Here is a 72089-nt window from a genome sequence, read left to right on the forward strand (position 1 = left end):
CACGTCTCTTTTTTTAAATACATGAAATGGAACTCCGAAAATGCGTTGTGTTTTTTTTAAAGTTTCATGCGACAGATTATGTTTTATTTAATCCAAATGATATCAGAACTTCTGGCAAATGAACTGCTAGCGTGCTATATGTAAAATTTAAAAAAGGAGAAGATGTGAACTGCGTTTAATCCTTAAAAAGCAAATCGTATAATAAATGAAAACATTAATATGCTTCAACATGTTATAGGACATTATGTTGACAACAATTTGTACTTGAATAAGATAACTTACAACAATTTGTACTTAAATAACATATCTTACAACAACTAAATAACATATATTACAACAAATGTCTTCAAAAACGATTGATACATTTCCTATATTTTATAAGTAAAATATGATATTTGGGATGATTGCTTGTTATATTGGTTATAATGTCATAATATCAAGTGACAATTCAACTTCTTAGTATGAAAGGTTTGGTCGGTCGTTCAGTGTAGTGGTCGATTGGTTGCTTTATTGACTTGTGGATACATTGAAATGATGAATTTGCTGATTTATTTGTTGTTAATAATAAACAACAACCTTTCAGTATTTTTCATTGAAAAATTCATACAACATTACAAGCTAAAAAGAGTTCGAAATGATAAGGTACGTCATTGATTTATGTACAAAACGTTTAATAACGAAAAGACAATGCACAGCAAAGAACGAAAGCAATGACATCCTGGCTTATAATTTGTGTACAGGCACATATCAAACCTACCCCTAACATGGAACAGGAATGTTAAAGTGCATCATACGGCAATACCTGACTTGTTTTAGTTGTGTTTATCAAAAAAAAAAGATGATGTAGAATTGCAAATGAATAAATTTTGAACGAAAGACCAACTGACTCCAAAAATGTACGACTACATGTATATGTCACCGGATGGCCTTAAATAAAGAGCCAAGCCCATACCGCATAGTCAGCTATAAAAAGGCCCCGAAATGTACTGATTTTATTTCATGGATGGATACACAATATCCTTTCGTGTCGATCATGTAGGAACTAACAGTTAAAACCAGTTGAATACTAATGGGATTGATACAAAGGTTTAAGACGAAACCTAAAAGAACCGCGATATAGAGACAGAAATTATCAATCAGAGAGTCACAGACTCGAGAATTTACTTTACTTGATGATATGCCATTCTGTAAAATCTTCTTTACCTCTTTTATTTTTATATATATATATATATATATACAACTACTCTAAACATCAACCCAACAATGTTAGATCTGTAAATTTGCATTCGCAAATTTTTGGTTCTTCCCTCGCCGGGATTCGAACCCATGCTACTGTGATATCGTTACATCAAATCGCTTGCACTGCAGCCGTCCCGCTAGAACACACGACCACCTGGGCTCTCAAATAAAGAGCTTCGGTGGTCATGTGTTACCTTTCCACGTCAGTTTTAATCTAGCAGCGTACTACAGTACATGATATATAAGGCATGAAGATGTTATTGTTACAGATCAGCTAAATTATCTATAGTAAAGGATCCTACAAATTAATGTAAGATACAGTCACAGAAAATAATTATATTCATAAGTACGTCTGAGTCAGTGACAACCCTACAACAGATGTATCCATAGGATCGCCATCAATGATGGTGATACATGGCTGTGTACATAATGTATATACAACTCGTCTAGACATCAACCCAACAATGTTAGATCTGTAAATTTGCTTTCGCAAATTTTTGGTTCTTCCCTCGCCGGGATTCGAACCCATGCTACTGTGATATCGTGACACCAAATCGCCTGCACTGCAGCCGTCCCGCTAGACCACACGATCACCTGGGCTCTCGAATAAAGAGCTTTCGGTGGGCATGTGTTACCTTTCCACGTCAGTTTTAATCTAGCGGCGTACTACAGTACATGATATATAAGGCATGAAGATGTTATTGTTACAGATCAGCTAAATTATCTATAGTAAAGCATCCTACAAATTAATGTAAGATACAGTCACAGAAAATAATTATATTCATAAGAACGTCTGAGTCAGTGACAACCCTACAACAGATGTATCCATCGGATCGCCATCAATGATGGTGATACATGGCTGTGTACCTAGTGTGTATACAACTCGTCTAAACATCAACCCCAACAATGTTAGATCTGTAAATTTGCTTTCGCAAATTTTTGGTTCTTCCCTCGCAGGGATTCGAACCAATGTTACTGTGATATCGTGACACCAAATCGCCTGCACGGCAGCCATCCCGCTAGACCACACGACCACCTGGGCTCTCAAATAAAGAGCTTTCGGTGGACATGTGTTACCTTTCAACGTCAGTTTTAATCTTAGCGGCGTACTACAGTTGATGATATATAAGGCATGACGATGTTATTGTTACAGATCAGCTAAATTATCTATAGTAAAGGATCCTACAAATTAATGTAAGATATATATATATACTCAACTTAACCCTAGTCCTGCTCAAGAACGATCACCTTCGCTAGCCAAGGGTTACGATCCACTCCCGTTCTCTCCACCCTAGGCGGATTGAGATAAAATTTCGGAGCATAAAGGTAAGGATGTTTGTTGATTGCAGTAGAAACTCGCTGCACGCCTTTAACATGATCACGTGTAAATGTAAAAATTGTTTGTAAACAGTTGCCACGTGTTTTTTGTGCACAAGTCTTTACATCATTAAACATACGACTATATTTAGTGACAACTTGAATGTTTTTAATCAACTTACAGAAGTTCCTGTGTATGTGTCATGCACAAATGCATGAATGTTGACTTATATGTTCGTTTCAGGCTTGACCAAGTGTGTAGAATCTAGACGTTACCGTGTTTTTAACTCCAAATTGAAAAGTTCAAGTGCTACCGTTGGTGAAGAATGATGTATTCAGAATGGGCGTGACTTTTATCTTCCGACAGATTGCGCAATATTGATATCACAAATTTTGGCTTAATATGCCAAGGGTGGAGAGAACTGGAGTGGATCGTAACCCTTGTCTAGCGATGATGAAGTACGATATAGGAACCACTTGTATTGGTATAATAAAGATTCATTGGCATCCAATGTTTATGAATTATTTTAATGAAATGTTTGTCAAACATTAACACACATACATACAGAGAGTAAATAAATAATTATTCTACTGCAGCTCTTCCCTAGGGTTAATAGTCACTACGTCTTGTGTGTTTTTGTATTTGTCTTTTGTATCCATGGCAGTTCATTTTTGAATAACCGAGTTTGAATGTTTCCTAGGTACATGTATCTTTCACTTGTCTTATATAAGACTTTATACTATATAAGCCTAACCACTGTCTCAATTTTTTTCCAACTGAGCGTCACACGTTAGTCTCGTATGGACGAAACGCACGTCTGGTGTATAAGATGTTAAACCTGGTACCTTTTGTTAGCTATTATTCGTGTGTTTCTTTGTCCAATATGTGTTTCACTTATTTGTTTTGTAGTTCTGTTATAAAAGGTTGTTATTGTAATGTTTTATTTAACATTGCCATACAAGCGGGAGGTTTGGCATGTCGCAAAACCAGGTTTTACCTACCATTTTTTTCCGTAAAATGTCATGTACCATGTCACGGAAATGGCCATTGTTATATTATAATTCGTTTCTGTGTGTTGTGTTTCTGTTTGTGCGTAGTTCTCTTATATTTGATGCGTTTTTAACAGTTTTAGTTTATAACCCGGATTTGCTTTTCTAAATCGATTTATTAATTTCGAACAGCGGTATACTACTGTTGCCTTTATTTGTGAACTCAAAAAAATGTGTATGCGATAAAGAAATATAGATTAATGGCAAAATAGACTATTTGTTAACACGAAAGCTATAAAACAGCAAGCTTTTTTGAAAAGCTGCTACTTGTATTTATTGATAACCATGTGTAAATGCTATTAGTAGTGTGTTTTAAATGTCTAAAGTCACAACTCTCGATTATCATATATGAAATCATTAGTTAATAACGATTAAAACAAAAACAAAAACATTTTTATGTGTTTACTATGAATTGATTTGATTCAATCAACAGAAAACCAACATGTCCCCACGTACAGATGTTCCGTATGGCCTTCCACAAAAGAGGACAACATTCCCAAATTAAGCGATGAAAGGTCTCGGATATGACAAAATATAAAATGGGGCAAACGTGAAAATATGAATGCTTTATTTTCAATACCACTGTTCACTTCATAAAATGCAAACAGAAAGAAAACGTAAAACCCTTTCGGCATTTACAACAAAAACGAAAGTAGCTTTTGGTAATACGTACACGTAAACCTATTTATATTTGACATAGTAAAAAAATACTAAATATCTAACTCACCTTTGATACAGGATTTGTCATTAATAATATCTTAATATTGTATAGAAACAATTGTATTTTACCCTCGAGATTATACCTTGTTATTTTGAGGTTCTTATTTGCAGATAATTTGTCACGTGACCGTTTTATAAACTTATATATGGCGGGAATATTTAAGTTTGTTTAATATGCATAACAACGTTTATTTCGCATATAATCATTGTTCAATTTCTGTTTGATCCTACTTTTATGATAGTGTGTGCACGTAGCATTGATGTATATACGTGTGTCGGTCCATTTTTAATACAAATATAGTGGTGAAGCCGACGGTGCTATATAATTATGCCTGACTCATAACCTTATCTTTTATGGTCTGGATGACAATGAAGATAGTAAGCAAACATTATAAAGATCCCGTCAGTATTATTTTGGTCTATTATATGTCATTATGATATATTTCTATTATGAATTACTATATACGTTGAACCACAAACGTCAAAATCATTCAATCGCGTAGTGGAATTAACTATTTTTGGATTCTCATAAATTCTACCTATAACTTTTGGACTAGTTTAAATCTCGGTCTATTTCTGTAATTTGTTCTTACATACTTTTGATTTTTTAACTCTGAATGCCTATATAAATTTTAAAACTGTTTGTATGCACTTTGAACGACAAATTTATGTGACGTATACAACTTTTATGACGTCAGACACTCAAGTCAATCCATGTGTTCGTAGATAGATGTTTTTGTGTTCTGTTAAATTGTCCCTTTTAAAATTGTTATGCGATGATGATTGATGTACCCATATTTTGACTATTTTATTAATTGTGACTGTATATTTAACGCATCATGTAAATATAACGGAATGTGATGAGACTGTTATTAAAGAGAGAGGGTTAGCGCTACAGAACCAGGTTTAATCCACCATTTTCTACATTTGAAAATGCCTGTACCAAGTCAGGAATATGACAGTTCTTGTCTATTCGTTTTTGATGCGTTTTGCTATTTGATTTTGACATGTGATTATGGACTTCCCGTATTGATTTTCCTCTGAGTTCAGTATTTTTGTGATTTTACTTATTATAAAGAATACATAATAATGAGGTAAAAATTAAATAGAGAGTTGAAAATTCCTTATACAAATATTCATCGCTCAGTAATCCTGATTTCCATAAGCTAATGTATGCATTACAATTTGAGCTTGTAATGCTGATGGACTGGTATTAAAAAATAGCATAAACGGATACAAATTCTGAAAAATTGCTGGTTGAGGCTGAAGGGAGAAAATAATCAATCATGGGGATTTAGTATTATATTCATATTCATTTTTTGTTAAAGTAAAATAACAAAAATACTGAACTTAAATGGCAAAATCCATCAAACGAATGGACAGCAACTGTCATATTCCTGACATGGTACTGGCATTTAACATAACAAACATAAAAATTTCAATTATCAAAATTTTGGTAGGTCAGTCATCACTTAAATACTATTTCAATCTAGCTTATACACCTTTCAAAATAGAAAACAGGATCAATATTTATATGTTGTCCTTCTCTCGAAATCAGCATAACAGATAAAATACAGACATTATTTCTTTTTATAGTTTTTTAAGAGCCTATCATTATTATTTTCCTACCTTAAAGTTAAATAATAGTATTTCATTAAAGGACAGAACTTCAGAATATTTGACTTGATTATTTCACGCATGTATGCTGAGTTGTTATTTTTGCTATTATTTTCAGTCTATTAAAGTCGTCAAGATATTCATCAACAGTATGTAGCAGAGGCGAGTTAAATGTGATTATACGATGATACAATTAGAAAATAATTGTCATGCAATGTAACCAACAGCACCGATTTTGTATTGTATTTTATTTTCTATTCAATTTACGCATCCAACATCTGTAAATTAAAAGCTTATGAAGTTTTGATTTTTTTAATGATAGGAACATGAACACATAGGTGTAATTGAAACATCCTTTGATTGGTCAACGCAGAACATTCTGATATATAATGGTATTCATTTTTTTTTTTATCTTTAATCTGTTACAAAGATGCATTTTCCATCTGACTTTTCTACATTTGTCTATGTACAATGGATATCTGATGAGATATAAAGGCCTAAATTTACAAACAAACACAAGAAACATTTACTTTTTTCATGTGGAGGCATTTGTAATAAATCTATAAATTGTATTCAAACTTTAACCGATCACTATTACTTTACAAGTTGCACACGTGCAAAATTTAGGGATGGTTAAGCCATTGCCAACGAGTAATATGAACACAATAATTTCCTATTATGATCAGGATACTAATAAGGAAACAATTGTATCATTATCACAATGTAACAAATAACTGTTAAACAGTACATTGTACTTCCTATAAAAAAGATGATTTCTGAAAAATTGAAAAATAAAACGGATTAAAACAATATATTAAACACTAATGAAAATGGATCTAACTTAGAAGTATTTAAATCAAATGAGACATAAATTCTGGTTTTCCTCCGTTAAACTTTAACCATTTACATTTGACAATCAGGTATTGAATACATATATAAATAAAATCATGTATATTTTACTACATGAACATTGCAATTGTCGGTTAACATTTCATGAGAGCTCTTTGTCCTTAGCTCAAATGAGTGTAAAACAATTAATCCATTGCACTTTATTGGTAAGCAAAGGTGTAACCAAGTGAACAAATCTTCATGAATCAACAAAAGCAAAAAGAGTGTGTTCATTGCTTACCTGTCGAAAGATTTCAAGATATGGACTCTTCGAATATTGACTTTTAAACTAAATATAATAAATGTAACATATCAATTGCAGCTAATAGTAAATACCTGTAGTGTAATTTTATGTATGTTTCATTGAAAATTTGGATCTTTGCTTCACTTAAAAGTATATTCTTATGGATTGGTTTCTTTTTATGCTTAAAAAACAAACTAGATTAATCATTGTTCAAGTGTTCACAAATTATTTGTTTTGCAAAATGTATATAAAAACGATAAATGGCACATAATGAAAAAGTTTGCTTTTCAGGAAAATAGAAATTACAATGACATAATAATTTCCTTATTCACAATCAGGATTGTTTTAGTTCGAAACATTTCAGTCAAAGCATATGGCCAACACATCACTTTGTATGTTAGTTTTTATTTCCTTCAACACGTTTGGTAAGCATATACTACTTGGTAATTTAAGTTAGATTATCTTGGTTTTTAATTCATATATGTTTTGACAACAATAGTACTTGTGAATGATTTCAAGATTAACCAAAACTTTAAACAGAAACTTAAATGCTTAGCAACTACTGCTGAAAACAAGTAAATCATTGTGTTTGTAGGTCTGTGGTCTGTTTTTTAAATAAGCATATTTAGCATTGAGCAGTGGCGAAAAGAAAAAAATGTACCATCACGCATGTAAATTTTCATTAGTGAAATGTTTATAACAGCATGCTTTCTTTTGTTTCATCATAATGAATTTATAAAGGTCTGATGTATTGGAATTTTAAATATAAACAAATCGATAGTCAATAATTGTTTTTTGCAGTTTGGACAATACAGGATGTGCACAACTTGAAAACAAAATGGATGACTCATTTGGGTAAATACATTAAACAACAACTTATTATGTGTGCTTTTCCAATATATATTTTTTCTATACACAGAAAAATTAAATATAGAAGATGTACAAGTGTACATCAACTGTTATTATAATAATTGTTTTACCATTCTGGTTATTCCTATTTAGAGTATCAAAACAAAAAAAATAATTGATAAAAAAAAGTTCCAAAGAGCTTGTTGTAAGCTATATTAATATTCAATCATACTGTTGCAAGAGCGGCAAGAGAAAAAAAATGATGATATAATGTAAGTAAGGTATTTTGCGCTATACAATTATATCTATTGATTTATGTGTGTATTATATCCTGTTTTGAATGGCTGATAGTCTGCTGCATCTTCTAAACTGAGATGTTTTACCACTCTATTTATATACACACACAGTGCAAGAATGTTCAGTCCAGACCATTTTACTTATTGCAAGAGAAATTGTATAACACGTTCTCATTACGTACTTCACTACATAAAAGTGCAATTCGGATTGTAAATGTTGTCAGAGTAGCCAAATCGTTGATATCCCCAAATCAAAAGTGGGATCTTGCAACATATTACCTTTTTCACGTCCAACTTCATCAGTATTTATTGTGAAACAGGTATGATTGGAATTTCTCTGAGGTTGTGCACTGTCTACAAACTAAGAACTTTACTAGAGATTTGTAGAAACGACAATTTTCCTCAAATTAGTAGCATGTATAGGGTAAACAAACTTATTGCCAGATAAGCAAAATTGTGTTATAAAAGTTCAACTTCATTTCCAAATTGTTTGTTCAGGTTGTTTTAGTGTAAAGGAATTGACCAATATGACAAAAGTGCAATTGACAAATACAGCAAACAACCAACCTAAGACTTGTTCTATACAGTGTGAGAAATGGAGTTTCTTCGCTGTTCTTGTAAGTATTTGGTTTCAAAATACATTTTGGTGAAAGTACTAGCATATTTATATGTTTTATTTACCGAATAATGCTCACTATATACTTTTTATAAGGAATATATAATTTACAGTTTAAGGTTTAAAGATTCTAAGATATTAAGCGAAAATATGCAAATAGCATATACTATTATATCAAATGCATATATTGTGACACCATTTGTTCCTATCAATTTATACTTTTTATCGGATTTGTTCTAACATCAGCATAAAAAATGGGATCTGTTTACTCTTTCGAACCACCTGAAATGATCCCAATTTTTAGTGTTCTTGGTGTTGCTCAGTCTTCAGTTTTCGATGTTTATTGTGTGTACTGTTTATTGTCTATAGGTCATTTTCCTTTGCAATCATGGCTTTGACAGGTTATTTTTAACTCATAAGTTGCAATGTCTTTTCGGTATCTTCTATATTCTATATTTGAACACCTTATTTGTATATTACATTCATAGATGGCAGTTAATTTTAAAGTAACAATATATTCCTAATACAGTTGGTTGCACTGGAGTCAGGACATAACTATGATAACATGGTTCAAAAGAATTGATAAAAACGTGACAATGTTTTTTTTGGTTGATTGTATTCATTCCCCAAACTTATCGGACAGCCTTCACTTTTAATACATTAGGCAGTATTCCCTGCTTCATTTACCGTATAGCTCACGCTCCATTACAATATTTGGGAGAGAAAGGGCCACTTTTTTATAGTAAAAAATCTTTATTTAGGATCTCGAATGTTACTGTTTCGACGAAGATACATTTAGGAACTTGATGAAAAGTTGGTCGAACCGATGTCATAGAAAGTGTCCTGATTATACAGATAACATGTACTGTGGATCCAATGACAGGAATTATGTCAATGTGTACAAACATGAACAAGGTAAAAAAAATGTAGAAACATGATCCTAGTATTTAATAGCGTGCTAATACATCTCAATGGTGATTAACCAGTTCAACCTTTAGCTTTCGCTTTATTTAGACCTATGGTATACGGATGTTAAATTGGATATAGTCGCCAGGACATTTGTAAGTTAAAATACCATCGAAATACTTCCCCGATTTACAATGCAGGACGAAATCCAGTGCCTCGTGAAGTATGCTTATTGTATGTTTACATAGGATATATCTGGATACATCTCATTTCTCATTAGGGAATAAGACGTGATCATGACTTTATACAATGCAATATGTCTACTTTTAGGAATTTTGGTTCTCAATGCTCTTCAACTTCGTACTTTATTTAGCTTTTTAACTTTTTTGAATTCGAGCGTCACTGATGAGTCTTTTGTAGACGAAACGCGTATATTATTAGTTTAGTCCTGGTATTTATGGTGAGTTTATCTACCCCTATCAGATATATGTTATTTTCAAGTCGTAGACAAAACAAAATCAATTCTCATTGAGGGTTATCACGCAAAAATGAAACAAAAAATATGTGTCAGTCACTTCAAATATGTGCAATGGACATTTCAGACAACAGCCAAAGAAATCTTTTATGTGTTTTAAATATTATTGATTCAAAGCTCCTTTTTGATAGTGCTTCTGTATCTGCATAATTTAACAGGTATATATATTTAATTATTCCTTAATTTGTCTACCCTCATGCAAATCTACCTTCATTTGTTTTAACAAGTTAATGTATACCTCACAAACTTGTTTCATGAATGAGCATGCATGTACCCTAATTGGTATTCAATATCAACTGGTTTATGTACAGAAAAATTTTTGGTTCTTATCGGCTATTACGTTGGGTTTTTTTTTTGTTAATTATTCTGACGTCATATATCTTAAAGGTTTATCTGACGATCTCAAGGACAACAACATAGACTGTCTGGCTGCCACTAGAGAGGAAAAACGAATACACCTTAAACAAATGTCATGTGAACAGGCTGTTTCGTTTATATGCAGTGGACATTGTTTGTATTTACTTTATATAAAATTCAACAACAAAAATCAGTTGACAACAACGGTTGTACACATTACAATTGAATGTCACCAGTATTGCATTATGCTTACATTTCAAATTAATCACTTAGATATCTCTAAAAATATTCATGTTTCGTGGAAATATATGTTTTAATTGGTTTCATAACGATGTATTTTTTACTTCTTGATATCAGTCATAGTTCAAAAGAGAAATAAACGTGCATTCTGTGGGTGGGTTATTACTATTAAGTGTAAATGATAATGGCAATATCCAATTACTACGAGTTGTGTAACCTATTTCTCTATGTTAACACTTTCATTTAGTTAGATTTTTAACCTTCTGTGAATCGTTGATTATTCGTTTGCGATGGCATATTTCTTGTTCCGACATTTCAGAACCATAAAGGGTCATCGGCTTATTTTAAACTTTTTCTTGTGTCCATTATTTAATATGAGTCCTTGACCAAAGCCTCCTAATTTAGTTTTCATGGCATGTACCTATCCATTAACTATCCGTAACTTAACATATAAAGTAGTTATCAAAGGTACCAGGATTATAATTTTATAAGCCAAACGCGTGTTTCGTCTTTATAAGACACATCAGTGACGCTCAGATCAAAATTGTTATAAAGCCAAATAAGTACAAAGTGAAGGAGCATTGAGGACTCAAAATGCCAAAAAGTTGTGCCAAATACGGCTAAGGTAATCTCTGCCTTTGATAAAGAAAAAATCGTTAGTTTTGTAAACTAGAAATTTATATAAATGACCATATAATTGACATTCATGTCGACATCGAAGTTCTGACTACTGGGATGTTTATACCATCGGGGACGAAACGTCCACCAGCAGTTGCATCGACCTAGTGGTGTACATAGTTATCAAAGGTACAAGGATTATAACTTTATACACTTGACGCGCGTTTTGTCTACATAAAACTCATCAGTGTCGTTCATTTTATTTGATAACAAATCAAAATAGACTGTATACTAAGATTTAATTTCTTTAATAAAATAAACAATTAATTACTATTTTAAATTTCCAGTAGGTAATATCATGCCGTGTTTCATTATAGTTAATATAGTTGCCGACGAAAAGTTGCCGTTCAAAAAAGCAAAACATTATTGTGAAAACTTGCAGAGTAAATTGATGAACTTAAACGATAGACTTCCTCAGAAAATGAAAGACGACGTCTTTTATTGGATCGGCACATTCAGGCAGTTTATATACAGTCGTGACAGTAGGTACCATTTTTCCTTTTCTTTTGTATTGAAACAAAAGTAATCTGTAAAAGATGTTCAGAATAAATTCATCGATTGAAAAGAGGGACGAAAGATACCAAAGGGACAATCAAACTCATAGATTGAAAATAAAAGGACAACGCCATGGCTAAAGAAAAAAAGAAAAAAAAAACAAATAACCGTACAGAAGACACAATATAGAAAACTAAAGACTAATCTACACAAACCCCAACAAAACACTTAGGGTTATCTCTGGGGCTCCAAAAGGGTTAGCAGAGACTGGTCCACATATGGCGTGTTGCTCTATGTTATAACAAATCCGGTTAATACTCTATTTCGGTAGGTAATATTCGTGAAAATGGAAGGGTATTGTAGTTACGACATAAGGAACATATTCGATATCATCTATGAAGTGGTTATTCCATAACGGTCGACCAACTCGTGATGGCGTCCGTAAAAGTTACAATTTAGAAATGTAGCGTTTTTGTTTGTGACCAGGATTTGTTTTTTTATCAGTCGCTTTGTGACATTTAAACAACGGTATATTACTGTTATCAGTGTATATTATTACATGCATTTAGCATTATTGAACATAAGTAAAGGTTGTGCACCTCATCCAGAGACAATTGTAAAACAAGCATGTCTCAACCAAATATCGTCCTTAGGATTTATCTGACGCTCACTACTTTGCAATTATGTTTTGACTCTCAACACTACAGTGTCAAGTCTTATATACATATACAATATTTATTATCAAGTTGAATGCTGTGCAGCAACTCCGCTTTTTAATAGACTTTATCTTTACATGTAACGTACTTTGTATGTCTATAGATAAGACTTGACTCCATGTGTTGTTTGGAATGTATATGCTGAATGTAGAAAAGGTACAATGGCATATTAGAAGCCATGTATGAATGTGTTACTTGATAACTCAGATGTCAATATGTTTTCATCGTGCTGAGTGATTCATAATATGATATAAACAGAGAACGATATGAATCATGGTTGAATAATATATATTATTGTTTTACGTTAATAATGCAATGGTTATTTAAATTAAACAATGAAACATTTTGTTAAGGCATGTGTTGTTTTCATAATAGAATTTCAAATGATTTCTGCTCCAGTCGATAAACACTCAGTATTTGCAGTGAATGTACAACAGCAGTAAATATTGAAATAAAAACAATTCCGTTGGCGATTACAGATTTTCGTAAGATCATTTAAATCTAAAAAGTCATTGTTATGCCGGTGTATAATGAGATTTTACACAAAAATGACTCATTATACGTACTCAATATTAAATTATAGAATGTGAACCTGGATCAATGTCGAACAACGAAGAACCATGTAAACCATGCAATCCGGGGACATACGGCACACAATGTGTTAATACATGTAATTGCAAGATAACGGAAAGGTAACGTAATTTATCCAAATATATTTTTTTTTTTTCCTTTATTCAATATCATTTGGTAGCAAAGAATGTCTTCTTTATACGACTTATTTATGTTATGGGTTACTGCAACAAGAGACCTATCAAAAGGTATCCAACACGACAAAAAGGGAAGGTAGAACGATCCGTAATCGAGACTAAGCGGGTAATCTAAAATTGTCAGCTGTGATAATCAATTCAGCATTCATATTAAAATAATACAATAGGTCAATCGCCGTAGAGTCAGATATAAATTGCTTAAAGTATGTTACCTAGCGCTTGCTTGAACGTCGAATGAATGGTGAGAATATGTGTCAAACAAGACCACAAGTCTTTTATAAGCATACCACTCAATTTCCAAAAATAGAAAAACAACTCAAACATGTCAAATAGAACTAACTAGAAATACCACACATCGGGAAGAAAATCATAGATTGAAAAAAAAACGTAATAAAAACAGAAGGATAACATGGATACTCGAATGCTCGAAAATATGGTCACTTGTTATTCCAGAAAAGAACGCGTTCAAATTTTGCGAATAGGCTATTAACACAGGGTTGCGAGCTAGGTTTTCTGTTGGAAAATCGAACAAATGTTTATCGACACGCAATGCTTCAATTCAAGATGTTTTTAAACGTACAGAGTCCAAATAAAATCATATCTCCTACAAAGACATATACTTTTTCAAGCATATAACATTTTGTTTTAATTTATTCCCCCAAACGACGGTCATTGTACTTATCGTGCAGATTCTACACATGCCAGTTACGCTTGTTAGTTTGAACTGGTAAGATATCGAGTCCGATACTTTCTCGATAATGAGAATACTCTGCTATTGGACGTTCAATATTAGTTCGGAAATTTTACGGAAAGATGAAGCTATTGTCCATAAATTCGTCGTTCATTTGATATTACGAAGCACGGTCCTGTGTTAGTCCATATTTGTGTATTGATTGGTATTTTATATGTATCATCTACTTTCTAAGTGCATACATACAAGTTCTATTCAATTTAATTCGAACTGAATACTATTATAAATACATTATGACATAATAACATTTTCATCGTTATTTTGAATTGTGATACACCATTTGATGTTATGGTAATAATGCATACTTCCTTTTACAGATGTGACACTATACACGGGTGTACATTGAAAAATGTGTCGTCTGAAATGAGTGGTATGTTGTTTAATTTAGTGTTTAGTATGCTGTTTATCGACCAACTGAAATACATGTATTCTTTCAAATTTCATCTTATTTTGACAGTGCATATTCACCATATAAAACTGTACAATACAGAACATTTTTTCTGTTCTTATTTTTTGTTTTTTATGAGATTTAAAAAATGGAAAACAAATCTTCAGATAGCAATACATAGTTATTTTGACCTGAGTTTGTACATTTGAAATTCAAAATCTTATTTTATAAATTGAATCAGTGTGTTTTGTTACACAAAAAGGCAATTTTTTATCATATTGATGGAATTTTTGTCTCAATTTACAGGTCCCTCTGAAACTGATATATTTGTGTATACAGCTGGATTAGCAATATTGTTGTTATTAGTCATATCAATTGTTCTACTAATCGTATGCATTCGTAAATATAAATCGCAGGCAAACCAAATAGTACTTCAAAATGTCCAACCAAACATCGAGGAAAACGAAGTAGCTACATGTAATAATGAAAGATTTTATGAAAGTATCGATGAGAGCGCCATCTACGAAAGCATGCACATACTAAGTCCAAAAGAAAATCTACATGATAATATTCAACCAACAGCAGAACATTCATCTACAAAATCTGAAAATTATGAATACCTCGATGCTTGCACAACATATACAGAAAGCAAAGACCCACAGACGAATCGTACACAACTAAACTCGTATAACAGCAGAGGAGAGTCTTCTTCGTCAGAATATTTTGAAACAGGTTCTGGATATATTCATCCATATCAACAACTACAACAAGAACAAGGACAACTGAAATCAGCGCTGGAATATGTTTATACAGAACTTGTAACTTTGTGAATTTGAAAGTAATGCATTCGTACCTTCAATGAAACATTCACACATAGTCAGGTTTTATTCCGTACCACAACTGCATTCGACTGAGCAAACAAACTGTAATTCACTGACAAATGATAATACCAACCAAGCAGTAAAATACACATCAATATGATGTAAAAGACTCTGTGTAAACATACACTGTTTTTATATATATTTTTTAATGCATTCCGAAACAGTTACTGCATGTATAGCCAATGATTATGATATTCAAGAAATATTGACTGTCATACTTGTGAGAGGCTTCGTAAACTACAAAACCACCATTTTCGACATAAGGAAATGCTTGTAACAAGTCAGTAATATCCAGTTGTTTCCTTTTGTTTGATGTGTTTGAGATTTTAATTTTGTCATTTGAGAAAGTTCATTCCGTTTAAATTTTTTTGTTTATTTTTTTTAAACGTAAATTATGTGAACACATGACCACAACCACTGTGATTGTTATACAAATACAAGACGCAAACTGTTTTAAATTGAGTTGGTATGCCCCACCTAGTGGCATCATGTTATTTTTGGTCAGTGCGTCTGTTTGTCCGTCCGTTTGCTCCGCTTCAAGTTAAATTTGTTTGGTCAAGGTATTTAGTTGATAGTGTTGAAATCCCAATATATCAAACGTAGTTCACATCTTTCGTTTTGGATAGCCAAATTGGAGTTTTTACCCCCCCCCCCCCCCCCCAATTTTACGGTCCACTTAACAGAGAAAATGATAGTGCGACTGGAGCATCCGTGAACTATGGGCACATTCTTGGTAAATCTATACTATTAAACGAGAAGACCTCATTCTGTGTGTCGTCTTTCTTCCTCTCACTATAAATCATACCTCTGTGTCCTACAGGTACCATACATAGTTGCATTTGTCAACTATTCTTATGAATATTCCGTTTGGGTTATTTGGGGGGGACACGAAACTAAAGGCGTCCGGATATTCACTCCGTCATCAAACCGACTTTATGTCATACATGACTACCGGTTTTAACATTGAGAACAAATCGTATGATAGATAACAAAAATTAAAAATTAAAAAGCCGATCAGAGAGTTGTCCATATTCCTTCGTTTTTGAATCGTTAGAACTACTACTATTATACCTCGGTTTTAACTTGTACATAAATTTCATAAGTATTCGGACGGAAAAAAGGACAACTATGATTGCGTTTATCTGCATGTACTGATTAAAATATTGCTATAGTGTATACAGAAACTTTATATACATTTTGTAATATAGCAGTGATCGCCTTGGAGAAGAAACTTAGAACTAATGGGTATTAGAAAATTAAATTTACTTTACTATTTATAATATGAATACGTATGTTCATAGCAGAGACATAGATTGTATTACATTTCTCTGTTCATAGTATACTCGAAAATAATGGAATGTAACAGAAAACTAAATGATAACAGATTTTGAAAAAAAGAGCGAGGGCTTACAAATAGTATCCTGTCTTCATGTACCTATATGACTTTTGATATCATTTCTTAAATTCTCCAGACATAAATTATTTTACAAAATTTCGTCCTAAAAGAGATAAGATATGTTCAACCAAGCTTAAAATGCCCGCGATTTCGCTTTTTTAAGTCAAACAAAACTTGCATATATATTTCATGAGAGAACTCGGAGACAGCACAATAATTATTGGGCTGATAGAGACTCTCTCTATAATCATGATAATATAGCAGTGATCAACTATGAGAAGAAACTTGAAATTTATAGTTAATAGCAAATACACTTTATTTATAGGATACGTATGTTCATAGTATACAGAGACGCGAAAGTAATGACATTCAACAGAAATAAATAACGGACTTTAGAAAAAAGGGAGAGGGCTGACACCGTTTCAAAGTACCTATGAGTTTCGATACTTTTCTGAAATTCTCCACACATGAAATTTTTTAATGAAATTCACCAGACGCAAAATCTTTTACAAAACTTATCCCTACAACAGTATACATACTTTCAAACAAGCGTTACATTCTCGTGATTTCGCGCGTGTGTTAAGTATATGTTTAAACAAAAGAAACGTTTACAGTTATAATATGTGTCAATAGCAAACTGTTCATATGTCGCAATTTGAACAAATGTTCTATATCTGTTGAATATAAAATTCATAATTTTTAAAAAAAGAAGATGTGGTATGATTGCCAATGAGACAACTCTCCACAAGAGATCAAATAACACAGAAATTAATAACTATCGGTAATTGACAAAGCCCATATCTCATAATCATCTGTAAAAGACCCCGAAATGACAAATATAAAACAATTCAATCGAGAAAACTAACTGCTTAATGTATGTAAAACAATTTTAAAACACAGCAGATATGGAACCCTCGATACACGACACACACTGATTGTAGGCTCTTGACATAGGACAATTATAAATAGTATCATCCGAATATAGCATTTCGAAAAACATTTAATACTACATATGTATACATGATTCGTGAAGTCGATTTAATGGATAACATAGCAGTCCCTTCGTGATTACAATTAAAACTTTCTCTTTTGTAGATACATTTTCCTAGTCAATGATGATGTTGTGTATGCCACTTTTGAATCTGTCTTTTTAAGCTCTCTATTAAACTTGATCAGAAGACTCTGGATTTCTGTTACTGGTATTGGATTCACACGGCTGCTTTGTGTGATCCAAGTATTTTGTTCATCCTCTAATGTTTTTATTATTGCTTTCAGGAATTTATTGTCTGACAAATAAACTGCAAGAAACACAAAATTTATGAAAATGCATAAAGTAAGACATCTTAAATAAACCTTTATGACCTTTGAATTCACATTCAACTAATTGAATATATACTAAATGTATCAAACCTGATACTAGGTATTAATGAACCTTACTGTCTGCATAGTTTAACCTACAGACAGAAGCTCATTTTACTTCTGTATTATTATTGTTTATTTTTAATTTTTGTATATTTTTTTTTAGATTATAGGAAGAAACACATTTGTTTTATATAATCATATAATCATAAAAGATAATACAAATATGTTTCACGATCACTTTAAACTGAGACACTTTCTAACAAAAGGGGTCCTTAACGTGTCCTGTTTTTGTTTTTGTAACTGGTAAATAACTTGTTTCTTAAACTCTATTACAATCCCCGAAGCAAGATATGTTCTGTTAATTGTTAATGTGTACTTGTTAAGAATAACAATGTAGGTATTACAAAACGTTAAGATTCATTGCAGTGGTTAGTCTATTTGAATTATATTGATTTTATACTTTATTATAGCATTTAAAGTATAAATGTATTTGATAAATTAACTAGCGTACTGTATTAAATCTATTACTAATTGTTCAGAACGACACTCACATGGTTCGTCAGAAGTATACGTAAGAAAATCACTTTCTCGTGGTATTCTCTGCTGTTTTTTCTCTGTGGCGTCATCGGGCATCCCGAGAGCGTCTGCTTGATTCGGATCTTTGGGTTCCATTGTCTGAAAAATTGTTAAAGATGTGAAACAAATCAATGCATCACAGACAGATTATCAACACCACTATATTTTGTGATTTACACAAGCTTGACGAGAGGTGCTAAATTTGTAGCAGAATATATTTACCCTCCAAGAGCACCTGTTAGTAACCGAGCACAGGACATATGGTCATTGAACTAAAAACTAAAATGTCCAGGGCGTAAAAAATTACTGACGCTCTCAACGATGTCTTACTATCAGATGGATGTTTTAATCTGAAAACAGTCCTTGTATGTTATCTTTTAATATTAACTTTACAGCTTTATATTATCTGTTTTATATTAATTTTGTTATCTGAAATTACTTGGTGATTTTTTTTCAAATCTTTTACAGAATACAACTAACATTTGTCTTTAGGATGGAAATTAGCTAACTTTTCTTAAAAGTTAGTTTTGTTTATTAATTTTTGAATTAAAAGATTATGATAATCTTAAGTTTTTCAAGACCATACCTGCACTATGAAGACCTTTGGTTTTAATGCCAATGCCGCACAATTCTGAGGCTGAAATAACTCCATTATCTTTGAAAGTTCCGCATACTCTGTGCTTCCTGTATCTGTCTTGCACCTAATTATTCCTGGTGAACCATGACCGAGGATAATAAATAACAGGCAGTAATGATAGCTGTACTCATTGTTGTCAATTTCCTTAGCAACTGTAAAATATACAAAGTGTGTTTAAAATAAAGAGTTTTATTTTGATTCGATTCACATGAAACAATATAAACATAAGCTGTTGAGAGCATCTTACTGAATTCAAAAAAATAAATAATAATATATATACATAACATTAAAGATTGAAATAAACAATTAATTTTCCCATAGGCGACAATGGTAGCCTTTTTCGAGATACCGACTTTAGAAATTAGATTTTTTTAACGAAACCTTGCTAGAAGTTATTAGGACAGGTTTTCTTTGGTCCAAAAAATATAGGTTCGCGTTGCTTTTTTTAGAGTATTTTGTACTTATCTCCCATGCCTATCAATTTTGCCCTTAAAAATACGTGTCTTGACCTAGAGTTGAAAAGGCATCTCAGTGCCTTAAGGGCTACGGAATAATTTTTATTCTGCCTTTTAAAAAATAACGGGAGCACATATCGACCAATCAGGATTAGCCATACTCTTAATTCTGAATACCATGTTGCGCCCATAAAATCTAATGTTGTATTGTAACCTAAAACAGCACAAATAGGGAAAAAAACAACTCTATAGGAAACCTGTCAAATAAGGCATAATGCAAATATTTCGAGCAACTACTAAAAACATGAACCATGTTTTAGCTATGGGGTTATTTCATTTCACTTATTTGATGTTGTTTTATCTTTAATTTTTTAATAGCGGATATTTTATTTCGAGCACACACCACTGCATGGGGAATGTTGGTAACTTCAAAACAACACCATATTATGTAAGTGTATGAGTGTCTTAAGTCAAGAGCGTGCTATTCAGTGGTTCTCCTTTGTTGTTGTATATCATATCTGTTTTATGTTCATTGTATTGTCCATACATGTATATCAATCAATTAGTGGTTTTCTGCTTTGAATTGTTTTACATTTGTCATTTTAAGGTCATGTATAGCTTAAAATGCGGTAAAGGTTTTTGATCAATGTTTATTGTCGTGCGGTTACCTATAATTGTAAAGTTTTATGTCATTTGATAGTTAGTGAAGACTTTCATCAATGACAATCATCCCACATCTGCATATTTTTACATCATGCAACAGTTTTCTTCGACATGTTTTACTAAAGTATTAATATATTATAAGTTCATCCAAAGAATACGATGCTTAGCTCTATAGTTAAATTACACGCACCTTTTTATTTAGTAAGATCAATATAGAAAAACATTTACGAGGGTGTGGAGGGGGGTCTGTTATTCTGTAAACATTTAATTTTCACCCCTTTTTTCTCTAATCTTTAAAAAAAATAACCCCTTTTTTCTCTCATCATCATTTTTTGGCCCGTTATTCTCTAATCTTCATTTTTAAGAGCATTGTTCTTTTAATCATTTCTTTTCAAGGATTTGGCTTTACTTTTTGGACTTTTTGGATTATAGCTCATTATCTTTTATATAAGCTTTGAATTTTTAATATTTTGGCCGCGAGCATCACTGAAGAGACATGTTTTGTAGAAATGCGCATCTGGTGCAGGAAAGTTGGTACCGTTAACTGTTATTAACCCCATCAAAACCCTCATTTACTACAACGCTAAGTAAATGGTCCTAGAATATTGGTCTATGGTTGAACATACATGTAATGTGTACTTTATAATCTTAATGTGTTGTTTCTTTTTTTCAATCCTGTATGAAATTTTAAACGCGCGTTAGTATCAGAAATGTAGTAGAAACGTGTACACAGTAGGAAAATCTTATATGTACTTGTCCGCGCTTAAGAAGCAGAGAAACACACTTTTCTTTGACCTACAGTGTACTTGTGTTATTTTATCCTGCATTTTTACATTTTACGTTAAATGCATTTTATTTCCAAATGGTCGGAATCAGCATAATCGCGGATTACGATGAGGATTCCAACTTGAACTCACTCAACTGTGATTAAAACAGTTATTTGAATGTAACCGATCGCTCACAAAAGCAGCAGGATACCAGGCGACAAATAACGTATCGCTTCATGCCAACCTATATTTGTATAGCAGAAAGTTCGAATGTATTTTTAAATCAAGTCTCTTTTAATGTCAAATACAGTACCCTTATTTTCTCCGTCAGATGATACATGTATATCCGGTCTCAAGTCAGTGCAGCTTAAAGGTCTTACCTATTCTGTTAATGCATGACCCAATAACTTCTGAACAAAACAAAGCAACATCAATAGTTATTTCTATTGGTATATACGTACTCACCACTAGAACACAAGGTGTATAGATCATCTTGTGACAAATTTTTATGAATTTGTTTTCCGTCATTTTCGAAAATTTCAAATAAATATTCATAACTTTCAAGAAGCTCTACTAGTTTGTTACACTGGCCATTTAACGTTTCTATGTCTACGCATTGTTGATCAAAATTCTGTACAAAAACTGCTAATCCTCTTTTCGTGCAATTTTCGTCGTAATCTGGGGACAAAAAAGCAGATTCCGAAACTTCAATAGTCTTCTTCCCTGATTTTGTTTCTTTTATGTTGTGACTATAATATATATCAAATAAGATACAACTAGTCAATGTAAAACAATGTGTTTTAATATTATATACAATATTTCGATATTCAATTCTGATAATCTATAGTATACTATTGAATAACTGTACATACAATGTAAGGCTTTCATAAAATGATATGCTGTTTAGTGGCACAATTCAACAACTTATAGAGCAGAAACTAACATGGGAGCGTATTCATACGGTCAGCAACACATAGAATGGAAACGTTCCCTAAAAAACAGAGTACTGAGACAAACTTTTATCGCGGATACTTAATTTTGCGTTTTACCCCTTTTCTTCTTTTTGCGGCTATTCAATTTCTCGATTTACTAATTTACTTGATGTATTCTTATAAGGTATGAGCCAAGATTAACATATTCGCGACGATCTAATTTCGCATTTATTTTCTATTTGCGAAAGACGCTAAAGTAAGTTGGTTTACAGTATATGTATCGTGATCAACACATAGAATGAAATGAACGTCTAAAACTCAATGAATACAAATGATATACGTACGGTCAACAACACATTGAGTTAAAAATATATCCTAAACTAAACGTATACCACGGTCAACAAAGAAATCTAAAAGTATATTTGTACGTTCTTTCAACAACATAAAGAGTAGACTAAACATTATATATATTAGATGATGCCTACGATATGCAACATATATAGTAAAACAGACATATATACATTATACATATACGTGTATGCAAAATCATCAACTCTATTCATGATATAGTATAAGTGGAACCCAACATACAAGAGCAGATGTAGGGAGGCACAACTATTCAAAAATGAAAATGCTGAATACTTTTAACTCGAAAAAGGCAAACAGTATAACTGTTACCAAATTTGGATAAGGAATCAGAGATATTCATTCATGAATGCAAAATGATTTCCAAAATGTCGTAACAGCAACAACTGAATTCCAAAACGTTATAACTAGTAGGTACACTTACACAATATTGTTTAGTCATGCCACGTATTCAAACAATATCAATTATACATATTTTTTTTTTTATTATTATCATCTATTTTATTTCGTTTTCTTTTGAGTTTTGCCCCCTTTTTCCTCAAACTACAATAATATAATTGTAGCATACTCTTCTGAAATAGAAAAAAAGCAACGTGTTCGTTGCTTGATTCCATTTGTTTTTAATGTATTATCTTATATAGTACTTAACTTTGTATTGGATACATTATTGTTTTCTTCAAACCAAATATTATTTAAAATATTCATATCTACGATGAACATTGCGTGAAGTGATACACTTCCCGAAGGAGTTCGCATAAACTATGTTGTGTCATGTGTACTATTGTTTGTCTGTTTGTCTGTTTGTCTTTTTCATTTTTAGCCATGGCGTTGTCAGTTTATTTTAAATTTATGAGTTTGACTGTCCCTTTGGTATCTTTCGTCCCTCATCTACAATACGTTTTTTTTAATTTTCATTCAATATCTTACAGCTTGCTTATAACAATGTATTTAGGTGCAAAAATGTTGTTTGTTTTTCTTTCTTTGTATACTGAACAAACAAAGTCTATAGGTTCGATATACGTCCGGCACAAAACAATACATACTATATTTTTTTACTATATACATGACGGTCCCCGACGGTACTACCAGGGGCGGATCCAGCCAATTAAAAAAAGGAGGGATGGTCCAACTCCAGGACAAAAGTGAGTATGTGTATGTGTGGGGGGGGATCAAACTACATGTCTCCTTTCAAGATCATTGATCGTCCGAAAAAAAAGGAGTTCCAGCCCCTGGAAACGCCCCACCCCCCTGGATCCGCTCCTGACTCCGCTTGATAAGATTAACAAAGATATAGTGCCAATCGATTTACTCTTTTTTCTTTTAAATTCAACTCTTTAGCTTTGAAAATAAACACTTATACCTTACATGTACGGTTCACATACTTAACATGCTGCTGATCTTGTGCCGTATGCATTACTATTCTTCTCAAATAATGTATTCATTAGATCAACCTAAAAAAAAATATATAAAAAATAAAAACTAAATAAATAATATTAACGAGGCCCAATCTAAAAGAATTATGAAAAATCTGACCAATAACTATGTCTGAATTTTTTCCTCAATTCCTATATATGTATAATGAATGGATTAAGCTAAAAAAATATATACCTTACCTTTATTGTAGTAACGGGAGGGACATGCTAAAATAGGGCTAATATTATAATGGATATATAGTAAAAATTGCCCTGAAATGAACTAAAAGTGAATTTAGAAAAAAACTGTTCAATAACTAATTTTGTTTTTCACATATGACATGCATCAAACATCACTCTTTCCATTCAAAGTCAGAAAACCAGGTGTTGCGGGGGAAAATTTTTATAGGGGGGGCTCTCAAAACCTACATTTTACCATTTTTTTAAAAGAAAATCAAGATATCACTCAAAATATCCAAAATTAATTTTTAAAAATGTAATAAGTTGTCTCTTTGTTATCCTGGATCAACAAAACTGTAATTATTAATTAAAAAAACATACTTAAAAGGTAAAATTTCACAAGGAGGGGGGTGGAAGGGGGGGGGGGGTGCAAAATTTCAAGTCATTTATTATCATATCTTCACAAGCAAAAATCTAATAATCAAAAATAATTGAAAAGAAATATGTAAATGTAAATAAAACAAACTTATAATACATACATAAAAGAATGCATTTGAGTTGAAAGAAATAAAAAAAACTTGGTTTATTGGGTTTGACATTTTTGAAGGGAGAGTCTCAAAACTTTTTTTTATTTATTTTACAAATAGAAAATATCAATAGGAATTGAATTGCACTTTATTTGAATAAAGTAGATTCCTAGTTAAGACTTGCAAATGGAAATATTGGTTAAAAATCTTAATGGGGAACATCTCAAAACACAAATTGAATATCTAAAAAAATAAAATGTAATGCAATACCTTTTTTACATAATCAATGAACCGTGAAGTTGATTAGAAGGGTTAAATACCAAAATGATATTATTTATACTCTGATGCCTATAGGTTTATATAAAGTTTTCATAATGATATCATAGCACAATCCTTTATGGTAAAATAAAATAACTTCTACCTGCAGTTCAACCAGACTTTGTACCAATGGACTGTCGGACACAGAGATCTTTACACTATAATCCCCTACTTTTAGTAGACGTATATATATAAACTTGTGAGGGTTCAACTATAAAAACAGATATCTCATACAGAATCCTGTTGAAATCATTAAAAGCTGGTCTTTATAGTCTGAAGGCTTGGGTACTTTTAAGGCCGTGTGAACTCCTCTCTTGGAATGACGAGTCTTTTTTTTTCTGTCATATCATTTATCTTGAAATTTTGCTGAGCCATTGTATTCAACTGTTTTTTTAAAATGTTTTTGAGGCAATATGGAGCAGACTGTCAGTAGTCAATTCCAATGTCATTCAGTGCAGATCATATTGTGAGCCTTTATAGCTGAATCGGTTTCATTCGTAATCATACCACATCTTCTTATTTGTTTATATCTACTGCACCCGGGAGACTTGGTGATGACTTCATGCATTTGTTTCAACAATGTTCATTACTACAGACAGAACTAACACTCCCTGATCTATTCTTTGGTTTCTAGGCCAGATAAACATAATAAAAAAAACAATCTCTTACTGATTGAGTATTTAATAATTTCAATATTAACAATATAACAAATAACATAAATTCAACAATGGAAACAAGGTAACTATATATGTTTATGAACAGATTTTTAAAGTCCCTAAAACATAAGGTTGATAACTGAAATCAAATGAAATTGTAATTTTTGTGCAACATTATAGGATTAAACTTATTTACTGGACGGAGTCCTAAACTTACAAACAAAAAAGAGGGCTTTTATGTTGAATTTGTGAGTCTGAGACCAGATTACAAAGCAACCACGTTCTAAAAAAATGTGCTAAATTCTGATAATTATTAATTGATACATTTTTAATATTTGTTTTCCAAATTTTATCTTTCTTCAGACCTCAAATTCTTTTCATGTGTACTGCGCATGACTATATTAGGGAAGCAGTTTTGGCAAAGGCGTTTATTGACGTACCCATCTTCCAAGCATACCTTATCAATATAAACTGAACAGATGGTCACTCAGGAAAATGTGATTCAAGTTTTCCTACTGGTTTATCCAAGATATCCATTAGTATTACACAAATTTACAAAAGGTTAACAAATATAAAATGATTGTCTTGTAGAGAAGCCAAGAAAATTTTGTTCACAAATTTTCCTTATACACAAATACAATTGGTAGTAAAATTTCAAACTACCCTCTTACAGGAAGTTCCTGTACTGAAGATCTAATTATTGCACTCAACATGTTAAGATCTGGAGTCTATTCTGGACCAAATATGAAATTATTCCCTTTCATAGAAGCTTAGACAATTTTGAAGACAAACTTTTACCTTGTACAATGAGTAGTTACATTTCAAACTATCAGCAAACACAAAGTGGCTGAATTCAGATCTAAAAACTGCTTAATCGTTACAACTCAATATTTTCAAGCTTTGGGCCAAATATAAAATCATCCCCTTTCATAAAAGCCAAGAAAACTTTACAAAAATAATTTCCTTGTACATTCAGCAGTCATACTTTAAACTGAGTAATTAATTTGGCTGCATACCAGATAAAAAAAATGCTTACAACTCTCCATGATCAAGCTCTGGGCTTCATATAAAATCATTCCCTCTCATAGAAGCGAAGAAATCATTGTCGAAAGATTAATAGACAGACAGAATTACATACCGTGATGCAGGTAAAATGATACCCCCACCTGAATATTTCCTTATAAAACAGAAAGATGTTGAAATTTCAGAAATCTTGGTAAATTGAAATTGTTCCTGGGAAAAATGTAACTAAAATTTTCCACATTGCTATCATGTGTGAAATGATACAAGTGTAAGATAAATGGGATGTTGTTGATTGATGAATCTGAAAAAGAATCACATGGTATTGCTGACTTATATAGTAGTTTCTGAGAAAAATGTGACAAAAAAAATATCAACTTGGCTATAATGTGTAAAATCATACTAATTTTGTTAAACAGGAAGTTGTTGAGTGGGGAATCTTAAAATGCATCACAGGTTAAAGCTTACTTATAAACCCTGAAATAAAATATCAGAAATCCTCGTCTTCAAGTTCCTCAAAAAATTAAACAAAATATATTTATGGCACAGACAGAGGTAGAACAGTAAACCCCTATTTTGTTTAAAGCGCATGTATAAATATTAAATGCTGCCCTATTTATCAATACATGTTCATGTGTATAGTCACTGTATACAGTAATAACATCATTCTTCATTAGAAAAAAAGTCAGCTATCTTTTGGATCACTCGACGATTGTTACTAATTCTGGCCTTTCCACTGCCTGTCTTTTCACTCAACAAATAAAATAGACCATCAAATCCATCTCTATGATAAGAAATTTTCAGATGATTGTAAGTCAATGTTGAATCTTCAAGTTTCTTGAAAATTGTTCTAGAGAGGACCTTATTTCTTAACAAGTGTTCTAATGACTCTTTATTCGGTTGCACACCCTGAAATGTAACTTGGTGACTGCTGTAAAAATAGTCAGATAGGAGAACATCAATTTTCTCCGTCTTTTTTACAAGAGACATAAGCATTCTACAATCATCTAAAGCGTTGTGAGCGGAATAAGCTTCATTCAACAGTTTCTGAGCAATATACTCTTGCTTGTAATTTTCAAATTCTGGATACAACATTTTGAAAAAAGGTAAAGTATCACAGAATCCAACAATATATCTTGAAAAATGATTCCATAATTTATAAAATTTTAATTGATTAAATAGTATGATACTGTCAAATCGCCTATTGTTATGAGCAGCAAGCACAATGTGTTTGTCACTGGCACAAAGTGACATTAAAAACTGTATGAAATCTAAAAGAACTTGCTGTGGGTGTTTATGTGAAACTGGTTCATCGTTGTAAAGGAGCTCATTTGTCGCTGTATTAAACTTTAATCCTGTCACTCTACATGCATCTTCTGAAATTTCTTGAGTAGGAGTTGCGTATCTGTTAAATTCCTGTTCTTCACAAACTGCAGAGATTTGTGTAATTGAACTTTGTCTACCTATATAAAAAAGAAAATAACTTAATAAATTGATGAAAATAAGTAGATTGAATGATTGTCATGGTAAAAGTTCAATTGCAAATTTCTTTTGTATAATTAAACCAAGAGTAACAATAGTGGACACAGATCAGTATGGATAGTACTTAGCAGTCTGAGAGTATTGCATAGGAATATGACTCAACTTACTAAAGGATACCTCCACATCCCACATTTGATTAACTAAATTATATCAATTATCTCCCTTGGAATTTCTTAGACCAGGATTATTTTTCTTTATATTTTCCAATAAATGTGCATCTATGACTTAAATTTTGTGTAAGTTTCATAACATTTCCTTGATGAGGCATTCTAAAAAGTTGCAGATTAAAAAGGTGGAAGGACATTATTTGGCTCAACTAATGAATTCCTGATTGTCTAGAACTTTTTTCCGAATAAAATACCATTGTTATACGACAGTGTGTTTTTTTTACAATAGAACTATAAACGAACACAAGCTTTTTTTTTAGAAAATTTTCTCTTGACTATTTACCTAATAGTAAAAAAGACTTAACCAGCAAATAGTTTTTAACCATTTCCTGAACTTTTGTCTTTGGATAAAAGTGACATCATAGTCTGATAATACATCAATCTGATGCCATGGTTTTCTTTATAAAAAAATAGTTATTGACTGGCTTTTTCAAACAATAGCAAGTTTAACTATGCTTCCACTCTTTATCCATTCAATGATTTGTCCTTATAGCCTGTCAGTCAATAAGTATATAATATTGTCAGAAAATATCAAGTTTTTATACGCCCATCGTCTTTTAGACGGGACGTATTATGGTATACCGTTGTCCGTCCGTCCGTCGTCCACACTTCGGACAATAACTCAAAAACACTTTTACCAATTTTCATGAAACTTCAGTGAATTGTTTATATCTATTGACGTAAGCTCCCTTTCGTTTTTTTTTAATTTCAGATTTTAAGTTTTGGATTTATGGGGCTTTATTCATAAAAAAGGGGGGATTTTCAACACTTCGGACAATAACTCAAAAAGGCTTTCATTAATGTCCATGAAACTTTGGTGAATTGTTTATATCTATTGATGTAAGCTCCCTTTCAATTTTTATAAATTTCAGATTTTAAGTTTTGGATTTATGGGGCTTTATTCATAAAAAAAGGGGGATTTTCAACACTTCCGACAATAACTCAAAAAGGCTTTCACCAATGTCCATGAAACTTTGGTGAATTGTTTATATCTATTGATGTAAGATCCCTTTCAATTTTTATAAATTTCAGATTTTAAGTTTTGGATTTATGGGGCTTTATTCATAAAAAAAAGGGGGATTTTCAACACTTCGGACAATAACTCAAAAAGGCTTTCACCAATGTCCATGAAACTTTGGTGAATTGTTTATATCTATTGATGTAAGCTCCCTTTCAATTTTTATAAATTTCAGATTTTACATTTCCGTGTTATGAATTTTTATGCTTAAAAAGGGGGGATTTTCCAATTTTGGGACAATAACTAACACTTTCACAAAATTTTATGCAACTTTGATAAATTGTTTATATCTATTGACATAAGCTCCCTTTCCATTTTTTTAAATTTTAGATTTTACGTTTTTCTTAAGTAATGAATTTTTATACATAAAAAAGGGGGATTTTATGAAACTTTTAATGTAACATCCCTTTTGATTTGTATATATATTTCTAGTTGATCATATAAATTCATTTAAAGCATAAAAAACAAGTTAAAAGAGCAACGGGCGTATCATGTGCTCAAGCGCAGCCCTTTATTGTGAATACTTGGCTGATAGGTGAAATTGTTTGGCAAGTCTGGCATATTCCCTTACTCCTAAAGCTTGTACAAATAAACTTGATGCTTTCCTATTTCCAATTCATATTTATATCATACTTAGTCCTGTGGTCTCTAAATCATAAAAAACGACAACTTTCTCAATATGTTCACAGTTGTCCTCTGATGGTCCTGGAATAACTGTCAAATCAGGTTCTTCTGCATCAGCTAAAATATACAATTGAGGTCAAATTATATCTTGTAAGAAGACCTATCTGGAAAAATTCAATATAATGTATAAAATTAGAAAGAAGGGATGTAATAACACTGTTTCGGTTTTTGTGTTGTAATCCACTGTCATATGAAAAAGTAATGGAAACACTTTTTTTTTGTTAAATCTTCAAAATACATTTTGATTTCAAATTTCTTTCTTATTTTGATATTGTTATATATTGGATAATTGTATATTTGAAAATTGTATATTTGGATATTTGAAAAAAAAACATAATATAAGTTATATGAAATAGAAACCACAAAAGAGAGTAACAGTATTATAAATAATTTACCAATAGTGTTAGCAGGGCAATTTCATTAATGGAAATTAGTCATGTTCTTTCATTGTCAAAATTATATTAAAAGGTTGTTCATCATGAAAGTTCAATCATATTCCCCAAACATCTATGTTGTCAAAAAACTCTAACAAAAATTATCTTTCTTTGTTAGAAAATAGTAAATCCCAAATTAATATAACTATAATTTTATATCAAATATTTTGAAATATATTTTATATATGGGTAGTGCTTTGATAGCATGTTGTAGGAACAATTATTGTTTTTTTAAATTCTTATTGAAAACGTACAGATAAAATTTATACATACCAATGACATTTGAGCAGTAAGTGTCCCCTTCCCTGATTTCATGACTTCTTGTTTCTGAAGATCTCTGACTTTTAAGTTTTAAACGTTGTAACTGTAAAATAAAGTCTACACACTCTAAAGCATGACAAATTTAATGTTTATTCACATAGTTATAATGATACAATAGGATAATACTTTATATAAAATTTAAAAAAAAACCAACAATTTAGAGGATTTTTTTTCATTTAAAACTTTCTATCATATGATCAAAGGGATGTAACTCCCACTAAACAGGGATTTTTAATTTTTTTATCATGAAAATAAGAAATTTCAAAAGGCTGCATAAAACTATGTTTAGAATTTATCAATCTCCTTAAAAGTCATTTAATGTATAAAGATTGTGTTCGAATGAAAATTCTGAAATGCTTTTAAATCAAACCTTAAATTCCTTAGTCTTTGCTACAGTCCTTTTCCTGTTAACATCCTTGTCTCTTATTGCAGCTGTTACTGTTGTGGCAATTCCAGGACTAAGACCAAGCTCTTCATGGACCTAAAAAAACACACAAGAACTTGGGAGCTGTGTCTTACATTGTGTATGATAACATTTCACAAAGCTACCATCCTAAACAACATTTATATTATTCTTTTTGATATATTTTTTTCTATGTATGTGCCTGTCTCAAGTAAGGAACCTGTAATTCTGTGGTTGTTGTTTGTTTATGTGTTAGTGTTACAAATTTGTTTTTTGTTCTATTTCTTTTATAAAAATAAGGCGGTTAGTTTGGTCTGAATTGTTTTACATTGTCATTTCGTGCCTTTTATAGCTGACTATGCAGTATGGGCTTGGCTCATTGTTGAAGGCCATATAGTCGCCTATATATATAATTGTTAATTTCTGTGTCAAGTTTGTCTCATGGAGAGTTGTCTCATTGGCAATCATACCATATCTTCTTTTTTATATCTATGAGTTTCATGTGATTATGGTTTATCTTTCAACTTAACCTAATTAGTGAACCAGTTTTACAGTTTTTCAAGTTTATAAACCATATTCTGTTTAAAAAAATAATTTGATGAATGTTTTTATATTTATACTTTATTTAAATAAATTATTAGTACCTGTGCAACATATTTGTAGCCTTCATTTTTTTGACAAACAGCAGCAGACAATCTGTGAGCTAAACTTCCACTCTCACTGTAATGCTTGTCTTTTGGGGCCTTTGATCGAACAGTGTTGTTAAAGCTTTCATTAGGATTACTGGAATCTAGTTTGCTCATCTTTCCCGGGTCAAGGTCTGTAAACACTTTTAAAAGATCTTTTTTCAAGTTTTCATCTTTGAGATCTGCACCCCATGGTAGATTTCTGTGCTTTGCTGTGGGTTTGTTTTTCATTTGGCACCAGTCTCCACATCCATCATGATTACCAAACTGGTGTAGCACTACAGATGGTAAACTGTTCTTTATTCTGTCTGAGTCACCTTTGTTTTGGGCTAACATGAAAGAAAAACTTTTAATGAGAGCAGTAATTGTTTTTACAGAGAGTTCTTTATATTTGCCTTTTATTTTGTGGAGCCTATTTGATATGTTCTTCTTTACATGATTGATGTCACTGACCTTTTCCAAACATGAGTCGACTTCACATCTTGCCCGATTGAATGCTGTGCAATCGTCATCTCCTATTAGTGTTATTACCGGGGTATCTTTCTTTTTGGCGTCTTTTAGTATTTCCACAATCATGTCTGGTTCCATAGATTTGGCTGAGCCACACCAATTCTTACGACATTTATGTTTTGTTGGTAGCCGTTTTTTAAATTTTGCCACATCACATTTCCTGCATCTCTTATATCGAGCACTATAGCCAACAACCTTTCCTGTTTTTTTCCCAATCATGGAAGCTGTTCCTACAAAAAAAGTTTTCCATTGAATATTTTTTTTAAATTACTGGATTTCACTAATTACGTGTTACACCCACTTTCATGTCAAAAGGAATCTAGCTCCTCATATATATTATTCACATTATTGTACCCTTCATAAAAATAGTTGATACCAGGAGTATTTTTAATGTATTTTTATTCAAATTTATTTCATTTTTATAACCCTGTTCATTTTTATACACATATGTTTTTCTGCTGGTGGAAAATATTCTTTTTTACCTCTATGCCTTTTTCAATTTAGTTTTGCCAACAAACATAAACATATTTTACATACAATTTTCCTTACTTAGAAAAAAACCAAAAGAGAAAAAAAAAGAAGATGTGGTATGATTGCACATGAGACAACTCTCCACAAGAGCCCAAGATGACATAGAAATTAACAATTATAGGTCACTGTACGGCCTTTAACAATGAGCAAAGCCAATACAGTATAGTCAACTGTTAAAGGCCCCTAAGTGACAAATAAATCAATATTGTCTGATGAAGTATTCATTTTGTCCAAGAAACCCGTAAAAGGTAAACAAGATGGATAAAATCCAATTGTTATAATTTCTTTAGCCAAATTCTTTTGCAAACGACGAATCTTTCATTGCAAACATTTTTTTTTCTTTTCCAAAATGTGTAAAAATGGAGGCTGCCAACGGAAACCCTGCTTCCAAGAATGATATATCTGTTCAATATTTCTTAGTTTTAAGAATAAAATAAGTTTTTTTTTAGTTTTAGTATGACATGTAAACAGATCATAATACTTCCATCTTAAGATAGGTAAATAATAAAGATATAGTTACCAGACAAACTATTGTAACACCTTCCTGAGCCCCTTCTCTGATAAGCTCCGTCTGCTGATGCTGTTATTCCAGTTACACTAATAGGGCCACACACAGGATTAGTGTTATCTGTTGAAGCTATTCCACTACTGCTTGTTGCAGTTTCTGACCCACTAGCAATGGCATGAATTGCATCACTGTCATTATCGGCTTGTAAATTACCTGAAATGAAAAAATGATTGACAAGTTAAAAGATAAAAGCACTACATATGGACAGCAACCCTACAACAGGTCAGGCAATGTCTGATTCCCCTGAAAATTTAAGGGAATATAGATCTTGACCCCATGTCAAATATATACTAATTGCTTTAGTTTCAGAGTTATAAGCCAAAATCTGCATTTCACCCCTATGATTTATTTATAGCAATGGCAGCCATGTTTTTTTTACAAAAGAGAAAATAAAACACAAACCTTGTACTAAATAAGGATAATTTAGACTTAGTTTGGTGTTCATTGTTTCATAGCAGGTTTTTTGAAAGTTAACAAACTCAAATAATAGACAAATTACATGTGAACAAAGCCAGATCTAGCTAGCCTCTTGTTTATCATATGAATAAAGTTCTATTTTTCTTTAAAGACTGACATATAAAAACTTATGTTGCGTTAATTATGATTTAAACTTCATTTCATGCTCATTCAAAATAGTGCTAATTTTCACACAACAAATCACATTCACATTAATATTCATGACATGTGTAGAGTGGTTCAATCCTTTGTAGATTGATATTCAATACTAGAAAATATCAGGCTTACACAAATCTGTCATTAAAGAGTCATCATTGATTTACTCACAAGTTTTTGTTAGCAATCCCTCCTCAAACAAAGCATTGTCTACGGACTGTTGTGCTATATTTTCAAGAATAGGCCCAACCTCTTCACAACGTCTTCTTATCAGGCTTTCACTGACATTTGGCAAATTTAGTGATGTAAATAAATTATTAAGCTGTATTGGTCCTATTCCACTGTGGTACATACCTGAAATATTAATTTTCATTTAAAAAATTGCAGTATTTGTATGTGTCAATACATTTATGTACATATAGGAATCTGATGTACAGTAGTTATCATGTGTTTATGTAATTTATACATGTTTCTCGTTACTCATTTTTATATAGATTAGACCGTTGGCTCCAAGTTGAAGGCCGTACATTGACCTATAATGGTTTACTTTTATAAATTGTTATTTGAATGGAGAGTTGTCTCATTGGCACTCACACCACATCTTCCTATATCTAACATATATATATTTTAAAACTAAAAATTTGAACAACAGTACTAATATAAGGTGACATACTGCAGCTGTGCTATATGAGCAGTCAAATTGCATCGACTATAATTCATCTGTGATAAACAGTCAGTGATCGTATATGTATATATCCCCTTGTATATGACGTAGACAATGGTTTTCTGTACAGTTTAATTGATGACGTCAATAAAATATACAGGTTGGCGGAAATTTTACGCCTTTGGCTTATAAGTAAGAAATGATAGTTTCTACTCTAAATACATCAATTAGATCAGTTATAAGAGTTGCAGTTTATAGTGAAACAGCATACCTTGTTTCGAAATATAAATTTTATTTGTACTTGGCTGGAAAAAAACTTTTTCTCGCCACAGCCTCGCTTTCTATCTGCTTCTACATGTTGTAAGTCTTGTACAGATAACATTGATATTTCGAGACATCAAAAGATAATAACCAAAGGCTGCAAAATTTTCCTAAAATTACTAATTCCGGGGCAGCAGCCCAACAACAAGTTGCCCGAATGGTCTGAAAATTAAAGGGCAGATAAAACATGACCTACATGTAATGAACAAAAAAATACTGCATTTTACCCTATGAATTTTTAGCCATGGCTGCCATCTTGATTCATGGGGGGGGGGGGGGGGGGAGGGTCATGGGACACATCTTTTTAACAAGATACCATAATGATAAACGCAATGATCATGATGACTGTCGACAAGTTTGGTTAAATTTTTCTTAGTATAGTTTCAGAGGAGAAGATTTTTGTAAAAACCATGATGGACGCAAAGTGATGAGAAAAGCTAACTTAGCCCTTTTTACTAATTTATATGTTTACTTAAAATCTTGCCTTGAGCTGATAGACAATTTAATTTTTATGTGGTGTTTTTTTCATTAACAATTAGCAATTTAATGATCAGTATATATCTGGACAACTGATCTGTCAAATTAATTGCTATTTTTTTTTAAAAGAAACAAAAGTATTTAATGATTTCAATACACAAATAATATAAATATAAAAAGTCTGGTTAAACAGTTTTCTATATATAGAACAAGGAGACTATATCAGACCCTAAAAAAAGAATAGGTTTGTTTGCCCTAATGCTACATGTACCTTCCTTGAAAATACTACCTACTTAAAAATCTTTTATTGTCCTAATGTGAAAATATTTATTTTTATTCAGATAGACATGAAGATTTATAAACATTGATACTTAAATTTCTCATAGCCAAAAGAAAAAGAAATAGCCTACCTACATTGTAGCAACAAATATACCCACTTTCTCGATGCATAGATTGGGTACTAAGGGTTTTGGCAAACCAAAATATTTCTAAGTGTGGCCTCATTCTGACACAAAATTTTCACTGATTTTGGATATATCCACATTGCGGCACATGATGTTAAAGGTTTTGTTATAAGAGTCAGGGTTCTCACTAGGAATTTTTCATGGTGAGTCCTGGGACTCATCACTTTTAGAAATGGTGAGTGACAGTCCCAAAAGATTTTGATGAGTCCAGGATGCAATGTATTTTTTTTGTGTCATAAGATAATGAAATGTGACGAAATACAACTTATAAAACGATGCGTGTTGGGTTGGTAGATTTTATTAAATCAATAAAAAATATGACTTCTTAATAGTTATTGCTCAAAATTTATACATTTTACAGACTTCTTTCTGGGTCTATATCATATCCTTGATGTGGGGCCACATTGAAAAAAATGTTGGTTTGCCACAACCAGAGTTCCATAAAAAAGATCAGGGCAATAGTCTGAGTATTTGGTGCATAGTACAGAATAAATTTAAAATGTACATGTACAGAATATAAAAAAGAAGATGTGGTATGATTGCCAATGAGACAACTGTTCACAAGACAGTTTTTACAACTAAAGGTCACTGTACAGCCTTCAACAGTGAGCCAAAGCCCATTCAGCATAGTTACATGTAGCTTCAAAAGGCCCTGAAAGCTATATCATAATTATGTCAACAAATTTAATCACAATCCCAATTCAGACAGTATCAAGCTGGAATATTGTGTCCAATATTGCCCCAATTGTCAGGGTTTGATAAGCGCTCAATGAAGCATTTTATTCTACTGTGTAAAGTACCTTTTCACTGGATGATGTAAGATTTTGGTTCTGTAAATTTGATTTTGTATTTTTTACATTCTTGCCCGACAGAAAAAAAACCAACCAAAAGCAATAAACTAAAGTAACGATGATAGTCCGTTGGAAGGGGACGAAAATTGGCTGACCCGTGTTAAGAGAGAGTCATATCTCTTGCACGGAAGCAGGACAAGTCGCCCCACTGGCAAGTCGCCCCACACCTAATCGCCCCACTTTTTCACCAACTCGCCCCACTTTAAAAAAAAATGCCCCAACCTGGATTACCAAATCGCCCCACTTTTTAAAAAATCGTCCCACATGTGAAATTGGTTTAATCATGTTAAATATTTATTTTAACTCTATTCATACTTGTACTATTCATAAGTGGAAATATTAATACTCACTTCTTACTGCTATATTAAAAAAAGGGAATAATATAAGAAGTTTCTATAAGGTTTTCAATGGGATAGCATCTTTTTCCATAAGTGGGGCGAGTTGGCAGGAGTAATATTCATGGAATTTAACTTATATACAATGGGATAACATCTTTTTCTACAAGTGGGGCGAGTTGGCAGGAGTAATATTCACGGAATTTAACTTATATACAATGGGATAACATCTTTTTCTACAAGTGGGGCGAGTTGGCAGGAGTAATATTCATGGAATTTAACTTATATACAATGGGATAACATCTTTTTCTACAAGTGGGGCGAGTTGGCATCCTGGTTAATAATATTAAATATAATATAAATCTAGATTAAATATTATCATTTTCTTTTAAGTGGGGCGAGTTGGCAGGAGTAATATTCACGGAATAACATCTTTTTCCATAAGTGGGGCGAGTTGGCATTACTACATTCATCCTGGTTAATAATATATTAATCTAGATATTATCGTTTTCCATAGTGGGGCGAGTTCGCAGGAGTAATATTCACAGAATTTAACTTATATACAACGGGATAACATCTTTTTCCATAAGTGGGGCGAGTTGGCTTTACTAAATTCATCCTGGTTAATAATATATTAATCTAGATTTTATCGTTTTCCATTCAGTGGGGCAAGTTTTCAGGAGTAATATTAACGGGATTTAACACATTTCACAAGTGGGGCGATTTTTTAAAAAGTGGGCCGATTTGGTAATCCAGGTTGGGGCGGTTTTTTTTTTAAAGTGGGGCGATTAGGAGTGGGGCGACTTGTCATGGATTCCTCTTGCACGTTAAAGACACCCTTGTAGATTTCGAAAAAGAGTAGGCTAATGCGACTACAAGGCAGCACTCGCAAGACATCATAATTATTTGCAGTCCAGGAATTGGTACTAGGTAAACATGCTACATGTGAATATAAAGTATAAATATACAGGGTGTGCAGATTTTATTTTTGCACTTACCAGTTGCAAGTTTGGTGTTGACATCAAATATCCTTGGCCCATGGGATGCATTGTGGGTTTTGCCCATGGCAACACGTACAAAGTCATTACAGTTATAACAACGAACAATCAGGTGACCACATAAACCAGCAGGCAAAATTCCAATTCCATCTTTTAACTTCAATGTAATGTCACATCTGGAACATCTCATATTATCAAAAAAGGTTTGAATGTCAATCACATGTCTGGTATAACCTATTGGCTTTAATTTTCCAGAAAAATAGAACTCATTGATCTCATCAAACGATGCAGAGGATTGATACGTGTGATCATGTTGGAAAGAACCTGGTGTACATGGTGTAAAAGATGTATCAAAATCGGGCGTAAAAGTAGTATCAAAATCGGGTGTAAAAGTAGTATCAAAATCGAGTGTAGATGGTGTATCAAAATCAGTTGTGGATAAATCGGGTCTAGATATGTTGTCTAATCTGTTGTTGTAAGTCTCTGCCTGACAGTTTTTCAAAAACCGACCGTTCTTCTTTCTGCTAGGCATGTCGTCTGATATTGTTTACATTGCCGTAAATGGCGCGAAACTATGTCGTAAACAATAATAACAGTATAAATTTAAATAAAATATAAACTACGATCAAAAATTGATTTATTTTATCATTTTAGTTCCTAAAATAATCAGAAAAGGTATTGTTTATATTTATTTAATGTGTTATGTTATAACCGTTAAACCAACTACCGAAAAATCCCTGAGTTGCGCAATATTCAAAAACGCGTTCTAGATCGGGCCTCGTTAAATACATGTAATATTGCACGTATACACAGGAACGAATGTTTTAGTCAATTAACTTAAATGACACCGGATATATATTCCGGAAAGTGACGTTCCAAAAAGTATATGCATTTGTTTGCCGTATATTAAACGATGTATACTAAGTAGATGAGGAAATCGTAACATTAAAAATTTAATTGTGTAAAATATCATGTAAAGTTACTGTCATGACTATCCGTCACCCTCGTGTATTAACCCCACACACTTTAAAAAAAGAAATCTCACTAACGCGAAGGCTTCATTATCGAAACGGCACAACTCCAAGGATTCTGTATGGCTTTACCAAAAGATTTCAAAACCTAGCTGTTATCCAATATGATCATTCGTTGTACACGAGAATAGATGATCAACGTGTATCATTTGTTCCTTGTTCGTTCAGTTTCAAGCAATCATTCAAGATTACTCGTAATTAAGCTGTCGACTATAAAATATGAGTTATATAAAGTTCATAAGTTAACAATATCAATTTGAAGTTTTGTCATAAGTGTCAATACAAGTTTAAATAAACAATGGAGAACCAAAATAAAATATAAAACAATATATTGACGTTTAGATGTACATGGTGTGTGTCACTCTATTGTTTTGGTTCAAGAAATGTATTTCCTTGTTTTTGTTTCATTGATATTTCTTAATATTTATAGATACACCCATGGAAATATTATATTGTCAATATAAAATTAATACTTCCATGATACACCTAACACTATTTATATTTCTTTCGATCTATTTTCTTATTTCAAAACTATTATCAAGTTACAAAAATGTATTCAGTAAATCATTGTCTTACCTGTTATACATGTTATATACATGTAGATTTGCATGACATACTTTTCGTCAATCAAGTCTTTAGCTGTTCACACGAAACAGTACGTACCCTATTCCAGGTACACATTTAAATATTCAACTGATTTATACTTCTAACTATTTTCCGATATCTTTGGTGCATAACGATCACGTCAAATTGTGCTAAATTTAGATAACTTTATTTTTAAATGACACATAATTATGTCAACATATAATAATATAGTCAATATATGTTAGTTATTTATACTCGTTCTACAAAACAACCAGTGCAAACACAAATATTAAGTGACTGTATATTTATTAATATGAATGAATTAAAAAAGATGTAAAATATACATGTATCTGTATATATTAGGACAATGCGCATTGCAAGCAACTTAATTATTTTAATATGTTGAAAAAGTAAAATTTGACATACCAACAACTATGCTGGCTTTATATCTAAGTATTTAATTTGTGTTTGTTTATTTCTATTACTGTATTCTTTTAGGGATAGTAATCGTCAGTTAAATCTAATTAGAATATATTAGCATATATAAAATTATAATGACGTGAAGCCGTACTAAGAAGGCATGTAGCAGATTATGATGCACAAATGTAAAGAGTGGTTGAACTTGGACTAAATGTCCGTCATCAGAGAATGCCAAATGTGAATATACAACTATTTCTATAAAACATATATGTTCTCACAGAAAGTAACCAAAGATTTTGCGACGATGCAAATATTATACTTTAAAATTTAAAATATAAATAAATATATTTAACCAATGTATTCAAATAGCAAAAGCTATGAAATTTAACTATAAATACTTAATATTAAGCTTCATGTAAATCATTTAACAATTAAAATATGGAGTTTAACCAAAGGAAGCTAATAATGAAATAATAATACTAACTGCCACACATATATTAGACAGAGATTGACATAAAGAGCACGCAACAGACAATCTACTGACACCCCAATGAGTTTTTAAAAGAGTCATCAAATTGCAGAGAACGGGCAACTCTCGCTACAGGAGGAATCGCGAATTTAACATCCCATTTCTAACCGGACGTAGCTGCATATTTGTTATACATCCCAACTGAACGTTTTACTTTGCAAAGGTGTACAATGTACGTACCGGTCGAAAGAAAACACGTGATCTTATCTCTATTCCCCGTGACCTTGCAAGTGTTAAAATGAAAACCATAATCAATATTTTAGCAAACACTTCGTACAGATATGTGTAGTGCTATTTTGTTACTACACGTATGATTATACTTAACAAATAAATATATAACAGTTAAGCTTCTACTGTCTTCCAGTAATTTCATGCTACTCTACAATCAGACTCCGGTATCTAATGCAGGAGTGAGTTTTTAAGTTAACGACGTTTACATTTTAAGAGTCAATTTAACTTGCTTTGTTTGTTACATTTTGTTCGGTTTTTAATTAGAGGTTAAAAACTATTGTGTCATATTTTATGAATAAATGCAGCCTGATTCGTAGCCAACGGTTTCACATTGTCATAAAAATTACCACATATTGTATGACCAATACAAAACTACTCAAGCCTTCGCTTGACCTCCTCCATTGTAATACTTATTTATTTTCTTCTTTCTGTCTTTTAACATCAGAAAATCTTCTCCCTTATTTTATAAATTTTGTAATTATATTATGTCATATATCAAATATTAGTATATTTATTCAGTGTATGTTATTTGATTTTGCCATGTGATTATGGACTTTTCGAATTGATTTTCCTCTAAGTTCAGTATTTTTTTATTTTACTTTTCACTTGATTGTTTAAATATGTCTTTTGATTGAGTTAAGCCATTCCAGGTGATATTTTATTGTATTTTTTTCCATGTTATGATGTAGCACTATTGTTTCAGTTTAGGGTGAAGGTTGGTGCGTATTTTAATGTTTGCACCTGTTCTTATTCTATGTTCAGTGTTTGTCGTTTGTTGATGTGGTTCTTACGTATTTCTCGTTTTGATATAGATTAGACCATTGTTTTTCCTTTTTGATTGGTTTTACACTAGTGATCACTGTGTAGCTTGCTGTTCGGTGTGAGTCAAGGCTCCGTGATGAAGACCGTACTTTGACCTGTAATGGTTTACTTTTTAACTTTGACAAATTGTGACTTGTATGGAGAGTTGTCTCGCTTGCATTCATACCACATCTACTTATATATATTAGCAAAATTCTTATTATCTCAACAGATTGCATGCGAAGTAATGAGTTAGTTTTGTGATAACACGCAGAAATAAATTATTCAAACCGACAATTGTAACAAAACATCAGAAAAAAATATGGCCAAAATCTTCGCGACATAGTCAATGATTTGAAAAGGTTTTCCCGAAATGCATGCACCTATTGTCAGACAAAACATGAGTCAATACAATATGCCAACAGAGAATAAAACACAATAATTACACAAATACAACCATGCCAACTGCGAGGCGTAGATTTCAGTCGTTGTTATCTGAAACTCTCCTCGAAAGGTGAACCTGTAACCCATACCTATATGTTAGATCGAATTCATCGTTTATTACCTCTAAGTCGATAGAAAGAATTACATTTTTTAGTTGAAAAGTCACTGTATCTTATATTTGAATAGTAAACATGGTTAAATATTATCCGTATAATTATCATATTAAGCAACATTTGGTTAAACATGTACACATGGTTTCCTGATATATATCATTGCTAAGAGACCCTGTCTGTTCATGTACCATCATGTTCGCAGCCGTGTCCTGTTGGCCAATGATGTATTGTTCCCCTGTATTTACTTTTATAAAACAAAAGGATAAGTAAATACGTAGCCACGTTCATTGTGAGGTGCAAGTAACGAACGAATTTCTAAATGTCGTAATCTAACTTTAAGAAAAATCTTCTACTTTGTTGCCGATTCTGTTAATTAGAATACCAATGGGAAATTTGTAACAAATGTTTTCTTCTAACAGGACATTTGAATGGATTGATTCCAAACTAGGTATAATATTAATGTTCCTTAATTTAATGGTTATTTCTGTAAACTTTACAAAATTTTTCTGCTTTTTCTTAAATTACGAGTGAATATTAACCAAAATTTTACCTCAATCAATACTAGTGGTATCTGTTATGATTTTATTCTTTTTGTACATGATTTCCAAAACAAAAGTAGAATTAGGCGAGCAACACAAGCTATTGAAATCCTCTAGTTTCATACTCTAACATTTCTTGAATTTTTAGGGAATTAAGGGATCAGTAGGACGTTAATGCTTTATGTTTGATTCAACAACGGTAGTCGGTTCTACTTTCTTTTTAAAAGTTGTAACGCTTATTTTTCAATTTTCCTTTTTTTGGCATTTCTAATTTGGAATAAATGGTAAAAAACGTATCATATGCATGTAGGTCCTCACTTATATATTAAACTTTAATTTTTTCATTCGTTTTGAGTTCTTGGTATACAGTAGATAAATCCATTTTGATTGCATGTACCATTACAAAAATATGTCATTGTCAAACTTTACAAAAAATTTAAGAAGATTTTCTTTCGTTTTTAGTGCCTTGGTCCTTAATGTTTTTGTTATTTTCATCTAAGTGCGGAGTAGAAAGAAACACGTCACTTCGAAACTTTTCGACAAAGAGACGATTAAAAACTCTTCCATTCCTGAAATTTGTTTCTCCATCTAATGTATCCGTATCGTCAAATACGCACACGTTTCTGTTTGGGTCGTCACTGTTCCGGTTAATGTGCTGTTGTTGCATAGACCTTCGGTCAGTATACTGTTCACACCAATCAGTACATTTTCTAATTGTACTTGTGACTTCTGTCCATTGAGTATCAAGCGATTGTGAAGTATCTTCTTTGTTGTCACGTGGTTCTGCATTGAGTGCAGAAAGGCTGAATGTGTGTTCTGTTATGTCGATTGTTGGTATAGCGTATAAGTGGTTATCGGACACCGCTTTGATCTGTGTATACGGATTTTCAAACTCAGGTATACTATAATGGTCTTCCGAAGACTGTTCCGACGACTGATCCGAGGTTCTTGTATATCGTCTCATTTGCACAATTTCAAAATAGTCCGGAATCATTACACTTTCGTCAATTCTGGTGTACAAAGATACCGGTCGGCTGTTAACGTCAATTTCATTTGTTTGTACATCGTCGTTACTGTTTGTACTTTGAAATTGGTAATTCCCACTTTTTGACGTTTTTTGCTTTCGAAAATAAGTAAAAATACAAACGAAAGTAATACTAAATAAAACGCTTAAGCCAAACACAGAAGATACAACCAGTACGTACCGTTCAGAAAAATCTGTAAAATATTATCATATGATTGTGTACGTATGTTTTAAATTTCTCTGTCCAAACAACAACATGTGCTTAATTTACAATAAAACTAGAATGCAAATCAACGGCACAAAGAATGCAAAACACAAAAATATATAAAACATATAAAACAAAACAAAAAACAGCACCGTAAGGCAGCAACCATTTGATTTTCTGTGGGGGGCTATGGATTTTTTTGGAAAAAAAAAGTTTGTTTCCAGTTTTTGGAGAGAAAAATAATTTGTTTTTGACCCTGAGAAAAAAGAATTGTTTGTTTCACCCTCAGCTGCCACTATATGTAATGCTAAAATTGAAAGAAAAAAATAGTTTTCAACTTGTCGCCAAAATAATAGATTGTTTTTCGCCAAAGGCGAATAAAAATTTTATTGAGTCCATGCGTTGCTTATGTTTTAGGGTAAACTGTTTGTGATTTGGATGTACTTTGCTGTATATTATGAATCAAATAAGAGAATTTGAGCCAAATTGGAGAATATGAACTTGACAGCTAACTTTTCAATTAAATTCTACCCCATACACTATCTGAATTACAATCTTGAATCGTCAAAAGTAAACTACATACATACTACGATAAATTATTTCTATCATCATTAATTAAAATAAAAGTAGAATTTAAATCATTGTTTTACTGAAGAAATATAGTTTAATTTAAATTGAATAATTCTAAAAGTGGTGGCCATTATTACCTTGAATTTCGTTGCGTGACAGGTTTCTAGAATTGTCTGTGTCTAAGATTAAAAAACAAAATATAAATACCTCTAGATTTATATGGCTACAATTTTAAAAGGAAAATTTATATAAAAAAAATACCAAATACACTATAATGATATCAAACGTATCATATTTTTCGTGTTCTGACTACATTTTACTAAAGTTTTTGTCATCAAGCTGTCTTGTGTTGCTCTATACAGGAATTTATTTGTATCATACAAGTTCTCATTGCTAAATTTTAATTGGCTAGTACGAGGACGACTTTTAAATCTGTCACAGATTCCTTTTCGTGAATGTCACCGTAACGCGCAAAAAAATAAATAAATTTAACGACAATTTGAAAATTTACGTTTCGTCAAAGGCTTAAAAAAAATTCTTTGTATTCATGACATTTTTAGATTTGATACTAACAACTTTGTTATGTTAGTTGTTTATCGTTTAGTTTGTTCAATTTAACGACATACATTAGATAGACGGAAAATTGAAAGAATTTTGGAGCATGTGACAGTGGCATAGCTTTGCTTGCACAAAATCAGGCATTCATTGGCAATGTGTTGTTCATTGTTTGTCTAAGTGTGTAAGCCTTTAGAGACCGGTTGAGTTTTTGGTAGTTAAAAATGGCACAGCATTTTGTATAACTGACTTTTCCTCTTTACCGTTTATGAAGCAAACAGTTGAAAACATTATTATGCATTTTCTTGTCTTTGTGTGGTTTATTAACTATTTGCCAGACTATCACTTACGTAACACATTTAAGTAAAAATCACCAAAAACATATCCATAGGGATTAGAGACATTACATTGGAGAACCATTCTATCAATTACATTCACATTAGAAAGGACAGCTTTGTTGGGATAAGGTATTCTGATCTTTCCTAATTTCACAGCAGGATGTCTGGATACTGCAAAGACATTTTTAAAGCGTTGTTTTACTATTTTATCTAATGTCCGAGTAATCTCTTGTTGCAAGAAAACATATTCTGTGTTTAAAAAAATGAACATGTATCTACATGTTACCGTTTGATGTTGAATATTTGACGTACATGTATATACAGATACGGGTATTATCAATCAGGTTTACATAAAAACATAACACTGGGTGGACATGAACTGCTCTTTCTTTGGCAACGCTTTACATGAAGATCACCCCCACTGAATGGTTCCTGTAGCTTAACATCAAGTTATTTCAAGTGTTTAACGTAGTGTTTTTAGACTCTCATTTTACTTATGTTTATTTTTACCCCTTTTGGTTGATTGGGTGTCCCACAATATTCCACTGATTATATCAATCTTTGTGTAAATTCTTTTTCGTTTTTGTACAGTACTTTCACGTTCAATGGTTTGCCACATATCGTATGTGTTTGAATGTTTTTTCATACCTTTGAATGTTTCTCCGTTAATGAACCATTCAATGTCTAGCATTGGTAATCCTGTGGCATTGCAGTAAAAAGTAACCAAGTCACCGTTATTAGCAGTTATACTTTCTGGTTTTCTTTCCATCGACCAGTGTGGTTCAGCTATAAAGACAAGCATGATCGTTGGCATGGAATATAACACGCTTTTTCATTTAAAACTAACCAAAATGACAATTCAAAGATATGTGCCATAAAAATTATTTTGAAATTTTGAGTTGCGTTTTTGGTGTTTAATGTACATTTACACCATTTGACGTTTAACTTATGTGTACACACTGTTTCGCTCTGTGTATTTCTTAGTCTTACGTTTGTATAAGTATGTCCCCGTTTTATATCACCAAAATTTAAAAACTTTAAGATCTTAAACATGCCATCTAACGATTGATAATTATATGATGTCATTTCTAATCTATGCCATAACAATGAACTTTCGATAAAAACTTACAATTGATAGACTGAGCACAGTTATGCCTATCAAATTCCGTATTGTATTTATAATGCCCATAAACACAAGGAGTTGTGGTATGAGTACCAATGAGACAATTTCAATCCAATTCACAAATTACAAAAGTAAACCATTCAACACAGAACCTTTATTTCTGTTATCTAAGCAACTGATATCTTCTTTTCAATTCCTTAATATTTTGCCTCGAAGGTACTTGTAATGGCTATCTATACTGTATTATTATTGTTCATAGTTTATATTACCATTATGTTGTAATATGTGGCTAGTGTTCTGTTTGGCAAATCATACGACATTTCGTTTTATACAGATACGTTTAATTGAGATTAGCAAAATATTGACAAAGAATACATAAAAAATAATCCCGCAAAAACAAAATCCAAATACACGACAAAAATAAACATTAATCTATGCTTAGCAATAACATGCACCAGGTCTAGAATACCTTGAAAATCAAGAAACGTTGATGAAAACAACCATTGGAAGGTTATTAAATAACATAATAACTTGCATTTTATATCAACATTTATAACCTTCTCCAGATTTAGGTCAACTGAGTTTTCTGCAGAACACTTGTAAGTACCGACGTGATCGTCAATATGTAGTTTTGGTATGATGTGTACTTGTCCCTCATGGAGATACTCCCATCCGAAACTGTGCTTATCTTCATTTCGAAACTGCCAAGTTATTTTGGGAATCGGACTTTAAAAATCAATACAAAATATGTATAAGCTATTTATGTGAATAATCACGTACTGTTTGTCTCCCTAATGTTTGATAATATCGGTTACTGTGATGTGTGTATCATACGTACACGTAACCTGAATAGCATTGCTTGCTAAAATGTTGGGACATCTGACAATGGATTAAAGTTCCTCGTGTAACTTTTCTGTATTGTGAATTAAGTAATTCTGTTTTGTTTTTTTCTCAAATACAAAATGTCATTGCTTTTATCTATCATGAGTTTATTGTCATTGTTACAAATGTTATGAATCAACACTAGAGTCCAAGTAAGCATGCACACATGTTTCGAGGGGTTTGTCCTACATATACGTTTTAAAATAACACTGTCAATTGACTAATTTAAACATTACTGATACTCTCACATAGATAACAGAATAAATACTTAAAATACTGCAATCGGTTGTCATCTACATAGGACACAAAATTGACTTTCAAATCAAAAACATTAAAAAGTCAAAACAAAGTAAGATGTTGACGAGCATTGAGGACCGAAGTTCCTTAAAGCTATGACCAATAGAGCTTCGCTAATATGTAATGTTTGAACTCATGGTACTTGTTTTAACAAATACATAAACCTGAACTATTATTAACTTAATATCGATATATGCTCCATGTATATACATTAAGTATGTGAATGTATACTATACACAATACTGGATGCAGTACAAGTGTACACTTACTTTCCACCAAATATACACTTCAAAATAAGCCTTCGTCCATGTAAACCAACAACTGAGCTTCCTGAGAACCACATAAAATGAAGAGGTACATGTTTACGACCAGTCTCGCCTACAGAATACGACAAAAGTTAGAGGTTGGTTAATATTAGATATACGTCTGTCAACAAACTCTTCAATTTAAATGTGTTTGTTTCTCTAATGATTGTTTTACTTCCTTTTCAAAGATTTTCCAAAATTTATCATTTAATGAGAACATATATTTCACTAGTGATGAAAAATATCTATCTCACACCGCTCAATAAATGTAAAAATAGCACTAAAAACAAGAGATACATATGTATTATACGACACGCTTATTATTAATTTTGAAAACTTAATATATTTGCTATACGCATAACCATTAGTTTATACAAGCATCATCAATGATAGTGAAATCCTTGGAAGGATACATTAATCAGTAGTATTTGTTCTTTCGTTGTCTTTTATTTTGTCTTTGGTGCTCTCTTTTTTAATTGGATTTTTATTTTTCAATCCTTAACTGTTGCCTTTTTGCTAGATTTAGAAATATACAATAAAAAAATCAATGAAACCTTGTGAGCTATACTTTCAATTGCTATATAACATGCTATAAGCATGCAATATTTAGCTCTTACATGAAAAATTATCACAACTTCTTGAAGGCTGAACAACCGTTCCGTAAGATAGTACTCGTTCGTTGGTAATTGGATTTGTCGCTATACAAATGTAGGATTTTCCTCCGTGATAGTCATTTTCATCGACATTTATAATGAAAAGATTACCTAGTTAAAAAAATTAAAAAAAAATAACTTGAAAAAATTGTTAGTATGTTTGTTTGTCGTTTAGTCTCAACACGGCATATTTATAAATGACGCTTTGTCTTACATATGCAGTTCATGTTGCCGCGATGACTAAGTGGTCTCGGTAGAAAAACTTCAATTGTACCAACCTATACAGTCTGCAGGTGGAATTAAACTCCTCGTGGAGCAGATGTTTGAGAATCCAATCTTAATTCAGTACGATTTTTAGTTTGAAAGTGGCATAAAAACACAAACATGACAAAGCAACCAATTAATCTGACAGCTTTTGATCGGAGCTGATTCGTTTTGTTATAATTAAAAGATATGTATATTGTTATGAATGCATTTTGTCTGTTAATTTATCTACAGTATTTCAAAAAAACAATTACTATTGTGAATACGCTTATCGTAATTGTTTTGGATATAAAATAACCATCATGCATTTAATAAATACGATTTGTTTAATTTAAGTGAATTGACAAGACACACCCAACGGTCAAGTATGTTGATAAAAAAATAACCTAAAAAATCTGTTGATATTACTCTCGTATAATTGATAGGATCTACTAAACCAGTTATGGCGTCTTTCAAGCCCCATTCTAACTTTGCAGTTGGTATGCTGTGTGGTGCATGGCATGGAAGTATCAACGAATAACCAAGCTTGACGAATATCTTCTTATCTTTTCTTTTTCTAAACTGTTTCAATTTTGCCTGCTTTAAGTTGACAAAATCGGACATTGAAGTACCAAATTCGTTAATAGCACTACACTGATAAATAGCATCGTCCACACTTCTTGTGTACTTTATCAAAATTGTACCAGAGGCATACATTGTAACCATTCTATCATTATATTCGCTTATATTGAACATTACTCCATTTTTTGTCCATTCAAAACTGTTTAAAATATGATACAAAATATACACACACCATATATAAACATATAATACACATTTTAAAACTAAAAGAAATATAATAAAAAGCAAGAAATGTAATTCTGTATTTTATCATTTGAAATGAAGTTTTTCGGGTTTCTGAATACATACGGTAAAGTCATGGGTATCGTTTTTAGAAACCATTTGTAAAATTGCAAAACAAATTATGTTTAAAAGCAACAGTCAGTCAAGTTATGCTACAATGTTAAACATGTGCTCATTTTGTAACAGTGTGCGACACAGGCTGATGTTTTCAAAAGTGGTATTATGATACTTGTTAAAACATTTTTTTTACTAACATTTTCTTTTTCTTTTTCAGTTTCAACTGTGAGCGCATATTTTAAACAGCTATCGAATGTCTTCAAGAGCATATCCGTACATCAGTATGTTATATAATGTTTGATGTAACGCGTCTACTGAATGGCTGACAGTGTGTTGTCTCTCCGCTCAGAGACAGGATTATGTCAGGTGAACATGACGTCATCAACGTTTTTTTTTCAGTAATTATGCCAGATTAAAATAAAATTTTAAAATAAAATTATAAGGAATGACTGTTTCTGTCTATACAGAATAAAATTTTAAAACATGTATTGCACACTTTAAAATATCACGCTACGAGGGGTTTTCAGTGTGCACCAAATTCTTGATGTTTTTTTTTCATAAACAGAAAAAAAATTCAGTCATTCCTTATAACATGTAAATTGTAAAAATATATCATAATTATATGCTTTCCTTCAAATTTTAGATGGAAGGATCTATTTATATGTATTTAAATATTTAACGATGTATAGTGTAGTTATTTACATTGGTTTTGGAAAGCCATCAGCACTACATGGTAGTTCCATTTGGTCTCCAACACTGTAATACATGTATCGTGGTGGATATGTAATGATTCTTGGAGGGCTTTCAATTTCTACAAATTTTATAAGGTACTTGAAGTATTGACAATAGTTTAAAATAAAAGATGAGTTAATGTACATTGAATTTGTAGTTGTAAAAACTAAGGATTTATAGAAAGTGTGAATAAAACATAAACTATAAGAAAACAGTTTTTGACTGACATTCAAACAGGTTTCTAAATGCCTGTATGTTTGCTCGATTGTTATCGACTAAACAGGCAACCTTCTGCCTCTTCTATTGACAATGCAGTGTTTACTATCTCACCATAACTCGCATTTAAACGCATGTGGAATTTAGAAGTAACAGTTTCTTAATGTTGTGTCGTTGTTCTCCTCTTATATAATTGCGTTTCTCTCGGTTTAAGTTTGCTACCCCGATTTTGTTTTTGTCCATGGATTTATGAGTTTTGAACAGCGGTATACTACTGTTGCCTTTATGCTTCAAATAATTTCTTTGTATCATTTTGTAAGAAACACAGATAAAGGACTACATTGATGTGTTACTCGATTTGTAGTCAGTTTGAGGATTTCAAAAGAAAAACCTTACCTGAGGTTATATTGACTTCCAAAGTGTGGTTTGACTGGCACTTTTCATCAAACCTATGAAAAGATTAACAGCAAGTTATTTTAGCAAATTCCGGGTACCCTTTTGCAAAATAATATCTGCCCTTTTGAATTTTTATGGACGACCCTGCAATTATGTTAGCGGTATAGTTTCTGGGTTACAGATGTACACGTATTTAGTATAATTGTAACCACAATATAATATTAACTGCCTCGATTTTGACATACCATAATGAGATTTTTAAACGTACTTGTACTCGCATAGGTTTAACGATGGGTGCTACAAAGTTCTAACATTTTTTTCTCTTGGATATGTGTTGGTTAGTTTTGTGTGTCCCTTAAGTGGTATACTTTTTGCTTGTTTAGTGTTGATTTGATTGCATATCTTACCTAGTTTTATTTTTAACTTTGAAAGGTTACATTTTGCAACACTTAACAAAGACGGAACATTCGACTTCAAGTAGAGTCTTTACCGAATAGTTATTAAAGATACCATAATTACACATGTCAAGATGATTGACATCCATGTCAGGACTGAAGTGTTGACTACTGGGCTGGTGATACTAGCAGTGGCATCGACCCAGTGGTGTAAATAGTTATCAAAAGTACCGTTATTATAATCTAGTACGCCAGACGCCCATTTGTCTTCATAAAACTCATCAGTGACGCTTATATTAAATTATTTATCAAGCCAAACAAGTACAAAGTTAAAGAGCATTGAGGATCCGAAATTCCAAAAATTGCACCAAATACGGCTAAGGTAATCTATGCCTGGGATATAAAAAGTCCTAGTTTTTTTCGAAAAATTCTAAGTTTTGAAAACAGGAAATCTAAAGATGTCTAGATTATTGATATTCAAAACGAGACCTTTGATTTCTTTACCTTCCCTTGCTCAAATGTTTTTGTATCCTAATATTTACATTTTATTTATCTCCTACGCCTGATTATGACACTAATATGGACGTCTCTTTATTAAAATTATCACATTATATTGTTTAAGAATTATGATTCATCAGATATGTGTTTACACTTGTAAGCCCTTTTCCTTTTTTCTGATATATGTTGTATGTCCTTATTTTTGTAGATTTATTTATTTTCGTTGGAACCTCTTTTCGCTGATTGAGGAAAACATGCTCTTTTGTGGATAATATGTTTCGTGGTTTGCATACAAACATATATCGGACTTGTTATTTGTTAAATCTATACATTTAGTTCACTTGAACCAACGAAATCGTCGAACATTGGTATTCCAGGAGTTACCAGAGTATCCAATCAAAATTCAGAAAGAAAAAACTTTTTTGATACGAGCGTCACTGGTGAGTCTTATGTAGATGAAACGCGCGACTAGCGCACTGACTTATAATCCTGGTACCTTTGATAACAATTTACAAAAGAGAGCCGAAGTTTCCATATGGAGACTGGTCTTTTAGATGCTGGATATATACTATTATTATTACATGATATTTCCTTATTCCATATATAGCGTTAACGCAAAATTTTCGAAGAACTTAAAATCATGCATGACATATGAACCATCAACCTTGAATACTCTTGTCAATTTTTCTGCACTTGCCATTTAACATGTTATAACTTTCAATGCATAGGATTTCCGTTGAATTTAGTTTAGTTCACTTTCATCTACATGTTGATATTTTATTCATGTAAAATAAACAACGTACAATTATTACGCGGCTTTCGATTAAAATATGTTATAAAGATTTTATATCCTGACCGTCAAAGTGATATCAATTGTAATAATAAGTCTGGATTTTCTCTATAAGTATACAATACTATAAAAGTACTTGGTAGACTGCGATGACAATGGTTTATTAAGAGAGTTCAGAGTGTACCAATTATCAGAGTGTAATAATTCATCAAATGTTGCGTTCCATATTGTATAATTGAATAAACCAGACGTGTTTCATCTGAATGATACATATGCAATATAAGCAAACCAAATAAGACGTTGAGTAATGTCGAGACCACATTTATTTAATTTGGACATAGGACAGTTATAAAGATGATTTTTTTGTGATAAAAGATACACTACATCATCTTCAAATGGAATGAGTAACAAATATCAAAATATTTTGTTTGTTTCTACTGTCACTGTTTATGCTGGACATGCTCAAATACAGGACGATGTTTAAAGTATAATCGGCCTTACAAAACTACAATCTTCTCTTTCTATAAATACAAATTTGAATTGGGTACACAACGAAGTTTAGATGTCTCAAAAGCAATGTCAAATGCACCCAAAAGGTTTCTCTATATTATCCTTCACCTCGAAACTTTCAAACATTTGTGGAACAGGATTGACTTACCTTTCCGGAGCACCTGGGATCACCTTCAATTTTGAAGGGGTTGTTGTAACTAAGTCTTTAGCTTTCTATGTTTTGTCTTGTGTACTACTACAATATTTTTCTGTTTGTCTTTTTTTCTTTTTTAGCCATGGCGTTGCCACTTCATTTTCGATCTATGAATTCGACTTACCCTCTGGTATATTTCACTTGTTTTAAAAGTGAACAAGTGTTTGTGGTCTTAATATACCACAAGATTCATAAGAAATCGACTTGAGACTGAAATTCCATAGAAATGGATCCTATATAATAAGACAAATTTACGTTGTCGATGTATCCCGTCTCGGTTTTTGGAGATTTTAACATGGGTAAAACTAAGTTGTTTTGAGTTATTATTTCTCGTTGTCTCGTTCGATTTACTTGTCTGATTTGCAATTGTTGAATGTCCCTTGTAATAATTTATGCACTTTTTAGTTGAATGTATATTTCAAATTACCTTAAGACTAAAGGCAATCCTAAGTAAATAAACAAATATATTCTAAAAATCATATGCATGTAGGGGTGTTTTTCCTACAAAATGTATGAAGAAAAGAAGTGTCCATCTATTTTTCTAAAACTGGACTTATTCGTCTTATTACTTCTAACGAAGAAGTATGTCAATTGCTATATAAAGTTGATGAAAAACTCATACCTTGAATTTTCAGAGCAATTCTGCACGATCAAACCCTCACTGGCAGATAAACGGCACATACACATATAGTATAAAAAATTCCAAAACATATTAGCTGAAGAGACAGTTGGAAGAATTAGCATCGATGCATAACTATCTATATGTGAACGCGTTGATTTGTTTATTTCCGCATATTGATGACTTATTTCCGTACTGATGGGAAATAATCGTCCAATGATGAGGTTTATTACAACACAAATCATAAATGTATCTTTCAATTGAAAATCACGAAGGTCTATCAAAGGAGTAAGTTCGGTAAGGGCCATATTTGGCCCCATTTATAAAGTTCATAGTTACAAGATAATACATGTTTTAATTTGCCTTAAAGACATTTGTGAAATTTAATCAGAACTTTTTTTGTCAAAGTTTAATTCTAACACATTGATTTTTACCTCAAAAAGGTCAAGATAAGGGATATGGGTGAAATTTGACAAAATCAGCTGATTTTCAACCAAATTAAGGACCCGTAAACATAGAGCGCAGGCGTCGCCAAACTTATTATTTGAATGAGACATGTGAAATGTCTTCACAAACATAAATTTAAAAGATCTTTTTTGTCGACGTTTGCGCTCTATGTTTCCTGTCCAATTTTCTATGGAAATTTACCCATTACATGTAAATGTAACGGAATTTGATGAGACTGTTATTAAAGTGAGAGGGTTAGCGCTATAGAACCGGGTTTAATCCACCATTTTCTACATTTGAAAATGCCTGTACCAAGTCAGGAATATGACAGTTCTTCTCCATTCGTTTTTGATGCGTTTTGTTTTTTGATTTTGCCATGTGATTATGGACTTTCCAAATTGATTTTCCTCTGAGGTCAGTATTTTTGTGATTTTACTTTTTTCATTGACTTTTTGGTGAAAAATCGATATGAGTACAATTTGTGACGTCATGACGTCAATGACGCAGAGACGTATTTTTTTCTACAAAATGGCTTAGTTCCTAACTTGTCACTTTATTAGCTATAATCAATTGTGATAGTGGTCAATAAATCCGAATTACGCTAAAAAATAGGTCATTTTAGGACCTGATCGAACATACTCCTTTTACAACTTGTTTGTGCTATCGGAATTCGGACCTTTTAAATCTGAGTTGATTTGGTTGGAGATACCTAATGTTTGCATGTCTATTGTACATGATTTGTGAACTGCTGTTTGTCTTTGTATCGGTTTAATTTATGGCTGAATTGTTTTAAAAAAAATATTCCGATTTGATATTCATGATATATTAGACAGTCGCATAACATTTTACTTTATTGACAACGATGTGGTAAAACAAAACCAGACATACTATGCAAATTTGTCTACAGTAGGGGTGCAGCAGTAAACATTTTGTTATAACCTCAATCACTATATACACAACAAAGACAAAATAATAGTACAAACGAAAGAAAAGAATACAAAATTCACCATAGCATAATAAAACAATGTTGGGATGCATTGGTTCCGAAGCACACTGCAATTACTGAAGATCGATTTATCTTTTTATACTTCTTTCCGCAACTTATTCTGGTCAGTTTTCATGTATGATTTAAACTTAATGACAATTCCAATGTATAGAAACTGTTTTTTTCTCTGTAATTGATACCAATCTAAATGAGGTGGTGTGAATTGAATAGTGATAGTATATGATGTACAATAAAGACAACTACGAAAATAATACAAACCATTAATATTGAGAAAATTTAGATTTTCAAGTGGTTTGTACGACAACATATGTTTGTTATAGTGAGATAATAACTTTTTTATGTTCACATCAACTTATGAAATGGAAAATAGTCACAAACAATTATCGTCACGCGGGAGATGTTTATCAGAAACTTATATTTATTAATGTTTTGTTTCCCTGTTTATAGGGAAAATTGTAATCCGATGTAGAGTTAAGATTCAACTTATAAATCTTTAAATAACTATTTCTTGACTAGGAATGTTCTTATCTATAATGGTATCACGAGAAATATTTACGTCAGAAATGGGACCGTTAACAGCATGTATTTCTCTTGTTTTTCTAAATATTCAATTACAAGCAGGTTAGTCATATTCATAATACTATTATTTAATGTAAAATAAGATTTTTATTTGTGTAATATAATGGCAACATGGAAGAAGAATTTATCAATTCATATTTTGAAAAAGTAATCTTGCAATTTTAATTATAAATTGATGAGAAGGAACTTGAATAAATACTTTGCATAATGCTTATTCTGTGTTGCTTTCTTCTTTCAGTGTGGTAATTGTATGTTTTTGTTTTTGTTTTCGTTTTGCTAGTTTTTTTGGTTCTTGTATTCTTGTTTCTTGTATTGCTGTGTTGCCCAGTTATATATTTTTGATCAGTTTTTTTTGTTTAATATTTTATTAACGTGTGTTTCCTCGTAGGAATAATACGTTTGAATTTATCTACCTTTTGATAATATTAATTTTATCTTTATCTCCTTTTTTGTCATGCATGCATAAAAACTGGCATTTAAAAAAAAATCGAATAACACATAGAACATATAGAATGTATTACAAATCGGACGACAAATATAGATTTGAAAACCGAATTCCGCTAAAAAAAACCTATGAATTCATAAACTACTGTATACAATATACACTGTTCGATATTATTAATTATCTAAGTGTATCTTATATCATGAATAACTTATATGGGGACGAAGTCCCCAATAACAGTAGAAAATTCAATAAAAAAAAAAAATCGGGAAAATATCCCGAATTTTTCATTGTACTAATGAACTCAAAATCATTCAATTTTTTTTATGTCATGTTTTGAAATCCCGGACCTGCGCAGAAATCTACAATGTTCTTCCTTTTTCCGGTTTTGTTTGTATGAATCTTTGAGTAAAATATATATTTACCAGTCTTTTATAAATAAGAAGGAACACTATACCTATTTAATTTTTAATAATTCCTTGATATGAAAAAAACTTTACCTGATGATAGCGTTTCTTTGTTTACATTGCATATGACGTCATAACTTAAAAAACGTCACAACTAAACTCCCTAACAACAGAACCAAAATCGGAAACGTTACTAGTACGGTATTTCCGTTTCTTTTTTTAAGTTACAAAAAAATAATTCATACAGACTTCGTCCCCATTTACAGGTAATGCCTGCCTCATATTACAAATAATGTTGAAATCGGACTATAAAAAATGTATAAATTGATGTCATCAGGTGGTTTTTATTTTCATTCGAGATAACAGTTGATTATGTGTGACAGCTACTTGTATTGTTAAATAATGACAAGGGAACGTATGAAGAACAATACTATATAAGTATCTTGGTGACATCTTCCCTTTTCTAGTATGTTTACATTGTACATAATGTATCTCTCGCAGCATTTCCGTAATATGAAATCACATTTTAGGGAGGCGGAAATTTGATTTTGAAATTGATAACAGAATATAATCTAAATAATTTTATCAAGTTATTTATCTTTATAACATAAAGTAAGAAAAACACGTGGGGAAACTGTGCGTAGTTTCTCATTGAATTGTTTGGTATGTATAATTTTACCAAGAAACAAGTCCCGCTTGCACTGTTAGTAACATTGTTCAAGATACAATGTAGTTCAATCATTGGGTCAAATACCTATTTGGTCTTAAACATATACAATTATCTACCAAATGAACAGGTGCATAAAGTGTCAGATTATTGTAAACGTAAAATACCTAGCTAAAATTGGAACATAAACTCATCTATGACCAAAACTTTTCTTTATTTGCAGGTGTGTTTTGTTCGTGTGACTTTTCATGTTTCTTTGGTACATATGACATGGCTCTGTACTATTAAACATCCACTTGTAATGTTTTGTTCTTTTAAAATGCAATTATCTTAATGTGCGATTATGATTTAAAAATACTTTCAACTACAAGATTATATTATATCAAGGTTTTGTTTGTAATACCTTTCTGTTTTGCTGGTGTGCTTTGTACGTGATTCTCTTTGTATTTGCTTGGTAATTAGGACTTAGTTTTGTACCTTAAACATCCCGCTATGTATGTTATTGTTCTAGTATAATGTGTTTATGTGTTTTTTGTTTATTATAGTATTGGAAAAACTTTGAACAACACAACTATTTTATATCTCTTTCTGTGTGACATAACATTCAGTAACATCTAACAAGTGACTCCCTAACCTAATCGAGTTGTTGTGAACCTCGCCATGGGTTGATTACATACATATACAACTATGCCTGTGGTTGTTGAATTTTATATTTCCTTTTGAGTGATTCTTTGTTTGATATTTGTTGTTTTTTTGTTCTGATTAGGATTGTGATACGGTGATAATGACTGTATCACTATTTTGACAATTAAATCTATCATGTCTGTTTTGTTCACGCATCGTTATAAATATGACGGAATTAAATGCGACTGTCATACAAGCGCTCTAAAACCCAGTTTAATCCACCATTTTTGTACATTTGAGAATGCCTGTACCAAGTCAGGAATCTGACAGATGTTGTCTTTTCGTTTTATGTGTTTTGTCGTTTGTTTTGCCATTTAATTATGAAATTTCCAATTTGAATTTTCCTCGGAGGTCAGCATATTTGTTATTTTACTTTTTACCGCGAAACGAGACAGATAGAACGAGATGTATATTAATAGTGTAAATCACAATTTATGTACATATGAACTAGATAAAAAATCATAGAAAACTAGTTTAAGATATTTGCAGGCATACTGAAATATACAGCAGGTTGGTTTTGGAAGGCAAACTCCTATTTGAGTTGAATATAGAAAAAAAACAAAAGTCTGAAACACTCATGCTTTGTTGAGCCTGATGTGTCAATATAATAACAAAATTGTTTTATATCTTAGAACAATTTTCAAGGAGTTTAATATGTAAAAACACCACGATTCCAAGAATACCAAGCAAAATATAGAAATAAATTAATAGAAAAAATACTATATGAATTATTTCAACAATAAACAATTTATTGTACTCTAGATAAATGAAGGCACAACTTGAGAAGTGTTGTTTTTTGGTTTTTTGTTGTTGTTGTTGTTGACAAATATCTGTTAATGATAAGTATACACCAGATATTTAAAGGCAACTGAAGTATACCGCTGTTCATAACTCATAAATCCATGGACCAAAAACAAAATCGGGGTAAAAAAATGAAACTGAGGGAAACGCATTAAATATTAGAGGTTAACAACGACACAACATTAAAATGTAACACACACAGAAACGGAATAAGCATTAGACAAAATCCTATGAGAATAACAAATATAACATAAAAACCAAATACAGGAATTTGGGATAGATAAGTACCGTGACACGTCTTATAGTAAGGTGGATTCACACTCAAAAATAAGAGAAAAAAATATATCCTAGGCTATCGTTTTGTTTTCTATTATGTGAAAGAATGCGTTGATTTTATCATGACTAACTAAGTTTGACATGTTTACATACGATATTTTATATCAAGCTAAACACGACTTTTTTTTTATATATAGATAAAAACAGTATATGTGTAACCTCATTAACAAGAAACACAAAAACACACAAAAAGATAAGAAACATAATTGCCGGGCATTTTCTTTAATTATTTTGTTATAAAAAAAGAGTTAAGTCTATTTATCTATAGTCTACATACGTTAAATAATCACGATAAGTATTCGTTTTCTGGTTTTCATGTATAGTATTTTATATCAACAGTTTGGGGACAACACTTATTAGTTGCATATGTTAATAATTTGTCGGGCAAAAGCGGGGGAATATCACTGATAGATGTTAACAACAGAAATGCAGTCCCTATTTCAAAGAATATAGGAAGAGCGTGGTTTATGGCATATCACAAAACCACCAGTTATATGTACTGGACAGAAATAGGCAAAAACAGCATAGTTAGGTAAATATGAAGTTTGTTCGTTGATGTACACAAAAACCCTAACCGCATAGTCAGCTATAAAAGGTCCCGAAATGACAAATGAAAAAAGTTCAAACGAGATGTGTTCCTCTCAACCATACCAACATCAGACAACAAAAAAAAGGAATAAATATAATAAAAGAAGATGTGGTATGATTGCTAATGAGACCACTCTCCACAAGAGACCAAAATGACACAGATATTAACAACTATAGGTCACCCTAAGGCCTTCGACAATGTGAAAAACGCCCATACCGCATAGTCAGTTATAAAAGGCTCCGATATGATAATTTAAAACAATCCAAACGAAAAAACTATAACGGCCTTATTCACATAAAAAAATGAACGAAAAACAATTACGTAACACATAAAAAAACGACAACCACTGAATTACAGGCTCCTGACTTGGGACAGGCACATACATAAATAATATGTGTTGGGGTTAAACATGTTAGCGGGATCCCTACATTCCCCCAACCTTGTACAGTGGCATAACAGTACATCATAAGAACGAACAATAAAAATCAGTTGAAAATGGCTTAACTCATCAGATGGACAAAAATACAAGTGGACGTGGCTGGGTACTTGTACATCCCGACAACAAAAAGACACTATGCACAGATCTGAGAGTATTCGCAGTTATCTGGCAGCTATAGTTCAAAGCGACTTACAACTAATAAAAAAGTCATGCATCTAAGACTAAACTATCCAACCGTACACATCCAACATCCAATGTATTTAGTGTAAAGACGTTATACATGACCTTGTGCAATGCCAGTTACAGGTATCGACAGATTGTAGATCCATGAATGTGTACATGTATATAACATACTAGTAATATTTAGTTTGTTTTTAATTTACTGATTACAAAATCAATATTATATCAATACAAACAATATTTAATGATCGTATTACAGTGCTGAATTGGTAACCTTTTAGAATTAGTTGATTCAAGGGAGCGATAAGTTTACAAGGATCATTTCTAAATTCCCGAGCACGGTTAACATCATTTTCGTAAAAATGAGGACGTGCTATCCCGTTAAAAAAAAGTTTTCTAATGGTACAACCAAACTTCAAAACCAAATCTTTCTATCTATGGCAAATTTTAGTAAAGGTTTTACGTATTTTATGGTAACCATATCCCTGGTTTAATAATTTACCAGTAATACATAGATTGCGTTCGTTAAAATCAAAAACGTCACAACAGACATGTTGCGAACGAGCTGTGAAATGTGAAACCGTAAGATGGTGCCAAAGGCACATCAACATCTAAAAATGGAAAACTAACAATAGAGAACGAAAAATCTTCCCTTTTATCGTAAATTTTAGTGTGAAGTTTCCCGTACAAAACCGAAATATCTAAATCCAGGAAAGGAGAGGTATTGCCATATTAATTTGATTTATTTAAAGTAAGTTATTTGGGGTAAATGTCAGCAGTATATTAAGAACATTCTTGATTATTTAACGAAAAAATATTATTAAGATAACGGAAATGTTTTTAAATTTATCAATTAAATGCAATTTTGACGGGTCTTTACTGAGTTAAGTCATAAACTGTGATTCGTAACAGTACTTTCTTTCTTTAAGCAACACAACGAGTTCCACATATGGAACAATATCTGAGTACTATTCCGAAGTCCTTGAAATCATCCACATTGTTGTTGTTTTTGCTGTAGTTTATGTCGCTCACTTAGTTCTTTTTCTTTATAATGACTTGTACATGTTGTAGACTGTCAATTGCCTTTTTGTTATTGTGTAGATTTTGTTTTAATCTCTATTCATCTTAACAAATTTTATTCTATCCATGATAATTTTTGCCTTTTCTTCAATATAAATATTATTAAGTAGGATTGGCAGTTTTCATTCGGTACTCATGCTTCCTCTTCATAGTCATGAAAGCTGAGGTGGACGTTAAGCACTACAGGTTTACATAAACATATTTGTTTAGATCCAACACAATGGCTTTATTGTTTTCAAATTGAAAACTCATACGTAAACCTTTTGACAATATGAAAACCATTTTAGAACACGATGATCAATTCAATGAACGTACATTTTTTTTGTAGAATCCGTTATCCAAGTAATGAAAGTAATCTTGTTGAAACAGTGGTCAGATCAGCAAATCCAACAGGAATTGCATTAGATCAAATAGAAAATCACCTATATTGGACAGAATCATTACCAAGCAATATATTCAGATGTAACTTAGACGGGTCAGAGGTCACTGTCAAATTAAATAGTAGTCTCGAATACCCGCATGCTATTGCAATACACTCTAGAACAAGGTATTTTTAACCTTTATGTTTTGTTATGAATAACGTGTTTTTCTTTTATGGAACCTTAACAACTTGCATGTTATAAATCTGATACAGCTCAAAGAAAGCAGGGTACATATATATATATATACATGCTCCATTATATACGATATGCCACTGTAGCTAAATACCGAACGAACCCTTCTCGATTAATTTCATTCCCGGTTGTTGACGCATGTGGTTTCGGTCACATGGATTCCTGCTTGTATCTAAACTAATTTTCCAAATTTTTTTATATTTATTGAAATTTGAAATACTTTTTGTAAAAATTCATTGTGGAAACCTTCTATGTTCATTTACTCTTCGCAGATGCAATGCAATGGTATCCCGGAATCGATTTTGGGATTGAACATTAAGAATGAATTTATACTCAGCTGACACAATCTTTTACATCCTACAAATTAGTGTTGTCATATTGTGTCTCTGGACACTTTCTATGGTATTTAGGATAAGCACATAATTTTTTGTATTGTAGAATGATGTATTTTAGTTATACTGACAACAATCAGAACGCTATTGGCAGATGTAGGTTAGATGGAAGCGCAAGACAAACGTTGATAAATGAAAGTATGGGCATAGGCAAAGTGTATGATATTGCAATAGGTATGTATGCTCCTTGTTGAAGGTCGTACGTTTACCTTTAATGTTTTCTTTTACAAAATGTAACTTGAATGGAGAGTTGTCTCAGTGGCACTCATAACCCCATCTTAGTCAAATAAAACTAAAACCGAACTTAAAAGAAAATTAAAAACGGAAAGATCTTGAACAGATGGTAAAGTCAACAACTCAACCACATAAAACGAAAAGAAAACAACTGTCCTTTTCCTGATTTGGCTCAGGCCTGTCCTTACGATTTAAAATTATGGACTAAACCTGTTTTCATAGCTAGCTAAAAACTATTGATTGTACGACAGCCGCTAAAAAATCCATATAATTACGATAAAAAATTGTATTGTTCTCCGCGTAAACATATTTTATTTTTTAAAAACGAACAATTTAATACTTAGCGTCTTAATTGAACTGTTAATAAGCATGCACATTCGGACAGTTATTTGTTTGGTTGCATATATAGCTGCAAAACTGTTTTTTGAACTCTACTTATATTTTATGCTGCTTTAGATGATGCTCCAAGATGTACACTTTACTGGACAGACAGTCACCTCGGATCAATTAAGAGTTCCAGCTGTAATGGGAGCAACATAAGCATCATTTTCAGTAACAATCTATCCTTCCCTTATCCTTTTCGTGCCCCATACAGCTTAGACGTAGATTCCAACTTTATTTACTTTACTGACCGAGCTAGTCGAAACGTGTTCAAAGTCAGCAAAGAACCACAATCGCAACCTGTAACGGTGTTTTCAGATGAAAATGAAAAGTACGGGTTGATTGTGTTTCACAACAAAGGTAACAAATAATTAGTATCAGGAAATAAAATAAATCCATACGTTAGGATGTTTGCTTGTCATTTTTTGGATTTCTTGTCAGATTTTCGAAATCCTCTGGTTTTATCAATTTGAATACATTAAAAGAATTTGCCCATGGACTCTCATTTTTCTTTTTATAAATCTTTTACATAAATAATTATAAGCCATTTGTAAGTCTTGTACAATCCTTTTTTATAGTTTTTTAGAACTTTAACAGGTCAATGATAAAGCTATGAATAATCATGAGAGAACATTTTCCGGCCAATATTCCAACTGGCAATATCTTGAAAAGAAGCACACTGACCCCTTTATCTTATTTGCATTTTTGATTCCTCCTTCAAATAAATCCCTATCAATATATAATAGTGTTAAGGAAAGATGTTTATTTTGAAACTGAACAGCGAACTTTCTTAAACATACTTTTAGTCCTTGAATAAATTATGAAGTTAACTCTATTTTATCTAAACAGTAAAATAACCAAATTCCGAGGTAAGTCCAAAACAGAAAGCACTAACCAAATAACAGAATCAAAAGCTCAAACACATAAAACGAATGTCGTACTCATGACAGCCATTATCTCGAAAATGGCAGATTAAACCTGTTGAAATAGCTAGCTAAACATGCTAAACATGACAAGATAATTTCAAGCTTGAATATATCCAATGCATTCTTCTTTAAATACAATGTTTGCCACTGCTGATGGAGATTTACCTCCCAGAGGATATCACCAGCCCAGTAGTCAGCACTTCTATGTTGACATGAGTTATCATTGATATGTTCATTATTATAAGTTTACTGTTAACAAAACTACGTATTTTTGAAATAATAAGGATTTACTTCCTTAGGAATAGATTACCCTAGCTGTATTTGGCAAAACTATTAGGAATTGTGGCTATCAATGCTTTTCAACCTTGTACTTTATTTGGCATTTTTAACATTTTTTTTATTCGAGCGTCACTTATGAGTCGTGTGTATTCGATACGCGCGTCTGGTGTACATATAAAATTACAACCCTGGTATCTATGATAAGTTTATTCATGAATACGTTAACGTACTTCAGATGTTTTATTTTTTCCCTGAAAATATTTTTAACAATGAGTGTAGTTTTTCAGATTTTCAAGTATATTTCTTTTTGAATAATTAATTTTATATTTTCCTCAATGTGCTTACGCTGCCAAATAAAATGTATTATTTTTTTAGTGTAAATGAGGATATCCAATGCATTATCTTGATACACATTTGATTTTATATTTTCATTTATTTATTCACGAATTCGAACCTACTTAAAATGTATTATTTTTTTAATCAATTGTTGACAATACGTGTAATAAACAGTACACAATTGCTAAAAATAGAAATGAGTAATATAATTTCATGAAAACATCTTGAAATTAACCAAGTAGACACTGTACATTGTAAGACACACACATCCACAATTGAAGTTTCTTTCCTTTTTATTGTTATGTATTGATCGATTGTTATGTATATACCAAATACATAATAGATGTTTTATCTACAACTTCAGTTCCTAGAAGTAAACAGAATATACAGGCGCTGCCAACAAAGGATGAAGACGAAGACGCAAGTAAGAGTTTATTGTCACCAACAAATTCGGTGAATAACTGGAACAGTCAAAAAATGTTTATAAAGGAGTTAAATCATGAATACAACAAGTACACTATAATTGCCCAACAATAGTATTACTACCTCTATTATTATTTATGTTACTTTTTCCGAAACCTATAGAGGCATTTTAAGACATTGCCAATTTGGAAGTCGGAAGCATAAAAGTAATTACAGTTTTTGTGATCATTATTGCATATGTTGTACCATGGGATGATTCATGATTGTCAATGGCATTTGTTAGCCATTACTAAACATGCTAAACTATCATCATTTTGAAAATCTATATCATTAGATTTAGCCATGTTTACATCTGTTTTTCAATAACAGCTGGTTCTTTACAAACAGATTTACCACTGCATGCAGTACACCTTATTGCTATGTGTCCGCCATTACTGGACATCACAAAATTTCCGTAACATTTTGACGTCATAATTAAAAAATATCTGACGCCACAATGGAAAAGTAAATAGACGATGACGGAAATACTGGAAGAAACTTGCATGAGAGGCACTGTTATGTTGGGTTTTTTTATGGATTATGTACTTACGTTCATTCAATACACATAATATGCAAAAGCTTATATATTATTGATAAGTATATTATTTATAATAAAATTCTAAAATACCTTACTCATGTTAATTTATTCAGGTATGTAGGTAATAAATTCATAAACGCAAGGACCATAAAATTCTTACATTTGCAAGTTGATTTTTTCAATTTCTCATTGAGAAAAATCGCCTCATTTTTTGAAGTAATCTTCGTTTCAATAATGGTCAACATCTTCATTAATATATATCATTAATATCAATAATAATAATAATAATAATAATAATATTAATATCAATAATAATAATAATAATAATAATATTGATAGTCAAAATAATAATAATATTGATAGTCAAAATAATAATATTAATAATGATAATAATAAAAATGAAGATAATAAAATAATTGTAATAATAATATCGATTATTGAAATAAAAATACTGATATTAATGATTCAGATAATGATATAACTAGAAATAATTATAATAATAATAATATTCTTCATAACTTTAAAAAAAAATGAAGATGATAATAAAAATAACATTTAATAATATTATGAATTAAGGATATTAGTTTTAATAATAATAATAATTCTTGAAGTAATCTACTTTTCAATAATGTTCAACATTTTCATTTAGATATATCTTTAATAATAATAATAATTGTAATATTAATAGTCAAAATAATAATACTAACAATGATGATAATAATAATGACGACACTAAAATAATAATAATAATAATAGTAATAATAATAATAAAAATTATAATAATGATAATAATAATAATGATAATAATAATAACATGAATAATTTAATAATTATAAAATATAAAAAATAATAATAGTAATAATAAATTATAATAAAAATAATAATAATAATAATAATAATAATAATAATAATAATAATAATAATAATAATAATAATAATAATAATAATAATAATAATAATTAATAATAATAATAACAATAATAATAATAATAATAATAATAATAATAATAATAATAATAATAATAATAATAATAATAATAATCATCATCATCATAAAAATAATATTAATAATAACATTAAAAATTGTAATAGTTATAATAAAAAAATCTTCATAACTTTTAATCAAAATAAAAAAAAATGATAATGAAAAACACTATTTATAAGTATACTAATATTATTAATAATAATAATAATAATAATAATAATAATAATAATAATAATAATAATAATAATAATAATAATAATAATAATTGAAATAATAAAAAATTAATAGTAATACTAATAGTAATGCTGATAAAAAATTTCAATAATATCAATAATAATGAAAATAATAATAATCGTAATAATAATAATGATAATGATAAATATTATGATAAAAAAAGAAATTACAATACGAAATTAGTTATAATAATAATAATAATGACATAAAAAAACTGAGAATATACAACTAAGTCAAGAAATTAGTAATTATGATTATGATAATGATAAAAAAAAAAATAAACACCTGAGTCATCAATACACAAACTATGCTTAAGTACATTATTTTTTTATTAGTTATTTTTATAATTTAGCGTATTACTGAAAGACTTATTGTGTAGACAGTATGAAGTGCTCTGATCTTTATATAGCATCTACCAATTTCAAACTAAATCAGAATATCACTGTAAGGAATAGGTAAATTCGCAAAAAAGTATATATGAATTGTCTGATATCTTATGTTCTTAACCATGAACACAAGTTTCTTTTCTGTTAAAACATACACACAATGACACAAAAGCAATCCCATATCTACTCTGCATTATTGGTTGTTTTTTTTTTAATTACAGTTATTATTATCCGTTTTAAAAAAACGAATAACTACAAGATTGCAGTAGTCATTTTACATTTCCTATTTGTAGGTTTGTCAGGGGGAGGAATTATCTTAGGATATGGTCTTGGATCAGTAATTTTCTTCACTGTAACACTTGGGCCAAGTTTTGTGATGCTAAGCTTATGCACTGGAAACAAGTTATACCGAAGATTGAAGAAAAATCGTCTGAATCAAAATCCTCAACACAACAATACAAGAATGAGCTGCATTGAGGCTGGTTATGATACAATTGCCGATGACAAATGCAATGTCACAAACGTATCGTTTGTCGATGATAAGTGCAAAACGATAAACAAATCTGTCGGAGAGAAAAGGGACAGCAACCATGTCCCGGCACTAGATACATTTGTTAATTCCATTAAGTATGAGAACACAGTCAACACAAATCCTTATATACCAATGACAACAAGTTCTACTGTGCCTAAATACGAGAATACCCAAAACAAGGACACGTACATGCCAATGATTTCCCGTGCTGACACACACAAGTACGATACAGTCACTAATGCAATAGTACATAGTTCACAATTAGAAAGCCCATTTCCAGGAAAAATCAAAAACACGCTGAATGAAGTCACTGATACAACTGGTCGTTGTGCAGAGGCAGAACGTTCATGTACAGAAAAACGCACCGATAACCAGACTTATTATAACTGTTGACATGAATAAACTCGAATAATAACTGTTTTTGAATTATACTGTGATTTTTAATAATTTGCTGTTGTTCAAAAAATCATTATTGTTGTTAATGTCTGTACCAAATCAGGAGTATGACACTTGATTTCCATTGGATCAGTTGATTGCTCTAGGTCAACGGTTGATATTGTCATTTTTGATGAACCTCCTCCTTCTTTCGTATTTACCTTGCAGTTCGTCAGTCTTGCTATATATTGGGGAAACTGATAAAGTCATAAATAGACATATGCCAACTCTTGGTATTTTTTTTATCTAAAAATTCATTAGAAATAGAAGGTGTTATTTATTTGTTGAGGTACATAAGGTAAATAACAGTTATAAGACGTGTCTAAAACCATATGTAATTATGCCTGACTCATGTTTTGGATTATAATAGGTTAAAACGAGCGAATGGAAACGGTTTGTATTCCATATTTGGTTAGTATGCTGGACATTTTTTCAATTTTCGGTTATTGTAAACCGTCCCTTTATGAAAACAACGCGATGCTGAAGAAAAATCGTAAAAGATTAAACAAACGAAAAACTGATGATGTACGATTAAATAGATTTATAAAACACATAAAGCTAACACATTGCCTCTGTTGGCATTGTTCTTGTATAGACCAAGGGAAGGAGGTAATAAAATGTTAACGGTACTAGAATCTTGATCACTTGGATAGGCAACAAGACTTAACACCACATGTCAAGACAAATTCGCTCTCACTCCATATGGAATTTACACATATATCGTTTTAGGTAACTGACAGAATATGTAACTTGTAACTTATAATATTTAGAGACGGAGTCATGTGACAACTGGAATAGTCTTAACTAGATTCAAGTATTCACATTAAGTTTAGTTTGAACATATTAAATTGTTCAAAATGTCAAGTGGACTAGGGTCAAGTGATACAACTTAGTAACTTCTTCTCCTGTCAGACTAAAGATATAAAATCGATATATTAGATGTGGTATTATTGTCAATGAGACAGTCTACCTCCAGAGAACAATTTACAGAAAACAAAACACCGTATGTCACTTTCGGCCTTCAACAATGCGCAAAAGCAAAAACCGCATATTCCGCTATATAAGGCCCCAGAATGAAAAATTGTTAAACATTTCAAACAAAAACTTTTTACAGCCTGCTTTATAAACAAAACAATATACGATAATCAACTTGAAAATATCACTGAATCACAGGCGCCTGACATTGGACATACAGGAATATCTTTGGCAAAACTTTTAAGAATGTTTGTCCTTAATGCTCCTCAAGTTCAACATTGGTTTGGTCTTTTTTACTTTTTTTAATTCGAGCGTCACTGATGAGTCTTGTGTAGTTGAAGCGCGCGTCTGACGTAAATACAAAATATAATCCTAGTATCTATGATGGGTTGATGCCAATGCTGATTGAGTATAAATTCCCCGAGGATATCACCAGACCAGTAGACAGCATTTCTGTTTATTATTTATCATTGAAATGGTCATATCTATAAACACACTGTTTACAAAACTTTTCGATTTTTTGAAATACTAAGGATTTTCTATCTCAGGTATAGATTACCTTAGCTGTATTTTGCAAAATCTTTAGGAATTTTCATCCTCAAAGCTCTTCCATTCGTACTTTATTTATTTTTTATTTTTTTTTCAACTTTTTTGGATTCGAATGCCATGCACTGGTGAGTCTTTTGTAGACGAAACGTGCGTTTGGCATTAATACAAAATGTAATCCTGGTATCTATGATGAGTTAATTTGTTAAGAGACGGACAAGATCATAAGACATTGAAATGTTGAACAATGCAGAAAACAGACCAAAAAGGAATAAATAAACACAACAAAAAAAACAAAAAAAATCTAAAACATATGATTTTCTTTTCTAACATATCTGTACTTTTTTTTTGGTTTTTTTTTGTAAAAATGTCTTAAGTAGTCTGGTTGTAAAAACTAGAACTCATTGTTTAAAAACAATTTATAGAACATATTCAATAATATTGAAATATCAACCAGAGGTTCCACTGTTCCAGTGCATAATCTGATTTCAGATATTTTGATTAGACCTATAATTAAGAAATCAAAGAACAAACAAAACTACACGTAATTATTCTTCAATGCTAAACAAACAGTTATATATATAAAAATGATTTAAGTAACTGTCTAAAAATGTCTTTTGCAAAAATTTAAAGAAGAAACTCTTGTTAGTCTGCAAGTTCAATTGAAATTTAATGAGAAGCATAATTGGTATAAATACAGATTTTTTTACAGCTCAATCTTCATTCCAAAAAAGTGCGATACGAATAGCCAAAACATATGCCTACCATAAATCGTCAACACCATGGTCACAAATTAAAACGAAGAAATAATAAACAATTATAAAAAAAAATAATGCACTTTTATAAACAATACACATACATTGAGACCAGAACTACCGACACAGAAAAATATGCTTCATATTTAGACCTTTTTCTTGAAATGACTATTGATAATGCGTGGAATACCAAAATTTATGACAAACGCGATGATTTAAATTTTCCTATAGTCAACTTTCCATTTCTGTGTAGCATCATCCAAGCGGCACCAATATATGGAGTATATGTGTCTAAATTGACATGTTACTCTAGAGCTAGCTCGAAGTACTTTAATTTTTGTTGAACAAGGAATACTGCTTTCTCAATAGTTGCTCAGACAGGGCTATAAATCAATCAAAATAAGGTCATCACTCAAGAAATTTTACGGTCGCCATCATGAGCTGATTGCAATTGGCCATTATGACAAAAGTGTGTCAGAAATCATATCTGATATTCTTCCTCAGTCATTATATTCTTCTATCATTACCGAAGTGAACAAAGAAAAAACACGACGGGTGCCTTTTACGGTACAGGAAATGCCTACCCTTCCGGTGCACCTGATTTCAATCCCCGTTTTTAGTGGAGTTTGTGTTGTTTCTTAATTATTATATATAACTGTTGATGTAAATGTCCTTTGATTTTTGAGTCTTTGTTAACTCCTTGGTTTTGATTGTTATTGTCTTATACAAGAAAAATGCACTTTAAACAATACATTGGGACCAGAACTTTGTTATTTTTCTAAACCCTTGCTCCAGGTACAATCTCATGACCAACCCCGCATCATACGTAATGTTCGAAACATGGCATTGTTGTCAAGGGGT

General features: G+C 31.5%; 3 protein-coding genes across 3 annotated transcripts in view; all 3 read right to left on the reverse strand.

Moving 5' to 3' along the window:
• The window catches only part of LOC139483577 (uncharacterized), a 6110-nt gene extending 1674 nt beyond the window's left edge, over positions 1-4436 (reverse strand). The window contains exon 1 of the mRNA XM_071267585.1: positions 4334-4436. The gene's annotated coding sequence lies outside the window, so the exon portion shown is untranslated. The remainder of the gene's footprint in view (positions 1-4333) is intronic.
• Positions 4437-17928: 13492 nt separating this feature from the next.
• LOC139481983 (caspase-3-like) lies at positions 17929-40185 on the reverse strand. Its single transcript, XM_071265556.1, has 6 exons — positions 40011-40185; positions 24087-24155; positions 21872-22155; positions 19471-19673; positions 18860-18983; positions 17929-18244 (listed from the first exon to the last, which is right to left on the reverse strand). Exons 2-6 carry the CDS (start codon positions 24116-24118, stop codon positions 18021-18023), a joined length of 867 nt encoding a protein of 288 aa, XP_071121657.1. The 5' UTR covers positions 24119-24155; positions 40011-40185; the 3' UTR covers positions 17929-18020.
• LOC139481970 (uncharacterized) lies at positions 25883-39181 on the reverse strand. Its single transcript, XM_071265542.1, has 8 exons — positions 38404-39181; positions 34465-34647; positions 33634-33834; positions 32031-32812; positions 31354-31464; positions 30936-31026; positions 30178-30285; positions 25883-28280 (listed from the first exon to the last, which is right to left on the reverse strand). Exons 1-8 carry the CDS (start codon positions 38933-38935, stop codon positions 27481-27483), a joined length of 2808 nt encoding a protein of 935 aa, XP_071121643.1. The 5' UTR covers positions 38936-39181; the 3' UTR covers positions 25883-27480.
• Positions 40186-72089: the final 31904 nt, after the last annotated feature.

The sequence above is a fragment of the Mytilus edulis genome, chromosome 7 (assembly GCF_963676685.1).
Source record: "Mytilus edulis chromosome 7, xbMytEdul2.2, whole genome shotgun sequence".
In the NCBI taxonomy this organism is placed as follows: Eukaryota; Metazoa; Mollusca; class Bivalvia; order Mytilida; family Mytilidae; genus Mytilus; species Mytilus edulis.

Bases quoted from the DNA above. Each gene is read 5' to 3' on its own strand.
- LOC139481983 (XM_071265556.1), bottom strand. From the start codon at position 24,118: ATGCATACGGCACAAGATCAGCAGCATGTTAA. The intron at 18,984-19,470 runs GTATGGTCTTGA...ACAATTTTTCAG, and splicing joins CAAAGGTCTTCATAGTGCAG to ACAATGGAACCCAAAGATCC. The intron at 18,245-18,859 runs GTGAGTGTCGTT...TGTTTCTTGCAG, and splicing joins GTATACTTCTGACGAACCAT to TTTATTTGTCAGACAATAAA.
- LOC139481970 (XM_071265542.1), bottom strand. From the start codon at position 38,935: ATGCCTAGCAGAAAGAAGAACGGTCGGTTTTTGAAAAACTGTCAGGCA. The intron at 32,813-33,633 runs GTAACTATATCT...CTTTTTTTGTAG, and splicing joins GTGTTACAATAGTTTGTCTG to GAACAGCTTCCATGATTGGG. The intron at 31,027-31,353 runs GTTTGATTTAAA...TTTATTTTACAG, and splicing joins CAAAGACTAAGGAATTTAAG to TTACAACGTTTAAAACTTAA.